Source organism: Cetorhinus maximus, chromosome 14 (genome assembly GCF_964194155.1).
Source record: "Cetorhinus maximus chromosome 14, sCetMax3.hap1.1, whole genome shotgun sequence".
NCBI lineage: Eukaryota > Metazoa > Chordata > Chondrichthyes > Lamniformes > Cetorhinidae > Cetorhinus > Cetorhinus maximus.
In genome coordinates, this window is record NC_135892.1 from 113,751,986 (window position 1) to 113,824,074 (window position 72,089).

The 72,089-nt window shown below is 44.7% G+C and overlaps 1 protein-coding gene across 1 annotated transcript; it reads left to right on the forward strand.

Annotated features, from left to right (window-relative positions):
• The first annotated feature begins 15,141 nt into the window (after positions 1–15,141).
• Positions 15,142–30,783, forward strand: LOC144689984 (uncharacterized). Its single transcript, XM_078557522.1, has 3 exons — positions 15,142–15,286; positions 20,127–20,623; positions 25,719–30,783. Exons 2-3 carry the CDS (start codon positions 20,134–20,136, stop codon positions 26,195–26,197), a joined length of 969 nt encoding a protein of 322 aa, XP_078413648.1. The 5' UTR covers positions 15,142–15,286; positions 20,127–20,133; the 3' UTR covers positions 26,198–30,783.
• The last annotated feature ends 41,306 nt before the right edge of the window (positions 30,784–72,089 follow it).

Below are 72,089 nucleotides of genomic sequence, written 5' to 3' on the forward strand. Positions count from 1 at the left end.
GGAATTATAAAGCTAAAGCCAGGCTAGTGGCATGAGAGTTTGAAGAAAATTTGGGTGACCAGGAATGTAAGAGTAGATTCACCTGCGGCAGGAAAAGTTATTCTGAAGATCTTCTTGGCTCTGTTAACTGCAAATCCTTGGGAATGCAAGTTAATTACTCTGAGTGGGGAACTTCAAAGTTCATCACCAAGAGTGGCTCAGTAGCACCACTACTGAAGGAGCTGGCCGAGTCCTAAATGAAATAGTTGCTAGACTGGGTCTGTGGCAGGTGGTGAGAGAATCAACAAGAGGGAAAAACATACCTGACCTCATCCTCACCAACCTGCCTGCTGCAGATGCATCAGTCCATGACAGTATCAATAGGATTGACCACCGCACAGTCGTTGTGGAGACGAAGACCCGCCTTCATATTGAGGGTACCCTCCATCATGTTGTGTGGCACTACCTCCGTGCTAAATGTGATACATTTTGAACAGATCTAGCAACTTAAGGCTGGGCATCGTGAAGCGCTGTGGGCCATCAGCAGCAGCAGAATTGTACTCGAGCACAATCTGTAACCTCATTGCCGAGCATATCCCCCACTCTACCATTACCATCAAGCCAGGGGATCAACCCTGGTTCAATGAAGAGTGCAGGAGGGCATGCCAGGAGCAGCTCCAGACATACCTGAAAATTAGGTGTCAACCTGGTGAAGCTATAAGACAGGACTACTTGCGTGCCAAACAGCATAAGCAGCAAGTGATAGACAAAGCTAAGCAATCCCACAACCAACGGATCATATATAAGCTCTGCAGTCCTGCCACATCCAATCGTGAATGGTGGTAGACAAGTAAACAACTCACTGGAGGAAGAGGCTCCACAAATATCCCCATCCTCAATGATGGAGGACCCAGCATATCAGTGCAAAAGATAAGGCTGAAGCATTGGCAACAACCTTCAGCCAGAAGTGCCGAGAGGATGACCCATTCTCATCCACTTCCGGAGGTCCCCAGAATCACAGGTGCCAGTCTTCAGCCAATTCGATTTACTCCATGTGATATCTAGAAATGGCTGAAGGCACTGGATACTGCAAAAGCTATGGGTCCTGACAATATTCCAGCAATAGTACTGAAGACTTGTGCTCCAGAACTTGCTGCGCCCCTAGCCAAGTTGTTCCAGTACAGCTACAACACTGACATCTACTCGGCTATGTGGAAAATTGCCCACGTGTGTCCTGCACACAAAAAGCAGGACAAATCCAACCCGGCCAATTACCGCCCCATCAGTCTACTCTCGATTATCAGTAAAGTAATGGGAGGAGTCATCAACAGTGCTATCAAGCGGAACTTGCTTAGCAATAACCTGCTCACTGACACCCAGTTTGGGTTCCGCCAGGGCTACTCAGCTCCTGACCTCATTACAGCTTTGGTTCAAACATGGACAAAACAGCTAAACTTCTGAGATGAGGCGAGAGTGACTGCCCTTAACATCGAGGCAGTATTTGACCGAGTGTAGCATCAAGGAGCCCTAGCAAAACTGGAGTCAATGGGAATCAGGGGGAAAACTCGCCGCTGGTTGGAGTCAAAGCTAGCACAAAGGAAGATGATTGTGGTTGTTGGAGGTCAGTCATCTCAGCTCCAGGACCTCACTGCAGCAGGTACTCAGGGTAGTGTCCTAGGCCCAACCATCTTCAGCTGCTTTATCAATGACCTTACTTCCATCATAAGATCAGAGTGGGGATGTTCGCTGATGATTGCACAATGTTCAGCATTATTCATGAATCCTCAGATACTGAAGCAGTCCATGTCCAAATACAGCAAGACCTGGACAATATCCAGGCTTGGGCTGACAAGTGGCAAGTAACATTCGCATCACTCAAGTGTCAGGCAATGACTATCTCCAACAGTAGAGAATCCTACCATCGCCCCTTGATGTTCAATGGCATTACCATCACTGAATCCCCCACTATCAACATCCTAGGGGTTACCATTGAACAGAAACTGAACTGGATTAGCCATATAAGCCATGTGGCTACAAGGGCAGGTCAGAGACTAGGAATCGTGCAACGAGTAACTCACCTCCTGACTCCCCAAAGCCTGTCCACCATCTACAAGGCACAAGTCAGGAGTGTGATGGAATACTCCCCACTTGCCTGGAAGAGTACAGCTCCCACAACACTGAAGAAGCTTGACACCGTCCAGGACAAAGCATCCCGCTTGATTGGCACCACATCCACAAACATTCACTCCCTCCACCACCGTCGCACGGTAGCAGCAGTGTGTACCATCTACAAGATGCACTGCAGGAATTCACCAAGGCTCATTACACAGCACCTTCCAAACCCATAACCACTACCACCTACAAGGACAAGGGCATCAGATAGATGGGAACACCACCACCTGGAGGTTCCCCTCCAAGTAACTCACCATCCTGACTTGGAAATATATCGCCGTTCCTTCACTGTTGCTGGGTCAAAATTCTGGAACTCCCTTCCTAATGGCACTGTGGGTGTACCTACACCACATGGACTACAGCGGTTCAAGAAAGCAGCTGACCACTATCTTCTCAAGGGCAATTAGGGATGGGCAATAAATGCTGGCCCAGCCAGCGAAGCCCACACCCCATGAATGAATAAAAAAAAATTGATATTAAAGCTGCTTTTTTGCAGGGACACCAACTTCAAAGGGAAGTTTTACTCTGCCCACTGAAAGAGGTGCCAAATGTAGAAGGGGCATTCTGGAAGCTAAATAAATGCATATATGGTTTAAATGACACCTCCAGAGTTTGATATTTCTCAAGGAGGTCAATTTTGTTAAAATTGGGCTGCATTCAATTGGAAGCAGATCCGGAAATGGTTTATTGGAATCATGGAGGGAAACTTGCAAACATCTTTATGATGCATATAGTCAATATTTTGTGTGGCAGCGGTAGCAATTTTGAAATTGTTGTCATTAATGGGCTCAGAACAGAGTTTAAAATTGGAAGTCAGGCTTCAGGTGCATTTAAATACATTGGATTGGAAATCAGGCAGAGTAGATCACACATCCTTTTACATCAGCAATCCTCCTTAGAGAACTTCAACCCCATTGCAATTAGTCGTGGTAGAGCCTCCCAGAAAGATACAGCGGCTTCTGATACAGAAAAGGAGGAACTCAGAAGTCTAATTGGGCAACTCAATTGGCTAGGCAAACAAAAAAGGCTGGACATCAGTTTCGAAGTTTTGGAATTGGGCACTAAAATAAATGATCCCAAGGTTGAAGAAATCATTTGAGCAAACAAAACATTGTCAAAATTAAAAATGGAGAAGTGTGTTTTGAAATTCCCATCTTTGGGTGATCTTCGAAAAAGGAAACTGATTGTGTTTAGTGATGCGTCTTATGCAAATCTATGTGATGGATTTTCAAGTGTGGGGGGAAAAGGTAAATGTTGTCCTTTGGCATGAGAAGCAAAAAAATACGAGGAGTTGTATAAAGCACGTTGGCAGTGGAGACTCTTGCTCTTGTTGAGGAGGTAGATATGGCATTCTTTATATCAAAGATGCTGGTAGACATTTTAAATGGAAAAGGGTATTGAGGAACGGTACATATTGAATGTCTTATAGATAATAAGTCACTTTGGGAAAATGTTCACTCTACAAAGTGCGTCAACGATAAGAGATTGCAAATTGACATTGCAAGCTTAAAACAGTTGTTAGAGAATAAGGAGATTGCCAAGATCAGATGGATTGATAGCAGCTACTAATTGTCTGACTGCTTCACTAAAAGAGGAGCGAGCTTCAAGAAGTTACTGGAGATTCTCAAAGAGGGACGTCTTTTCCTTCGAGAAGACAGAAAATGAGCATTCTTAGTGTGGACATTTCTGTACAGGTGTTTTTTTTAAGAAGGTGGATTTATTGAATGGAAAAATATACTGATGTTTGTGTTATGGAAAGGAAGATCTATCTTTATTTATTTGATATATATACTTAAGGGTTACTTTGATCTTAAGAAGAGAGGAATCTGTAGGGAAAGGAAACTTCACAAGAAGTTCAATAGTTAATTATCAGTTAACTAGCTATGAACCCATTTGAATGTATAAAAGAGAAAACAGGTGTAATAAGTTCTCTGCAGAGTTTTATGGACCAAAATTAAAACTCTATTGGAAGAAGCCAGTCTTAGACTTTATCTTTATTTCAAGCAGGCATTGTGACTTCACCACTGCCCACCATTTTCAAAGGGCTCCCAAGTCAACCTGACTTGGTGAAAATCCAGGCCTGAGCTACACAAGGAGATATTAGAATAGGTAATCAAAAACTTTGTCAAAAAGGTAAGTGTCTTAAATGAGGAGAGAGAGGGAGAGAGTCTAAGAGGTTTAGAGAGTTGTTGTGATCTGGAGTGCATGGCCTGAAAGGGTGATGGAACCAGATTCAATAGTAACTTTCAAATGAAATTGAATTCATCGTTCAAAGGGAAACATTTATAAGATTGTTGGGAATGAGGAAGTGAGTAGAACTAATTGGATAGCACTTTCAAAGAGCTGGCACAGTTTTCATGGTCTGAATGGCCTTTCTGTGCTATAAGATTCTATGATTTCACTTTGTTATATTTCCCACTGTATAATACACTATTGGACTAGTTTGCATTCATATCACTTGGGTTTATAGTTATCCAGGGAGCTGCTTTAACATCACAATCTCTGCTTCATACTTAATGTAGAATTGAAAATATCATTGGGCCCATTAAACTCGATCATCCCCAAGCATCATAGACAATTTACACTATATTGACACTATCCCACTAATTTAATATGCTGTGGGAAGTGAGTAACCACAAGTGAATCCATTCTGGAAGAGAAAAAGGGCCATTTTGCCCTGAACTCTAATGACTAAATGCAAGCTATCGGAAATCAATCTAATTTTGCAGTCCAGATTAATGAGCTTTGATGGGATGCACTTAATGGAAGACAAGATATCTGATCTGCCACAGTTCTCACATTATTGACTTTAATTGATTTTATTTTTTTCTACTTCCCTTTTATTAATTAAATTCTTAAAAAATTGCATTCATATACCTAGTCTATTAAAGGCACTTTTACATTCCTTCTTTATGAAGCCGTTTGTACATTTTGTGTTTGTGTTGTCTGACAGGGCAGTGGAAGCAGATTCAACAATAACTTGCAAAAGGAAATTGAATATCAACTTAAAGAGGAAATTTGCAGGGCTATGGGAAAAGAACAGGGCAATGGACTGATTGGCTAGCTCTTTCAAAGGGTCAGCACAGGCACGATGGGCTGAATGGTCACCTTGTGATTCTGTGGTTTATTTTTTTTAAGCTCATGATACAGCCAGGTGGACCTGTACTGATGACCTACTCTTGCACTGTTGCTAAAATGGGCCAGGTGTAGAGGTAAAAGCAAAACACTGCAGATTCTGGAAATCTGAAACAAAATAAGAAACGTGTCTGTGGAGAAAGAAACAGTTAACGTTTTGAGTCCATATGAGGGGCAGAGGTAAATTGACTGGTCAATTTTTCTGCATTCTGATAGCCAGCTGTCTCATTATTAAATGGGGTTGATTAAATGGAAATCATGATATTTCACAAGCGCCTTGTTCACAAGTCTAACATTAAGTGCACAAATTAAAATTCTTCTACCGTTCACACTTGTACAAAGTTTGACAATGTTGGTGTTGTTGTTGTTGTACCCTCTCTGCTTCTCTCTACCCACATCAGGCAGAATTAAACATGCATCACTTCACTATATCGCCGCTTTCAGCTTTCTAAGTATAGGATTATGTTCCACTTGATGAAACCTCTTTCCCCAATGAAAACAAATGACCTTTGTCAGTCCATCCCATAATTGAAAGGAAGAGCCTGCCTTTGTTTGGTACCTCATCAGCTCCTCAAGATGCCTCCAAGCACTTTCCAGTCAATGGGTTACTTTCACAAGTGGTTTCATTGTAATGTAAAAAAAACTCTGGGTACTGGGATCCTCCTTATCACTGTAGCTCTGAAATATTTCCAACATAAAAGTATCCTTTCAAAAGGAGGGTGCTCAGAACCACAGGGCAATGTCACCTTATCGCTCAATTACACATGATTAAAGTCATGGATTTTATCTCATACCCACAGCCTATCTCAGTACATTACACTGACTGATTACAGCCTCGCGCTGATTCTCTCAGTCAGTTGCAATGATAAGCTTTTCAATTCCATCTTATGCAATAGGCCCCATCGCCTTGTACACAACCCATCTTCCAAGCACTAAAACCCATTACTTTATATTCTCCTGTATTAAAGCTCGACTGGTATTCCTTAGCCAGTACACTTCATGTCAATATCCATTTGGATTTCAGCATCTGACCACAGCTTAATGGAATCAGTAAATCTGGTCATTTACCAGCAGCCCTTTTCTGCATATAGTTTAGAAACAGCATAGGTTCCACAGCCGGCATCCTCGGTAACCACGAATCACATCCCACCTTGTCAGTCGTAGCTCAGTGGGTAGCATTCTTGTTCTGAGTCAGAAGGTCTGAGTTCAAGTCCCATCAAGGCATATAATCCAGGCTGTCACTCCAGTGCTCAGGGAGTGCTGCATTATCAGAGGTGCTGTTTTTTTGCTTGAGACGTTATATCAACTTCAGTTGCAGGTGGATATAAAAGAAACTTTGAGACTATTTCAAAGAAGAGCCGGGGTGTTTTCACTGGTGGTCTAACTTACACTTATCCCTCAGCCAACATCAGCATTCTCATCTCAGAGTCAGAAGGTTGTGGTTTAAACCCCAGTCAAACTCTCAAGAATATAACTCAGGCAGACGTCCTGTCTGAGGAAGGGCTGGGCTGTCTGGGCTGGTATTGGATCTCAAGTTATTACTTGAAGAAGGACCAGGCATTTTCTCAGTGTCCTGACCACATTCATCCCTCAATAACCCCTAGCAATGTTGAGTAAGCTCTCAAACATCCCACCATGTTTTTGGGATCCTGCTGTGTACAGATTGACTGCTCTATTTGTCGAACATAACAACAACTGAGTTTCAAAAGTCATTAGTTGGAGGTGAAGCACTTCGGAATGTGATAAGCTGAGGAAGTTTCAGCTCGGCTTTCAAAGGGAAATTGCATGAGAAGGGCAGAAGGAAATTATTAGCTCATTTTTAAAGTATGAATATATTTTTGTTATGTTGATAGTATTTTGTGTATCAATGCAATCAGTAGTTCATTTTGCACCCAATGTTTTCTGCATTAATGTAATAATTTATTCATAGTTCAGCTGTGGTTTTACACAACTTAATTGTTTATTTATTTGTTTTTTGAGGATTGATTCACTTTTATGTATTTCGTTTGCCTATTCAGACCACGGAAGAAGGTGCAGAATTTCACTCTCGCTTTGAATCTTAGTTAATGAAATTAGAATACATTAAGCAAGAGAACACCATATTACACCTGGCCTAACCACTCTTTGATCTATTGGCTGTATCTCTCTCTTAGGCAGTCCCTCAGAATCGAGGATGATTTGCATCCACTCCGGTTCGAAGGGTTCTGAGATGGCCGATAAGCCCAATGCATGATCCGGAGATTCTGCCACACGTGAGGCAGTGGTGCTTGAAGGTTTGTGTAGATGGGTGGTTTGGAGGTTTGCGCACTCCCTCCAACACATTGACTTCACCTCTGCACATTCCCGACAAAGTCTCTCCATGTGTTCAGTACTTCCCCGATGTTGTTGTTTACTGCAAGAGGAAAGGAATATAAAAGTAAGGAAGCTTTTCTACAGTTGTACAGGAGATTGGTGAGACCACATCTGGAGTACTGTGTACAGCTTTGGTCTCCTTCTTTAAGAAAGGGTATAATAGCATTAGAAGCAGTTCAGAGAAGGTTCACTTGACTAATTCCTGGGATGAGAAAAGTTGAACAGGCTGGTCCCGTATCCATTGGCGTTTAGAAGATTGTGAGATTTTACTGAAACAAATAAGATCCTGAGGGGACTTGATAGGGTGGATACTGAAATGATGTTTCCCCTTATGAAAGAGACTAGAATTAGGGGACACAGTTTAAAAATAAGGGGTCTCCAATTTAAGGTGGAGATGAGGAGAATTTTTTTTTCCCAGTGAGTCATTAATCTGTGGAATTCTCTTCCCCAGAGAGCAGTGGAGGCTGGGCCATTAAGTATATTCAAGGCTAAGTTAGAAAGGTTCTTGAGAGTCAAAGGATATGGGGGCTGGGGGGGTGGGGTAGACAAGAAAGTAAAGGCCACAGTCAGATCAGCCATGATCTTATCAAATGGCAGAGCAGGGTCATGGTGCTGAATGGCCTACTCCTGCTCCTAATTCATAAGTTCGTATGAGCATTGTCCATTTTGATCAGTCAGGAACCAGGGAATCCCACAAAGTTGGCTGGGATGTTTGACCTCCTCAGGGATGCTTTGAGGACACCCCAAAAGCATTTCCGCTGCCCTGGGAGTCTCCGGTCACGACTGAGTTCTAGATAGAGCAGTTGCTTGGGGAGCCTGATGCCAGGCCTTGGAAAAGTACCACCAACGGTGCCTTTTCAAGATCCACCAAATCCTGTGCAGCAAAGACAGTCCAACAGCAGTGTCCTCTCCCAAGCCAACTTGCCCAGCAAAGAGGCGCTAACCATTCAAAACCAGCTCCACTGGGCAGGACATGTAGTGCGTATGGCTACTGCCTGTAAGATATCAAACCAAAAGCATATAGCCTTATGTTGCTAGAAACTTCAGTAAGTTTTACTCATAATCTTATCAGAATCAATTGCAAACTGGATTGCCATTACCATGGTTACAATCACAGCTAACAACAACAGTTCAGTATGTAAATGAAGGAAACAGTTATTTTGAGGAGAGGAGGTTGAGTATTTGGTGATAGTAATTCAACAATTCAGTTTATTCCCAGCTCCATCAATCAGGAAACATTTAAGGTTGATCAAGATTCCATTTCTCAATAAAGCAAGGTAACATTAACCCACAAAACTATCACTAATTGAGGCAACGCTCAGAGTGCTGAACACAAACAGCACAGGGCAGAATGTTACTGCAGGAGTGCACCCTCACCAAATCTACTGCAAGTGCTTTTCTATTGATGCCAAGTAGAATTACACAAATCACCAACAAAATTCAATATTACATCAGTCGCGGGTATTACCATGGCTAAAAAACTACAAAGGAACTTAGCAAGAGGCCACTGAGTATTCTATTCCAGAAAGCCAGTGGGTGAAGGATAGAACTGGAGCCAATCTTTACGCAGTTTTATATTTATTTTCAAAATGACAGATAACAAGCATGCACCTCCTAACCCAGCAACCAGAATTTTAATTTGTGTTTATTTATAGGGGCTCAACTAAAACCTCAGTTAATGCCAACCATCTTCAAATGATTAAACACCATTAAAATACAATTAATAAAAGCAAAATACTGCGATGCGGGTGATCTGAAATGAAAGCAGAAAGTGCTGGAAATAGTCAGTAGTTCTTGTAGCATCCGTGGAGAGAGAAATAGAGCTAACATTTCAAGTTAAATATGACTCTTCTTTGGAACTGAGAAGAGGTAGAAATGTGAATTGTGAAATAGAAACGTGATCACATTTCCACCTCTCTTCAGTTCCGAACTACAGTCATATTCAACTCAAAACTTTAACTCTCCCTCTCCACAGACGCTGCCAGGCCAGCTGACTGATTTCCAGCAATCTTTTTTTTAAAATTACAAAATACAATTGATACCCCCCATCCAGCCTGCCCTGCCATCCAGTGAGACCATGCTGAAATGTATCTTCACACAATCTACATGCCTTGGCTCCATGATGCTGGTCCTTCTTCACAATGACATACAATGTACAGAACAGGAACAGATCAATCAGACAAGTCCAGCTGGTCAATGTCAGCAATTGCGCTCCACAAAAGCCTCTTCCCACCCTAACTTCATCTGGCCCTAGGAATGTATTCTTCTATCCCTTTCTCCCTAATTTTAGCTTTTAGCTTCCTATTAAACGCAATAATGTCATCCACCTCAATATTCCTTGTGGTAACAAGTTCCATATCCTCCCCAGTAGCAAAGAACTTGAGTACTGTTGTGTTTTGACTCCCCTGAAGTCAAGCCCAACTTCCCTACCCTAGCCAATGCCATCTAGATCCAGACTGAATGGTCATTGTCTGTTTGTGGGACATTGTTGGCACTGTTTTCTTATACAAATCACTACACTTAGAAAAGTAACACAGTGGGTAAATTGTTTTGACCTGAAAATGACTATGTGAATGTAAGTACTGTCATTATTACTGAGCTCTTTAAAGTGTTTAAAGAGACAAAGCGTATCTTTTGGCTGTTTCTCGGGACTATTGAAGAGGTATCGTCACCCTGGAGAAGTTAGTGGAAAGTTGCTTCCGATGTTTTTTAATGAGGTAGTAACAGAATGAAGCCGATGATTGGGGAACAGTCCTCAACAGACCAGTTAGACAATGTTGTGTCTTTGATACATTTTCACTGAGTGTTGGAAGCTCATTGACATCACTCCATACGGACTGAAGTTAAATTAATATTATAAATTTATATTCAATTACAAATGGTCTCCACAAAAGACAGCTTCTAACTTTTTTTAATCTGCTAGTATAATCCTCAGGTTTAATTGGCTATGAAGCACTCTGGGACATCCTGAGGCCATGAAAGACTCTATGCAAATTCAAATTCTTTTCTCTCCCTACCACCAGCCAATGGAAACAATCTTTTACTATTTCAATCCCTTGAAATATTTCAAAGTTTTGAAAATCTGCATCAGTTTCCCAGCAACATTCAATGTCCAAGTGAAAAAAAAGTTCCAAGTTTGCAAACTACCAGTGTCTCTTTAATGTGTCCAAATAGCACAGAGCCTCACTGATCCTGAGCAATGCACAGTCTCATAATGTCAACAGCCCTTTTGAAACCCTTGCTGATCTGCATATTCATTGAATACTAATGGTATTATAATTGTATTGAAGCACCTCAGACTACAACATGATGTATGTTGATAACTCCAATACCATTGTCTGATTGTCAGTAATGGCCATATTGAAATGACTGTAATATTCATTGATTGTATTGATGCATCTCATGATCCACGTGTGAAAGATAAATCTGATTGTACATTTGTGATGATGATTTTGAAATGTTTTGGAAGTTTCTTACAGATATTTTATGAATAAAGTATATTTTTCAAAAAAAAATAATCTGCAGTCCCCAGCTTGCTGTCTCCTGTAATCACTTTTTGAAAAATAAGGAACAGTTCAAGTTTTTTTTAGGTGCTTCTGTGATTTCTCAGCTACTCATTGGAACAGGAGGAGGCCATTCAGCCCTTCAAAGCTGTTCCATTATTCACTGAGGTTATGACTGATCTTTACCTTGACTCTATACATCTATATTGATTCCACATCTTCTCATATCCTTGTCTAGCAAAAGTCTAGAGCTCTCAGCTTTAAAATTATTTAATGAGCTAGGATCTATTGCTTTTTGTGGAAATGTGTTTCACACTCTGCATGAAGAAATATTTTCAAACTGCTTTCCTGAACAGTCTGGTTCTGAATTTAAGGTTATGTTCCCTTGTCCTAGACTGCCCTATCGGTGGAACAGTTTGTCTTTATAAGAATATAAAAGCAAAATACGGCAGATGCTGGAAATCTGAAACAAAAACAGAAAATGCTGGAAAAACTCAGCAGGTCTGACTGCATCTGTGGAGAGAGAAACAGAATTAACATTGAGTACGTATGACCTTTCTCCCCGCCGCTCCCCACCCCCCACCCCATTTCCCAACAGAGCCATCTGTTACTTGTTCCATGTTGTTCTTTCACACAATGTTACCCTTGCTATAATCACATTCTGCTTTCTTACCTTTTTTGCCACTATTAGCACCTTTTTTAGCACTAACCACCACCATCAACACTCCCTTTGTTCTTCAGTTCATGACATCTTTGTCAATCCCTCCTTTGTCCCCACCTATCGCTGGCCTTTTATCCAGCAGCACCTGCCCCACCCCCCCTTAAACAGTATAAATTTCCACTTCTCTTCAGTTCTGTAGAAGGGTCACACGGACTCGAAACGTTAACTCTGTTTCTCTCTCCACAGATGCTGCCAGACCCGCTGAGTTTTTCCAGCACTTTCTGTTTTTGTTTCAGTTTGTCTTTATATCTATCCTATCAATTCCTTTCAAAATCCTAAAAATCTTCAATCAAATCGCCCCTTAATCTTCTTCATTCCAAGAAAAATAAGCTTATTTGATATAAACTTTGCTCATAAGCTAACCCTTGGAGACCTTAGTAACATTCCAGTGAATCTGTACTGCACTCCCTTCAATTCCCCTTTCACAAATACCCCATTGCCAAGTGGCCATGTATCTCAATTCTCCATTTTATTATATCAATGATAATGGATGACATTGCAATGTTGAGGAATTGGATTGTAAAAATATGTGTAGAGCTGAAATTTAGCCTGGGCAAAAGCATAATAGGAGCGATAACAAATCAGTAACCCCTCTTATGCTTTCTTTATTGGGGAAGGACACATTTCTACCCATATAGAGCTCCTGAACCATTGCACCTGATAGACAAGAAAATACTTGCATTTATGTAGTCCTTTATTATGTCCTGGCAACTGTCTTGCATGCCACAGAGGCGCCAGAGTTGGTTCATTTGGCAGCATTTTTGCCTCTGAATCCAAAGGGCATTGTCCCAAATTTCACTCCAGTGACTTGAGCTCATAATCCAGATCGACACTCTCACTGCAGTAGTGAGGGAGTACTGCTCTGTCTGAGGTGCTGTTTTTTTTTTCAGATGAGCCATCAAAGCAAGGTCCTGTCTTCCTTCTCAGGGGGAAGTGAAAGATTCTATGTCGTTATTCAAAGAAAGCTGAGTGAGTTTGTCCTGATGTCCTGAACAATATTTATCACCCATCCAACTTCTGGTCATTTATCACTTTGCTCTTAGTGGGATCTTGCTGTGTGCAAATTGGCTGCTGTGTTTTCTACATTACAACAGTGATTACACTTCAAAAACACTTCATTGGCTGTAAAGCACTTTGGGATGTCCTGAGATGGAGAAAGCTGTTTTTTTTTAATTCATTCATGGGATCTGGGCTTTGCTAGCTGGGCCAGCATTTATTGTCCATCCCTAGTTGCCCTTGAGCTGCCTTCTTGAACCGCTGCAGTCCATGTGGTGTAGGTACACCCACAGTGCTTTTAGGAAGGGGGTTCCAGAATTTTGACCCAGCAACAGTGAAGGAACGGCGATATATTTCCAAGTCAGGATGGTGAGTGACCTGAAGGGGAACTTCCAGGTGGTGATGTTCCCATTTATCTGCTGCCCTTGTCCTTCCAGATGGTAGTAGTCGCGGGTTTGGAAAGTGCTGTCTCAGGAGCCTTGGTGAATTCCTGCAGTGCATCTTGTAAATGGTGCACACTGCTGCTACTGTGCGTCGGTGGTGGAGGGAGTGAATGCATGTGGATGGGGCGCCAATCAATTGGGCTGTTTTGCCCTGGATGGTGTCAAGCTTCTTGAGTGTTGTGGGAGCTGCACTCATCCAGTCAAGTGGAGTGTATTCCATCACATTCCTGACTTGTGCCTTGTGGATGGTGGACAGGCTTTGGGGAGTCAGGAGGTGAGTTACTCATCGCATGATTCCTAGCCACTGACTTGCTCTTGTAGCCACAGTATTTATATGGCTAGTGCAGTTCAATTTCTGTTCGATGGTAACCCCCCCCAGGATGTTGATAGTGGGGGATTCAGTGATGATAATGCTATTGAATGTTGAGGGGTGAAGGTTGGATTCTCTCTTGTTGGAGATGGTCATTGCCTGACGCTTATGTGGTGCAAATATTACTTGCCACTTGTCAGCCCAAGCCTGGATATTGTCCAGGTCTTGCTGCATTTGGACATGGACTGCTTCAGTATCTGAGGAGTCGCAAATGGTGCTGAACATTGTGCAATCATCATCCAACATCCCCACTTCTGACCTTATGTTGGAAGGAAGGTCATTGATGAAGCAGCTGAAGTTGGTTGCACCGAGGGCACTATCCTGAGGAACTCCTGCAGTGATGTCCTGGAGCTGAGATGACTGAGATGACAACAACCATCTTCCTTTGTGCTAGGTATGACTCCAACCAGTGGAGAGTTTTCCCCCTGATTCCCATTGACTCCAGTTGTGCTCAGGTCCCTTGATGTCACACTCAGTCAAATGCAGCGTTGATGTCAAGGGCAGTCACTCTCACCTCACCTCGGGAGTTCAGCTCTTTTGTCCATACTTGAATCAAGGCTGTAATGAGGTCAGGAGCTGAGTGGCCCTGGTGGAACCCAAACTGGGTGTCAGTGAGCAGGTTCTTGCTAAGCAAGTGCCGCTTGATAGCACTGTTGGTGACTCCTTCCATTACTTTACTGATGATCGAGAGTAGACTGATGGGGCGGTAATTGGCCGGGTTGGATTTGTCCTGCTTTTATGCACAGAACAAACCTGGGCAAGCTAGATATATAACCCCATGTTTCTGTCTATCCCAGGCACATTTAATCATTTTCCATCCAGGCAGCAACTTCCGATATTATTATATCCCTCCTTTTTCAAACTTGCACTATTTCTTGACACCTCAGCAGGTTTCTTGTATATATTGAATTACAGCAATTGATTCCTTATCATCCAACCAGTGATGCATCGCTTGCTGGGGTCAGAAGCAATTTCTTCCCAAAACTAATTACAAACTGTCTTAGTTTGAAGAGTTTGCAATTCTGCAATGTTAAATGACTTTCAGGTATATAATTTCTCAATTGTGACAAGAACACAGGCAGTTCGAAAGCTGAGTGGCCCATATTGATTGTGGAAAGTCTCCATCTGGTGTATCTGTTGTATTGTAGATTCAAGATGGTGGGTTTTGGGGACGGGGGGGTTGGTGGCAGGAAGGAGGTCAGCCCTCCCCTGTCTGAATATCCATCCTTCAGGGAGCTCTGAATAAAGCCCATGGATTCACCCTTTAGTGCAGTGGATCTGAGTCGATGAAGCTTTCTACCAAGTCTCTGTGCTCAGGATCTAGGGTTAGAATCAAACAGGGGAACCTGAAGGAGGAGGGATGGACTTAAATACATTAATGTTCCTCCATCCATTTGTCTGTTAGAAATATGCCCCTCCCATCACTGAGCCTGGTATAAAAGCAGCTACACCACAGTTTTTGCTGTTAGTTACTGGCTGTATGGTTGAAGTTGCTGAATTTCCTTCCATCCACCATTTGGATCTAAGCTTTCTCCTGCAGTCTAGCAGCTCTCTCAATACTGGAATAGAAGGAAAATTTAATTGTATTTAAAGGGCAACTCAACAGGACTGAACAGTGAGTACCATTTTAGGTTTACTTTGACGTTTTATTTGCCTCAGTGTGCAGGAGAGTTTCCCCCTCTGAATTGGTCTTTATGTTTCTTGGTGGATTTTTCTTCCCAAAAAAAGCTTGTATGAAGTAGATTGGGTGGGATTTAGGTTCTTTAGCACGTGCTCAGAGCGAGCTAATCAGTCCTCGATGATTTTATTGTGTTAAGAATGTGGGGGGAAAATATTAAAGTTTAACCAGAGAGGCTCTTGATAGCTTTGGGCTGATTGAACTGAAATGAAGTGGTATTCAGGTCGAGATAGTTCAGGATCAAAGCGTTTGAAAGACATTTCTGGCAGATTAGGGTTCACTCCTTTGCATCGAGAAGCCAGGGTGGATTGAGCCTCGTGGCTTGTGCCTCTATTAGCAGCTCCTGGCCGCGCCCGTAGCCCTTTCCGATCTCGTGCTTGTGTCGCACTTCAGTGAAGGAAATTGAGTCTCAGCGGCAAAGGGGCTTAATCAGGACAGAAAATCAGAACTTTGACTTGTGTGTACGAGCAGGGGTTATATTTTTTTCTCAATAAAATCCCTGTCTGGTTGGAAAAATAGTTTGTTTCGAGGTTTTTGACAGAGAGAACAAAAATCTCCCACGTTTTCGTCGACAAGAGAGAACTCAACACTGCTTGATTTTTCAAAGGAGAGTTGTCTGAATATATACAGAGGGAAGAAAGACTGATTTCCAAACTCGTTTTTGTGAGGGAGAAAGAAATCTCTTTAAACAGCTGAATTTTTATTTTCAAAAGGGCAAAGTGAGGCTTTTGTTTAAGATAAAGGGGGGAGAAATTGTTTTCAGAGGAATATCTCTCCAACAAGCTTCCTTTTCAGAAAGACATTCACTCACAAAATTTCTCTCACAAACTGAGAGAGAATTAATAAATATTCAGTTACTACGTGAGGCTTTTCTTAAAAAGTAAAGTCCCTACTTCAGAGCTTTATTCTGCATAAGGTCAGATACAGAGAGAAACAAAGAGGTACAGTGGAAAGAAAAACGTCTGACCACTAAAATTTTGCACTGATGAGAGACCAATATGAATACCATCTTTATCTGAAAGTCGAAGGCAACCCACATAGTTTTATTCTGGAAAGAACTTTCATTGACTGCTGGTTATGAGCTAGGAAGGCCCTATTTGTAAGTAATTTTACTGTTTATGAGGAAGAATGAGCCCCTCAAATCCATACACGTAGACAAATCTAGAAATCTGGGCGCGGCCAGTTTTCTGAGAGAGAAATCTGGCTCCTTAATACTGTTTTCTCAAGTCAGAAATCAGGGTCCTGATTTTTAATCTAGAGTTCTAGGGGTGAGTTTTATTGTGAGAAAAGTGAAGCTTTTGTTTAAGGTAAAGGGTGAACATTGTGATTATAGAAAGAGAAAATTTCAGCCACTAGCAGTCAGAGGAAGAAAGAGGATAGAGGAAGGTAGAGAGGGAGAAGGAGAGAGGGACAGGGAAAGGGAAAGAGAGGTAGAGAGGTAGAAGGAGAGGGAAAGGAAGATAAAGGGAAAAAGTGGAGGGGGGAAGGAGGAAGAGAAGGAGAGTGAGTGAGTTAGAGGGGGAAATGGAGAGAGAGGGAAGGAGAGAGAGAAATGGGGTTGAGAAAGGGTAAGATTGGAGGAGGGGGAGAGAGAGGGGGTAAGCAAGAGGGAGATAAAGAGGGAGAGACAGGGAAGAAGAGAGGAGGAGGGAGATAGGGAGAGGGAAAGGGAGGAGGAGGGATAGATAGGTACAGGGAAAGTGAGGAGAGGGAGGGTGAGGACATTGAGAGGGAGAGAAGGAGGGGGAAAGGGGAGAGGGTGAAGGAGAAAGGAGGAGGGAGGGAGATGGAAGGGGACAGGGTGAGGGAGCAGGAGGAATTGAGGGAGAGGGAAAGGGGGGGCTGAAGGAGAGACAGAATAAATCTGATTAAATGCCTCGTAATTCACAAACTATCAAGCAAACAGTTTACATATCTGAGATTAAATTCAAAGATTTTGTGTAATAAAACCCAATGACAGTAATCAGAACACAATCATTCTGAAAACTGTTATTATCAGAATTTATTTCCAATTATATTATTTCTCTACTATTCGTATTATATTGAATAAGCTACTTTTGCCAGTGTTAATGGTGATTGAAAAGTGATGTAGTTTGATTGATTTACAGAACACAGGGTTGTTGGAGAGTCAGATGGTGGTGGTGTGTTGTATTACATGAGAGCATCACTGGCTCTGGGAGCTTCAGTCTGAGGCTTTCGTGTGAGCTCACCATACTAGTGGTGAGTTTTAGTACTGCGCACTTGACGATGACACTTTTTGAGTCACTGCATGTGGTGAATTTATTTATGCTGAATTATATTAAAAGAGGAGTTTTGCATTATTGAGTCACATTTGCTGACATTGTTTCATGTTAACAGGAAACCTTTGCTCTCTCGTATGTCAAAAGGATGGTTTTATTTGGTGTTAAAGGGCACCTTGCTCTGACATTCTGTTTCCCTCCAGATTACTTCCTGATCATGCGCATACAGTCACCTGCCACAGCTGCTGGGAAACTGGAGTCAGGCTAGTGGAGAGATTATTCCAATTGTGAGTGAGACCAGAACTAGGGACCAAAATATAAGACATTAAATTAATAAATCTAATAAGGAGTTCAGGAGAAACCTCTTTACCCAGAGAACGGTGAGAATGTGTGTATGTCACTGCCACAGAATATTTGAGATGAATAATGTAAATACATTTAAGGGAAAGTTATATAAACACAAGAAGGAGAAAGGAGTAGAAGGAAATGCTGATGAGGTGAGATGAATAGGGATGGGAGGAGGCACATGTGCCATAAACACTGGCATGGACCAGTTGTGCTAAATGGCTTGTTTCTGTGCTGTTAGTTCTAAATGTAAGGGAGGGCAACTCGCCAAGGCTCCTTTGACAGCACCTTCCAAACCCATGACCTTTACCAGCTAGAAGAACAAAAGTGACAGACCCATGGGAACACCACCACATCCAAGTTCCCCTCCAAGCCACAACCCATCCTGACTTAAAACTATATCAGTGTTCTTTCACTGTCGTTAGGTCAAAATCCTGAAACTCCCTTTCTAACAGCACTGTGGGTGTACCTACGCCACTTGGACTGCAGCAGTTCAAGAAGGATGCTCATCACCACCTTCTCAAGGGCAATTAGGGATGGGCAATAAATGCTGGCCCAACCAGTGGCACTTCCAATAACAATAACAACGACAACAACCATTTATATTTACATAGCTGTTTTTACATAATGAAATATCCCAAGGTATGCTACAGGAGCATTAGGAAAGAAAGTCTGACACTGAACCACAGGGAGATATTAGGTCAGGTGACCAAATACTCAGTCAAAGAGTTAGGTTTTAAGGAGTGTCTGAAAGGAGGAAAGTGAAGTAGAGATGTAGCGAGTGAATTTCAGAGCTTGGGCCCAGGCAACTGAAGGCACAGCCGCCAACGATGGAGCATTTATAATTGAAAATGCACAAAAGGCCAGGATTAGAGGAGGGCAGAAATCTTGGGAGGGTCGTGGGGCTGGAGGAGATATCAGCGACAGTGAGGGGTGGGGGAAGGAGATGGAGTGATTTGAAAAGAAGGATGGGAATTTGAAAATCAAGACATTACTTGACCAGGAGCGAATGTAGATCAGTGAGCACAGGGGTGAGAGGGGAATGGGATTTGCTGTGACTTATGACAGGGACAGCAGAGTTTTGGATGACCTCAAGTTTACAGAGGGTAGAATGTGGGAAACAGCCATTGGAATAGTCACATCAGGAGTGCGTTGGAATAACCACATCCCAAGAATGAATAAAAAGTGAAGAAGGAGACCACAATCTCAATCTTCTCTGTACATTTGACTCTGAATGACATCCCTGGGGAGTTGACAGGAACAACTGCTGCTTAACATTAATTTTTTTCGATAAAGTATGATATCTATAAACTTTGATTTTAAAGTTTCAGCATTATAAGTTGCAGTGCTGATTAAAAATATTGACCCTTTATGTGTTGGTATGGTAACTTCATGCACAGTGAAATTAAAATTTTTACCTCTGAGCATAAAAGATAACAATTCTGACTGATGCCTTCTAACTTTATTCTCTTTCTACATAGCTAAAAAATACATGAATTTATTTTTCTACCCGTGTCAGCAAATCATTTTCCCAGGGATAACATGGGTTAGGTTGACCAGGAATTCTCCCTCTGTTACTGCTCAATCAGATGCATTGACCCCAATTGCAGAACATTGCCTCCTAGTGTTTGGGGGCAAAACTTCATCTTCAACTCCAGCCATACCTGTGGTTTTTTTCTAATTGTGATTATCCATGTTAGAATGAATTGAGTCAGAAGGCTCTGGGTTCAATCCCCACGCCAGATTCTCTTGGTGAACCTTTGATGCAGCAGCACTTTGTCGGGCTCAGAAATGACAGATATTGCCTGGGTCATCACTGCTGATTGGACTGCTGGTTGAGGTGAATTATAGATGCTGGAGAAGTGAAAAGAGACTTGATATAATCTTGTTTCAGTGATTTATCAGCCGAGGAGCTGCCTTCAAGGGATTTTGAACAATTTACAATTTTTCTTCAAAAGGTCAAGGAAACCTTAAAAACAAAATGCATTTCTTACTTATTTTGATGAGATTTTCTATGTCTGCTAGAAACCTAAATGTAAAAGATACAGACCATTAGAAGCAAAATATTTGATTTTGTGAGACTGGACAATAATTCTTTGTAATGGTGAATTCGGCAGATCCCAAAGAAACTGATTTAATGCATCACTCAATCATTAATAAGCTTTCTATTTTATATTTTTGTGACTTTACAGAGCAGCCATGACTACACTCAATTATGAATCATACGAAAAGAAGTTCAAAGATGTCACTTTGCCCCATTTTGTGAGCGGGATGTCTGCCATTTTGTCCTTTGCTAACTCCGCTGCCACCTTAGACACCAAGGACCTGGAGGAAGCAGAATGTGAGAAAGTGAAGGTGGATGTCGAGTTGGCCTATGAGGAGATGAGCAGGGCCGAGGAAGAGGCCAAGCGTATGATCGACTCAGTGATGGCTGAGGCCCTGCAGCTGACTGCAGATTTTGACAAGGGGAAGATGGACAGGAAGGATCTGGAGGAAAACCTGTGGATCAAGAGGGATGAACTGATAACACTGGAGAGTCACAGGTACCAGGTCAATGATCAACTTCAAGCTGCCAGATCATCCCTGCAACACACGGAGAATGCCCTGAACGCCGCAGAGGCCAGGAAAGGAGAGAAAATCACTGGAAGGGATATGGGAATCGGTTTGACTCTCCTTGTTCCTTGTGTTGGTAAGAGGTACTCAAAGTAATGTTCAAGGTTATTGCTGGTAACAGGTCCATAGGGTAAATATTGAGGGAATAGCAAGATCCCAAACAGGCAGTGCGCAAAAATGTCGAAAGATAAGAATTATAAATAGATTCATCTCACAATGGTACATCACGGCATCTCCAAAGGTTTAGGTCCAGGAAGATTAAAAAGATAAGGAGTGGTTTCAGAAATGGCTACTTGTCTTGCACAGAACACACTCAACTTTTGGACGAGATGCTAAACTGAAGCCCAGTCTGTCTGCTTGGGTGGATGCAAAAGATCCATATTTCGAAGAGGAGCCTGATGTTCTTGGCTCCACTATTATCAGGATTCACTGGTAGCATCTCGCAAACCCGGCATCTCACATGCCTGGAAGAGCAAAGGTGGTGGATATCTCACCACCTCTAAACTCCACGTCACGTACAGCACTGAGAAAGTGGTGCAACATCAGACATACTGTCCTTTGGATGTGACATTAATCTGAGGTCGCAGTCTGTTGGTTCTGGGGGAATTTTAATGGTGCAATTTAATCTATTAATTAAGGACATTAACCATTTATTTCTGCTAGGTAATACTTTTGGAGAATGAAGAAGAGTCAGAACAAGCACATTCAGTATTGGTACAGTCACTGGCAGAGATATCTCAAGCACAGACTGCAAACTGCTGAATAATGATCAGGAATGTGATTCATGATTGACTGTCTCATATCTAGGGCAGAATCGTCCCAGATTGTTGCAGTGGAGGGTGGGTAAAACGACAATAATGAGCCTCTGAACTCAGTCATGTCACAGTTGCTGGAGCTGCAAAGGCAAGCTCGGGAACATCAGGAAGGGATGTCCGCTGCACTCCTCAAATTGCAAGGCACGATGGAAGAGTCCATTCCCCTTCAGGCTGAGGTGATAGCACTGGCATGCCAACGCATCGAGGTCAACACTGGTAGGATGGTGGCTGCCATGGAGACCTTGGTCCAGGATGTCACTCCTGCACACTCCTGATGGTCAGCTCCATCGCTGATGCCATAGTTGGCCTCCAAGAGTGTGTACACGAGAGGGTTGTAGGGCAGCTCAATCTCACTCCAGCTACCCCTTCACTTCAAGGAGTCAAACTGGGGCCATTGGGAACCCTTAGGGAGGAGGATCATCAGGTGAACACCCTGGGGCCACCCATCCAGGTGACTCCAGAAGTGTCCGGCCCATTGGAATCCCCTCTTCCTGTGACCTCAGCAGCTCCAGCTCACAGACTGTCACGCAGCAGGACTCCGAAAGCAGGCCGGGGCCCTCCAAGTCTCAGCACTCCAGAGGATGCCCGTCAAGGACATCACAGACAGGGTGTAGCAGTCAGCAGGCTGCCTCCACCTCCACTGTGGATGTCCGGGGAGCAACAAGACACAGCGGCAGAGTTAGGAAAGTTAAGAATTAGTTACACAGTCTGGGCATGGGTGTTAATCACTTGTAAGTACTGTTCACTATTGTCGATAAACTCCCAACCATATCTCCCTGCCTATGGCTCCTTGTTCTGATAAACAGTGTTCTTGTCACTCAGATGTGAAACATTTCTGCATAAGATAAAGGCAGGTTGCTCAATCCCTGTGTTTCATGCAGCCTTCAGACCAAAGTGATGGTACGGCCTCACACTCCCTGAACATATTACTGATGCCTGTACTTCCCCAGTGCTCGTCATTGCTGCCAGAATGTACTGGGCAGGTGCCATATTCTCTGTGTGTTCTCAGCACTTTTAAGGTGGGGCTGGCCCCCATCTCTTCAGCATCTGGGACCACTGATGCTGTGCTCCTGAAGGGCTCAAGTACTGAAGGCGGACAAAGCATCAGATGCCTCTAAAGTTTCATGGCTGTGTCTCTATGATATGACCCTGATCACAGAGCATAAGCAAGCTGCCCTCGGCCAGACTGGAGCCAAACATTCACAGATGCAATGTGAGGATCTATAGGGTCTCCTTACCGAATGTCGTCATCATCCTCCAGAAATCTAGCAGCTATGAGGGCCCTCCAGAGTGCGCCTGCCTCATCTAGCCCATGTGAGGGTCTTATCACTGTCATTGTCACCTTCGAGGACCTCCTCACCCTCATCCCCGTTGACGTCTTCATCGGAGGAGACTTCCAGCTCCTCCATCTCCTCCTCAGTCATCTCGTCTCCCTTTTGCAGCACCAGGTTGTAAAGGGTGCAGCAGACGATGACGATGGGTGACACCCTCTGTAATGCAGGGCTCCACCAAGTCCAGGCACCAGAACCTCATCTTCAGCATCCCGATTGTCTGCTCCACCAAGTTGCGAGTTGCAGCATGAGCCTCATTATATCTTCACTCTGCTGCACTCTAAGGCCGCCACACAGGTGCCATGAGTCACGGCCTCTCCTTGTCCCCGAGGAACCATCCCTGCAGCTTCTGTGGACCCTGGAAGACTCCAGGGATCTGTGACCAGCTGAGGATGTAGGCATCGTGCACATTTCCTGGAAACTGTGCAGACACCTGCAGGATGTGTCTCTGGTGGTCGCACACCAGCTGTGCATTCAGCGAATGGAGACACTTGCGGTTGATGTAGTTAACCATGTGTTGTGACGGAGATCTGAGCACCACATGAGTGCAGTCGATCACATCCTGCACCTGTGGAAAACCCGAGATCTGGGCAAATCCAATCGCTCTTGCATCCTGGCTGTCCTGGTCCCAGGCAAAATGCCAAATGCAAAGGTGGCATCCGTGACCTCATGGATGCATTGTGGGTGAAGGCTTGTGAGATCCCACAGGGGTCACCTGTGGAGCCCTGAAAGGAGCCACTGGCATTGAAATTGAGCACTGCAGTCACTTTCACAGCCACTGGCAGTGGATGCCCTCTATGTCCCCGTGGCGCCAAATCCTGCAGTAACTGGCAGATGTGAGCGACCAGTTCCCTGTGCAGTCTTTGGCAATGCTGGTTCTCAGTTATCTGTAGGAATGAAAGGCGCTGACTATAGACCCTGGGTGTCACCAGATGCCGACTATCGATGGCTCGCTGTGGCTCTTCGGTGGTGTGTGTGGTATCCCCAGCCCCCCTTCCTGAGGTTGCTGCTCCTCCCTCTGCACAGCCAGGAGCCTTAGTCACTCTCCCCTCTATTGTCTTTGCTCTCTGTAGACCATCAGGCATACAACTAGTTCACCAGGCTCCATGATCCTGATGTACTCCTCCTGCAGGACGAAAGAGAGAAGCACGTGGTTAGCATGGGTGTACTAAGAACCTCTCTTGGTTAAGTCTGAAGGGCCCTCAATGCATGCCGGAGAGTGCTGGCCACCACTTGGATAGCCAGAGATTAGTGCACTGCAAGGCTGCCCGAAATCCCACCCACCTCCGCCCCACTCCACCTGACAAATTGGCAGCAGCTTTACCCATTGGACTTCATGCTGTGCTCTCAGCTCAGGCACAGGCATTCTCCTAACCCGCTCTGCAAGGCTGCACTGTTAGCTTGAACCATGGGAAGACTAGTCCAAACCGGGATGATGACATTGCAAGGGGCTGTGAGCATCTCCAGCAGAGACTGCTCCATGGCCAACTTTATTGAAGAGATTGTATAACTTGCCCAGTTGTCCAACTGTTCCGCAGTCCACTAAAACACTCAATACATTGCAGGATGAGCAGGGAGAGTGAAAAGCTCTGGAGCACTTGGTGGCACTTTGATGCCTCTGGATTGCTTGAGTGGGCAGATAAGCTAGAGACCCAACTCCAAACATATCAACGTGGCTACGGCTAAACTGCCTGAGTTGCAGAGGAATGGTCACTTTATACAAGGTTTCCCTAATGCATGGCCACTTCCCTTGCCCACACTACCCCCCACCCTGAATACTTGTGCGCTATATTCGCCGGCAGATCTGCCCTTGCCCTACCCCCCCCCCCCAACAAGTTGCCTCAATGCCAGGGCTGCCCTTGGCCACCACCCCCCCAATGCTCCTCAAGCTTGACGTCCAACAGGTGACCCTGGTGAGTGCTGCACATCATTGCTGTGTACTCACCTCCGAGTTCCCTCAAAATGCAGCCTGCCAAGTACACACCTTTTATGTGCTGTTGTGAAACGCATTGGCGTGCTCTCCCGCCAATGTGGACGGATGATCCAGCTGGTGGTGGGGGTGGGGGAGGGGGGGAGAAACGATTCCAGTGGGCTGGCCTAATAATGATAGGCAGATGTATTACAATGAGGTTCCCGACGTCTGATGGAGGGAAACGCGGCCTTCCATTGACAGGCTGAGCAAACAATCACGAACTGATTTCATGCCGTCGTGAAACCGAATGTCCACTCACACCACTCAACACGCCCACATGCAGTGGGCACTGAAAATCCCGGCCCAACCCAGAGAGTCTGAAAATGGTGACAGGGATTGTTTTGTCCATCAATTGCACGGCCCTGGGATCGATTCTGGGATCTCCCAGGTCCACGTGCCTCAGTCCTCATTGGAGGAGTGCTCACAGGACAGATATTCACTAACTTTCTCATAATGTCTTTTGATTGTCTTCAGTTAACTGGCTTCCTTTAAACACAACATGTTTTCATGTTCTTGTTAAGTAACACTTGCTGTCATTGAACATCGTCTTCACTGCATACTCTCTAATGATTACTCAGTCGAACAGATTTGATGCATCACTTTATACAGGGACATGCTCCCTGCTTATGGCCCAGGCAGTTTACGAACCAAATACCCACTAACATTGAGAAAGCACGAAGAGAATGCATGGTTTGATGTGATTAATCAGCCGCTGTCAGTTACCGTGTAGCTCTTAGCAATAACCTCAGGAAAAGTTTGACAAATTCGATCCAAAGTCAGAAAACAACACTTCAGACTAAAGGTCATTCCCCCAAGCTTTGTAAAGAGGAGCACAAGAGAATAAATTTATAATTAGTCAGGACAGAAGCAAACAAAATAGACACATTCATTCTCACAGTCTACAGTTACTAGGTTAATTTACATCCCTCCTCCACCATCCCCTTTCAATGAGAATCCAAGAGGTTGCAACCCTATATTTAAAAGGCACAACATGGAGAGTTCTTCCTCTAAGTCATTTCACAATTATCAATGATCTTTGTTTTCATCTTCCAGGAATTCCAATGACCGTCGACTACAACAAGGAACTAAATAACACAAAGAGGCTGGTGAAGATGGTGGAGGGCGAATTGCATCGCCTCAGAGCTGTTGTCAAAGAGAATGAAGAGGAAATGAATAAGTGCAACAGGCAGATACCAGAGAAAAGCAAAGAGATTGAGAGGTTGAAGGAGAGCCTGGCCCGGAAAGAAAGCGAGGTGGAAAAGATGCAGCAAGCATGTGGGGTCTTGGCAGATATCAAGTGCAAACTGAAGTATTGCTACGACTACCTGTACAGTCTACATGGGACTGTGGAAGTGTTGTACAACTCCTGCGAGGATGTATACAACTTGGGTCCAATCATGCCTGTCATAGAGCAAACATTTAAAACCATACAGCAGCAGAACTCCCACAACGAGCTACTGGCCTATGATGCAAAGGTGCAGAAAATGGTCAAAGAGTTGAAAGTGATACAGTACCGAATGAATATGAAGTAGAGGAGGATCCTCCCTACAGCAAGCAGACGGTGACTGTCACCTAGTTAACAAATGGATGTGGAATAAAAAAGGAGGCTAAATTAAGGGGGAGGTGAAGAGATGTTTTCTCATTCAGTGAGTTGTTCATGATCTGGGACACGCTGTCTGAAAGGATGGTGGAAGCAGATTTGTCACTATCAAAAGGGAATTGGATAAATGCTTTAAAAGAAACATTTTGCAGGGTTACGTGAAAAGAGCTGGGGAATTAGATTAATTGGAAAGTTCTTTCAAAGAACCAGCACGGGCACAATGGGTCAAATGGCCTCTTTTTGTGTCGCAGAATTCTGTGATTCTATGAAATATGTTAGTATAACCAATGGGTGGGTAATCTTAAATACAATCACTCTCATTTGTAAAACTCTGTGACCAAAGCCTCTAATAGGATGCGCAAGGGTGAATTTTCCTGGACAACATTCAACTGTTGGGAATTGGGTAAGGAGTTTTAGGACATGCACTGACTGCGTGTGAGGCCCTGCTAGTCACACACAGTCTGCAGAATTCACGGTGCATTGGTTATAGCTCTGGCTCTGGCTCTGCCTCGGCCCTTATGGCATGCCCTCACTACCACATTACATCAGAGAAAATAAGCACTTACCAAGTGTGGGAGTGTCAAGGTTATGGTGCTTGGCAGAAACCACGAGTTCATTAACCTTGACAAGTTATGAAAGTTAATTTAACAGTTTTGTGGCAGGTACCAGAAGGAAAATTAAAGAGAAAGCTCCTGGATTGTTGTTCACTGAAGTGCTTCAGGAAAGACAATGTGCTGGTCCTGTCTGCTCAGCTCTACCCATAAATCCTGACCCCTGAATCCCACTGGGAGCTACAGGGCAACTGGGCAGAGGCAATAAATGCAGCATTGCCCATAGCTCAAGAACAGTTCAGAAATAATGGAACAGGATGAGGCCATTCAGCCCCTCAAGCCTGTTCCACTGCCATTCAATCAGACTGAGGCTGATCTGAATCTCAATCCCATTTTGCAGCCTTCATCCATATCCCTTGATTCCCTAACCCAGAAAAATCTATCGATCTCTGTCCTGAAAGTTCCAATTGACTCCCAGAATCCACAGTCTTTTAGGGTCAAGACAATTCCAGATTTCCGCTCCCCTTTGTGTGAAGAAGTGTTTCCTTACTTCATCCCTGGATGGCCTGGTTCGAATTTTAACATTATGTTCCCTGTTCTCGATTTTCCCAACAGACGAAATAGTTTCTCTCTATCTACCCTATCAAACTATCTCAATTAGACCACCCCTCAACCATCTAAACTCAAGGGAATACAAACCTAGCTGATGCAGCCCGTATTCCTAATTTAATTCTTTTAATCCCGGTATCTAGTGGTATTGTCACTGGACTAGTAATCCGGAAATCCAGGGTAATGCTTTGGGAACCTGAGTTTGAATCCCACCACGGCAGATGGTAGAAATTTAATTCAATAAAAATCTGGAATTAAAACTCTAAGGATGACCATGAAACCGTTGTTGATTGTCATAAAAACCCATCTGGTTCATTAATGCCAGGGAAGGAAATCTGCCGTCCTTAACTGGTCTGGCCTACATGTGACTCCAGACCCACAGCAATAGTGGTTGACTCTTAAATGCCGTCTGAACAAGGGCAACTATCGATGGGCAATAAATGCTGGCCTAGCCAGCAATGCCCACATCCAAAGAATAAAAAGAAAATCATTCCAGTGAATCTGCACTGAACTCCCTCCAAGGTCAATAGATCCTTCCTGAGGTGCAGTAGCCAAAACTGAAGATAGGGTGTGGATGGGATCTGACCAAGGCTTTTTACATCCTTAGATTATTTCTAACAAATCCTTAGAGAAACTGTGCTAACCCCACCTGATATTCTCGACTGAGAACAGATCAGAGTTAAGGGAAAGGTTAGGAGGCTCAGGTGGGGTCCAAAGTTAAAAGCTTCCCCTGTGTGTTGATTACGGGATAAGTGAAGGACATGGTCTAATCCGGTGGCAGAGATGAATGTAGCAGGAACAAGAGAGGCTTATGGGAGCAGCAATGATTCATGGGAACTCTTCAAGAATCAAGAGACTCAACTTCCCTCTAGTGAGCTTTGACCATCCGCCCACCTTCATTAACTCTTGTGGAATTGCTGAGGATGAGTCAAACGCCAATTTGATGACAGGTTTGACAGTCACATTTGGACAAATGAATCACTGCGAGCAAATGGTATCAAGAGATTAAGCTATTGTAAGATTGAACATTCCTGTTCCAATGAACCACACCCCTCGATTGTTGAGAAATAGCCTCCCTTTTTTATTCTTGTAAAATTTTGATATTAATCTCACCAGTAGAGCCAATTATTTTCACCGCTGTATATGGTATCATATTCGGAGCAAACACTGTGCTTTTGGTGAATGGGATTCTCCAGCTGTAATCTGAATGAATATAGTCCAGATAATTAATGGATTTTTGGATTGTCATAATTATCTGTTATTTTTGGAATATGTTTCTGGAGACATGTCTTAATTCTTCAGGGTTAGTTATTGTGCTTGTGTAGGTTGACTGACCCACAGGAATTTGGTAAAACTGCTCAGAGCCACCAACTCGTTCACTTTCCCCTGTGAGGATATTCTTAGCCTTTGCTTATTGTCTCCCCATGGGGGAAAGATGGTGGGATGGTGCTGTTTGGTGGGGGGGGTGGGGGGTGTTGGTTATGGTAAGGATTAGGAGAGGGAGGAATGATGGAAACAAATCCCTTCCTCCCCCTGTCTTGTGGTGTAGCACATTGGCACTTTACCAACTTCCGAGTTAATATGGTGTAGCGTGATATTCACCGTATCCAGGACAACTAAACCACCCTCACCATGTTGGCCAGCTGTTAGCCTCTCCCCTCAGGCAGGCCAAAGTCAGGGTTTGATGATGTCATCATATTAGGTCACTACTGTAATACACACTAGTACAGTTAGTGCAGCTGCTGACCTCAGCAGCAATGCAAGGGACAGGGAGCAGCGGGTTGAGGAGAGGGCACAGAAGGAAAATTAATGTTAATCCAGGAGGAGCAGGAATGCCTGTCGTGCCCCTCAACAAGCACCAGTAAAGAAACAGATTCTCTGGTTATTTATCTCATTGCTGTTTGTGGAAGCTTTCTGTGCACGTGACTGCTGCGTTTCCCTAATGTGCAACAGTGACCACAATTCAAAAGTACTTGATTAGCTGTAAAGTGCTCTGGGTCATCCTGAGGTTGTGAAAGGTGCCACAGAAATGCAAGTTCATTCCTTAAGGCAAAAAGCAGGGACTTGGGATGACAGGGCCGAGGAAACTATTAACCCCAGACCCTAATGCTGGGGAGAGCAGAAGGCGTGAACGCAGTGAGGAACTTGGCCTCTTATGAAGAGTTTTAACATTTGAGCAATAGTTTTGATTTCTGTTCTTTCGCTGCTCAGCTGTGCTTTAAGCTGTCTGTGGGCCTTAAGCTCTGGAATTCCCTCCCTCTCTGCCTCTCTACCTCATTCTCTTCTTTTAAAATGATTCTTAAAACCTACCTCTTTAGCTAAGCTTTAGTCATCTGCCCTCATGCAGCCTGGTGTCAAATTTTGTTTGATAATGTTCCTGCAAAGCATCTTAGGATGTTTTTACTGTGTTAAAGGTGTTAAATAAATGAAAGTTGTTATTTCACTTATTCAATGGTACTTTCTGTTAAAGTTACTCTTGCTGGAAGGGGAAATGATTGGAAGCTGCTCTTTCAGTCTTTTCATACAGGTTAACTCTTTGAGAATGATTTACGTTAACTCTTGTTCTGGGAGTGATAATGGCCAAATATTGCTGACGGAATGCACTGATTGAGGGGAATATGTTTATACAGCAGCTAGCCCAGAAACCGGGTGTGTTTGTAAAATAATTATATTTTTATTGCAATGCACAGTCTACTTCTGGGGATGTTCATTGGTTACACGTGTGTCTGAATAGAAGAGAACTTTTATATTTTTGCTGGTAGATTGATTTGTATAACTGAAGACTGGTGATGTACCACGTTGAAAATGTGCTGTAGGGGGCACTCCAGCCTTTGTAAATCGACACGAGTCATTCAAGTGCCAGTGAAGAGCACAAGCAGTGGGGAGAGCATGCAGAGCTCGGCAGAGACTTGACCTCATGTCTCAGTTAGGATCATTGGTGCTGGTCTTAGACTCATGATCTCAGAGGTCACTGGCTCAAATCTGTGGGGCTGGCACCAGGAAACTGATCATCAAAACCAGGGAGCCATCAGCTTCTGGACTGCATGTGATTCCAGACCCACACTATGTGACCAATGATTAATGCTCTTGGAACAATTAGAGATGGACAATAAATACTGCCTTGACACTGTCGCCCCATCCCAAGAATTAAAGAAGGGTTGGCTACAAAGGCGTTCTCTATTCTCAACAACTTTAAGGTATCAAGTTCCAGGAGAGAATGATTTTTTAAGAAATGGTTTATATTTCACTTTTCATTGATTTTTTTTCGCTGTACCTGTCAATAGAATAAGGAACGGAATTAATATTCCAGGTAACTGCACCTTACTATATAATGCTTAATAAAGAATCTTGGAATAATTCTCAGTGTCATTTGGTCAGTCACAACTTTTGATACCATTAAACTGGCCTCAGTGTGTCACTCTCTCACCTCTCGTGTAGGCTGTGGGTTCAGACTCCAATCAGAGACTTGCATCCAAATTCCAGGTTGACTCTCCAGTGCAGTACTGAGGGAGGTCGGCACTATCAGAGGTGCTGTATTCAGATGAAACATTAAACCGAGGCCCTGGTTACTCTCTCAGGCAGATGTAAAGGACCTTACAGCACTACAGGAAAAGAAGCAGTCGAGTTCTCCCCAGTTTCCTGGCCAATATTTTTCCTGCAGCAGCATTATGAAAACAGGTGTCCTGGTCATTATCACATTGCTGCTTGTGGGATCTTGCTGTACACAAATTGGTTGCCCTGTTTCCTACATTACAACAGTAAAAAGTAGTAAAAAGTACTCCATTGACTTTGAAGTGCTTTGGGACATCCTGAGGTTGAGAAAGGTGTTATATAAACGTAAGTCTTTTTTATACCCATGTAGTTAAAACTATTAATTCCATTGGAGGACCACATCTACAGAGAATTGTCAGCCCAGTCACACAGTAGCTATGGTTCCACACACCACAGGATCCAAGTAAAACACTAGAATTAATGTCCAAGTCCTTTATATAATCTGTCTCCTATGTAATGTTCTATTGATAGTGAGAGGCCTTGGAAACTTCAACTGACTGTGGGCTTCTTCCTGGAGGGGGAGGGGGAGGGGTAAGGGGAGGGGGTGGGCCAGCAGGAGGAGGGGGATGGGGAGTGAGACCAAATGCTGAGTATTCCTTTTCTGCTTGTCTGAGGACATGAGTCCCAGTCCTCACTGCCATCCAATGGTGTATGTGTTTGATACTGGACCAGCAATCCCCTCACAGTGAGTTGCGAAATTGATTTCAATAAATCCGGTTATTTACGAACTGACATGAAGCTGGTGATTATTGTAAAAATCCTACTGTTCAATAATGTCCTTCAGGGAAGGAAAGCTGTTGCCCTTAGCCAGTCTGGACCTCGATGTGACTCCAGTCCTACAATAAGTGACTAAATGTTATTTTCCCTCAGGGCATTCCCAGCTGGGTAATTGAATGGCAGAGCAGGTTCAAGGGGCTAAATCACAGAATCTCAAAGTGCAGAAGAGGCCCTTCGAGTCTGCACCGACACATGAGAAACACCTGACCTACCTACCTAATCCCATATACCAGCACTTGGCCCATAGCCTTGAATGTTATGACGTGCCAAGTGCTCATCCAGGTACTTTTTAAAGGATGTGAGGCAACCCGCCTCCACCACCCTCCCAGGCAGCGCATTCCAGACCGTCACCACCCTCTGGGTAAAAAAGTTTTTCCTCACATCCCCACTAAACCTCCTGCCCCTCACCTTGAACTTGTGTCTCCTCGTGACTGACCCTTCAACTAAGGGGAACAGCTGCTCCCTATCCACTCTGTCCATGACCCTCATAATCTTGTACACCTCGATCAGGTCGCCCCTCAGTCTTCTCTGCTCCAATGAAAACAACCCAAGTCTATCCAACCTCTCTTCATAACTTAAATGTTTCATCCCAGGCAACATCCTGGTGAATCTCCTCTGCATCCTATCCAGTGCAATCACATCCTTCCTATAATGTGGTGATCAGAACTGCACACAGTACTCCAGCTGTGGCCTCAGCAAGGTTCTATACAACTCCAACATGATCTCCCTGCTTTTGTAATCTATGCCTCGATTGAAAAATGCAAGTGTCCCATATGCCTTTTTCACCACCCCACTAAATGACCCCCCTGTCTTCAGAGATCTATGGACACACACGCCAAGGTCCCTTTGTTCATCAGAACTTCCTAGTGTCATGCCATTCATTGAATACTTCCTTGTCAAATTTCTCCTTCCAAAGTGTATCACCTCACACTTTTCAGGGTTAAATTCCATCTGCCACTTATCTGCCTATTTGGCCATCCCATCTATATCTTCCTGGAGCCCAAGACACTCAACCTCACTATTGACCACCCGGCCAATCTTTGTGTCATCTGCAAACTTACTAATCCTACCCCCACATAGTCATCTATGTTATTTATGTAAATGACAATTAATAGGGGACCCAGCACAGATCCCTGTGGTACGCCACTGGACACTGGCTTCCAGTCACTAAAGCATCCCTCTGTCATCACCCTCTGTCTCCTACAAATAAACCAATTTTGAATCCACCTTATCAAATTACCCTGTATCCCATGTGCATTTGCCTTCTTTATAAGTCTCCCATGTGGGACCTCGTCAAAGGCTTTGCTGAAATCCATATAAACTACATCAACTGCACTACCCTCATCTACACACTTGGTCACCTCCTCAAAAAATTCAATCCAATTTGTTAGGCATGACCTCCCTCTGACAAAGCCATGCTGACTATCCCTGATCAAACCTTGCCTCTCCAAGCACAGGCACATTAATATAATCTGTAATACATCTATTTAGCCTTTTTCCAGCTTTCCCTTTACCTGTATCCATCTTGTGGTAAATTGTTGTTAAGTATTATTTCTCCTTACATGTCAATACCTGATTTCTGTTTTTAAAATTGTTATGAGAATATTTTAAAGTCTCCCCAGGGAACCTGAACAAGATAAGATGGTAGCTGTTGCAAGTGTAATATGGTATGAGGCAAGTAGGAGAATGAGTTAGGGAAAGAGGATATAATGTACAAACTATTTTAAGGGAAATGAATTTGATAATCTGGCCATCAACTGAGGCATTGGAACTGCACAGGGGGAGATAAGCAAAGATCTAGAGACAGAGATCCCCGTTGATATGGAATAGTTAATATGGCCTAAAAGTAAGGAAACATTTTAAACAATCAAGACAATAGAGAAACTGAACTCCAGAGAACATTAGGATGATCATGGTCAAGAAAGAAAACTTAGAGGTAAAATTATGAGGAATCTGTAGTTCAGGAATTGACATGTAAGGAGAAATAATACTTAACAACAATTTACCACAAGATGGATACAGCTAAAGGGAAAGCTGGAAAAAGGCTAAATAGATGTATTACTGATTATGTTAATGTGCCTGCGAGCTACAAAAGTAAAACCACAGGATTAACACCTTGATGACAGGCAGAGTTAAGCTGTTCCCAGAGAGAACCATCACTGGAAGTGAAAATACTGAGCCATTGAAAGATAGGATAAGAAGGTGCATTGTAGAGTTGTTTAAGGAATTGAGGTCTGACATGAGACAGCAGCAGGAGGGAGTAAACTGGAAGGAGTGGGGATGCCTACCCAAATGGACTCAGATCAGGGAACTCATTTCACAGGGAGAGTCATTAAAGAAGTGTGTAATCTTATGGAAATTAAACAGAAACTCCATATTCCTTACCACCCCCAGAGTCCAGGGATGGTGGAAAGGATGAACTGAACTTTAAAAACATCTATAGCCTAAACAATTCAGGAGACAGGCAACAACTGGGCCACAGTATTGCCCAGCATTCTGATGTGCCTTAGGGCTACACCAAATAAGACTACCAGGTTCATCGCATTGAATTGATAACAGGAAGGGCCATGCAATTACCTGAAGGTATTATAGTAGGAGGTGTAGGGCAACAGAAAGGAAAAATACAGGACAATGTAAGGGAATTAAGTAGGCAATTGCATGAGTTAAGGAAGGAAGTCAGAGACCGACAAGTGATTAAGGATATGGAAACAGGCAAATCCAAAGAGAAAGATACATGACAATTGACCAAGCGGTAACCCAGAGAATGGGAGCTGATGTTAATTTTGGCTAAGATCAAGTGTAGTATCTGTTCTCGGCCTTTTGGCTAAGATCAAGTGTTGCAGGGGCGACACCATGGTCCTGCCAAGGCAAGGTCGGGATGGAAGGGCGATAACCAATCGCAATCCAAATCCATACCGTGGGTTACCTATCACCGTCCGAGTCACGGTGAACCACAGCGAAGGAGGATCACCTATGGATCGGGGCTTCTTCACCAGGAGGATCCTGTTGAAGGCGTGCGGCTTCCAAGCTCCGGAGATCTTCACCCTGCATGACTCCCGCAAAGGTGGTTATTTTGACGTGACGTTCAAGCGGGTGGCAGACTGCGTCCGGCTCCTGAGGGTGTTCGAGGAGAAGAGAGACCTGCCGGAGATGAAGATCCTGACGGCGGAGCCGCACTTTTCTCTGCCGTTGCAACGGGAACGTGTGGTGATGGTGCATGTGTACAACCCCTTCGTCCCTGTCGCCGACGTGGTCACCTTCCTCACCAGGTACTTCGATAAGGTGGGGAGCGGCACCGAGATTCGAGACGACTTGGGGATCTGGACAGGCAAACGCCTGTTTAAGGTCACGCTAAAGACCGATGGTAAGGGAGCCATTTTCCACCCTCCTTCCAGTTTCGCTATCGGGGGAAACCGTGGCTACCTGGTCTACGCTGGGCAACCCAAGCATTGTCGCTCATGCGGCAAGGCTGGTCATGTGGCGGCCAACTGCAGCGCCTCCCTCTGCAAGATCTGCAAACAGGAAGGGCACCAGACAAAAGACTGCAAACAGGCCAAGTGCTGCAACCTGTGTGGCGAGGCAGGTCACCTCTACAGGACCTGCCCCAAACGCTGCCGTACTTACGCACAGGCAGCCAAAGCCGACCAGGGGGAAGCAGAAGAAATGTTCCGTGTCACTCCAACCACCAAGGCCCCCAGGGAGCTCAATGGGACAAAGGAGGACACAGAGAGAGACAAGGTGGAGAAAGAGATTGAGGCAACAGAGAGCCAATCAACAGCACTACCCCCTGAACCTCCCAGTCCTCAGGACAGCGAATCAATGGAGGAGGAGGCAGCAGTGGAAAAGCAGCAGGGGGAGTGGCGGACGGTGAAGAACAAGAAAAGTAAGAGGGAGCGAAGAAGAAGCAAAGGCGTTTCCCAGAGAAGCGGCAAGAGGCGTCTCCCATCCGACACGGATGACAAGGGCAGCAGCTCTTCGGATGATGAAGTGCCAGAGCGGCACCGACAGAAGAGGCGGCAAAGCTCCAGGGCGTTGGAGGACGAGACACCCGAGCTCCAGAAAATTGGAGACAACAAGGAGACCAGCGCACCCCAACTTTGCCTGCAACCTGAGGAGGCCAGTGCAGCACAGCCCCTGGAATCTGGGAGCAGTGAGGCAATCATCGCACCCCAGCTCCAGGAAGCCGGGAACAGCAACACCCCAGAGGGGGTGAGTTTTGGAGCAGCTTCTCCAGCAAAGGTCATCTCAAAACCCACTCTCTACGTGAACCTCCAGATGCCACCGGAGCAGAACACGGCCAAGGAGATCTACCTCAGCCCATCCAAAGTGAAGGAATTTGAGCTCACTACGGGTATGAAGGAGCAGACTAAAGGTCTGGGACTCTCAGAGACAGTGGGTTTGGTAGGAGAATAAATGCTTTAAAATGGGTTTAAAGATTGTATCCATAAATGTGCGTAGCATTAAATCTACTACGCGATGTGTTGCGACCTTGGACTACCTAGCCAAGGTCAAAGCTGACCTGTTGTTTCTGCAGGAGTGTGCGATACCGCACCTCAGCTCCTACAGGCAATGGTCACGATGGTGGTCCCACGGGCCATCGATCTGGTCGGGCGGAAACGACTCTCGTTCCTCCGGCCTGGGTATTCTGCTGCGGGGAGGCAACTTCACCGTCTCCGAGGTCAAGGAGGTGGTGGGCGGGCGACTCCTCGTAGCAGACGTAATGTACAAGAACGCTCCACTCCGGTTAATTAACGTGTATGGCCCGGCACAAGGGGCTGAGTGGCTGGAGGTTTTTCAGCAGCTCCCACTGCTGCTGGCGACCTCCAGGCCGGTCATTCTGGGTGGTGACTTCAACTGCATCATCGATGCGGCTGGACGATCCGGCAGGGCCGGCAGCAGATTGGACGCTACGTCCAGATCCCTGATGGAAACAGTTAAGGATGCCAAGCTGCACGACGTCTTCAGCAACCCTGCAGACGGAGCGCAGCGTAGATACACCTGGTCGCGGCCAGACGGGTCCATTCGTTCCAGGATAGACTTCCTGTTTGTGTCCCGTGCATTCACAGTCAGATCCACCGAGGTCAAGCCGGTGTTCTTCTCTGACCACTGCCTCCTACTGGCGGACTGCCACTTGGAGAAGGACCTGAGGGTGGGCAGGGGGGCATGGAAGCTAAATGTGCAACTGCTGACCCCAGAGAACATTGAGGAGCTCAAGAGGGATTACAAAGGTTGGAGAACCGTGAAACCCCTCTTTGAGTCCCTGACACACTGGTGGGAAGCGATCAAGGGAAGCATCAAGAGGTTTTTCATCCGCAAAGGCACCCAGAAAGCTAGAAAGGAACAGAGGGAAATGTCCCGACTCCAGAAAAAGATGCAGAATCTGCTCCGGCTGCAGTCGATGGGGGTCGATGTCAAGGAGGAGCTCCAAGAGGTGAAGGGCCAGCAAGCCTCGCACTTTGCCTCGGAGGCCTCCAAGATCATCTTCCGTTCCAGAGTCCGCTCCGTGGAGCAGGATGAGACGTGCTCACGTTTCTTCTTCCAAAAGGTACACAGAGAGCGCTCTGTTATCAGCAGCCTGAAGGAAGAAGACGGCTCAGTAAAGTCATCACGGTCCGACATTCTGAGGATCAGCAAATCCTTTTATGCCGGATTGTATGACGTGAAGCCCACGGACAGCACGGCCTCCCAGTCCTTCCTGTCCTCTATCACGGAGGTCTTAGACCACAGTACGCGGGAGAGCCTGGACAAACCGCTAACTCCTGATGAACTGACTAAGGCCCTCGAGTCCTTCGAGAAGAGTAAAACCCCCGGAAGCGACGGCTTGCCGGCGGAGTTGTATTCGGCTCTGTGGGACTTGATCGGCCCAGACCTGCTTGGGGTGTACGAGAGTATGCTCCTGGCCGGTAGTATGTCAGAATCCATGAGGAAAGGCATCATCACCCTCATCTACAAGCACAAGGGGGAAAGGGAGGAAATTAGAAATTGGCGACCCATTTCACTGTTGAATGTGGACTATAAGATTCTGTCCAAGGTCATCGCCAATCGGGTCAAATCCGCTCTGGAATTGGTGATTCACCCTGACCAGACCTGCTCTGTGCCAGGCAGGAAGATCTCTGACAGCCTGGCGCTGCTCAGGGATACGATTGCCTATGTACAGGACAGGGGTGTGGATACCTGCCTCATCAGCTTGGATCAGGAGAAGGCCTTTGACAGAATATCGCACACCTACATGGGGGATGTGCTCTCCAAAATGGGGTTTGGGGAGGGAATTCGAAATTGGATCCAACTGCTCTACACTAACATCAGTAGCGCAGTCTCAATCAATGGGTGGGAAACAGATAGCTTTCCGATTAAATCTGGAGTCAGGCAGGGCTGTCCTCTCTCGCCTGTCCTTTTCGTGTGCTGCATAGAACCCTTTGCCGAGTCCATCAGGAAGGATCCGGGCATAAGAGGAGTGACGATCCCAGGCAGTGGAGGCACTCAGGTAAAAGCCTCCCTGTACATGGACGACGTCGCCGTCTTCTGCTCGGATCCGCTGTCGGTGCGCAGACTGATGCACATCTGCGACCAGTTCGAACTGGCCTCGGGAGCCAAGGTAAATCGTGGGAAGAGCGAGGCCATGTTCTTTGGGAACTGGGCTGACCGATCCTTTGTCCCCTTCACTGTCAGGGCTGACGGCCTGAAGGTGCTGGGGATATGGTTCGGAGGGACCGGGGCATGCGTTAGAAACTGGAAGGAGCGAGTGGCTATGGTGAAAAGGAAACTGGGCATGTGGGAGCGACGCTCCCTCTCCATTGCGGGAAAGAACCTGGTCATCAGGTGTGAGGTACTCTCGCTGTTGCTGTACGTGGCGCAGGTCTGGCCCATTCCAGACTCCTGCGCGACGGCGATCACTCGAGCCATCTTCCGCTTTATCTGGAGGTCGAAAATGGATCGTGTCCGCAGGGACGCGATGTACAAGCCTCTAGATAAAGGGGGAAAAAACGTGCCCAACATCGCCCTCATACTGATGGCCACCTTTGTGTGCGGCTGCATCAAGCGGTGCGTAGACCCTCAGTACGCAAACACCAAGTGTCACTACGTGCTGAGGTTCTACCTGTCCCCGGTGTTGCGAAGGATGGGTCTGGCCACGCTGCCGTGGAACGCTCCAAGTAGTTGGACCGTGCCGTACCACCTGTCCCTGGTGGAAAAATTTATGCAGAAAAACACCTTTGACCACAAGTCCATCAGGCAGTGGTCAGCACGTAACGTCCTAGAGGCCCTGAGGGAAAAGGAGAGGGTGGACCCTGTGGGATGGTTCCCCCAGCAGACTGTCAAAGTCATTTGGCAGAATGCCTCATCGCCAGAACTTTCCAACAAGCACCAAGACGTAGCTTGGCTGGTGGTGAGAAAGGCCCTCCCCGTCAGATCCTTCCTACACGCCAGGAGGCTCACCCCCTCTGCACGTTGCCCTCGAGGTGGCTGTGGTGGGGAAGAGACCGTTGTTCACCTCCTTGTGGATTGTGCCTTTGCAAAGAAAGTCTGGAGAGAGATGCAGTGGTTGCTGTCGAGGTTCATCCCGAGCAGTTCTGTGACACAGGACTCTGTGCTCTACGGGCTGTTCCCAGGGACACACACCGAGACAAACATCAACTGCAGCTGGAGGATCATCAACTCGGTGAAAGACGCGCTTTGGTCTGCCCGAAACTTGTTGGTCTTCCAGCACAAAGAGTTGTCCCCGACCGATTGTTGCGGACTGGCACAATCCAAAGTCCAGGACTACGTGCTGAGGGACGCACTAAAGCTTGGGGCGGCTGCCGCAAAGGCGCAATGGGGAAGGGTCGCTGTCTAAGACCTTTCTACCACAGCGCACCGAGAGACTGGGAACTGTTTAGAGCCCCTCGGGCTGTACAGATCAAAATGAAAGGCTGTAAATGATTGTAATACTGTTTGTACTGATGCACCTGGTGATACATTTTGTAAAAGTTTAACCTGGATTGTACCCTTGTAATGTTGTTTTTGAAATGGTTTGGAATGTGATTGAAGATATTTTATGAATAAAGTATATTTTTACAAAAAAATAAAAAAGCTGATGTTAATGTCTCCACAGATCTACGATCCTGGTCGTGGGCGTATCAGTACTGGCAACAAGGTCGGGGATCATCACTGCTCATCCTGCACCGCAGGAGGAACTTTGGTACAGCATGGACAGTGCTGAATGCGACGCAACGGGGAATGATGAATGTAACAGTAGGAGAACAAGTGCTTTCAAATTGTAGTAAGGGTTTGCTTCAGATCGAGCATGGGAGGACCGCCACTACCCAGCCACCTCCCACCTCTACTTTCACAGTCTGAGCAGAGATAATTGAAGCCCCTCAAATCACACTGACTGATCCATCTTATCCGACTATGCATCCAGGACCGACGAATGGTTTGGTACTGGTTAATCAGAAGTTTTGTATGATAATGTACACCATGAGCTGGTACCCATAGTCTTGAATGTATCCGGTGTCGTCCTGCCCCAATGATGCTCAACCCATACCCAAGCACTCTATACGGCTCTGACGCGCCAATTGATGACTGAAGCAGTTCAGTTCAGTGGCGAGACGCGATCAGGTTTGGGAGGGAACCGCGTTAAGCACAGCCTGATAAATGATGCCACTATGATATTCAATATAGGGACATCATTGGTTAATCCAAAGTCTGGCTACCGTGCTTGAAAGTCATGCGGGGACTATCAATAAATTAATTGAAATAAGGAAAAATATTTCAGACGAAGTGAGCAGAAATGATGTATGCAACACCTATGGATCTTGGGCACTGGAACAAGCCCGAGAAAATTTAAGACAGATTAATGAAGGGGTAGTCCCTTTATGGGTAACTAATGAGCATTTATTGAATCTCTCACGACACAGGAATCATGACTTGACTGGTTGCCAGCTCAGGGGTTTAACACGTTTATGTAGAATGAATGTTGAATGTATAGTGAATAGTAATATGCTAATAGGTAATACCTGTCATACCTTTGTCAATGACATAACCCAGGCAAGACGCCCACAGTGACTGCTGGTACGGGACCCCAGCCATAGGGCCCATTTGTACACCTACAAATGGACTTTATACAAATGCCTAAATGTATGGAATATAATTATGTTTTAGTTCTAGTATGTTTTTTCTCGCGATGGGTGGAGGCATATCCCACCCGACGAAATGATGCTGTTGTTGTTGTAAAATTGTTGTTCATTTTACTGCTAAAGTGATAAAGGAACTGTTGAAGGCCTTACAATGCAACCATCACCCTTCCTGCCCATACCACCCCCAGTCTACTGGAGCGATGGAAAGACAAAATGGTATTCTGAAAAACAAACTAGCTAAATTATGTGAGGAAACCAGTTTGAAAGGGCCTGAAGTTCTACCCTTGGCGCTCATGACTATGTGCTCTCACCCTAACTATCTCAAGAGCTTGTATATACAGGTAGTAGAAACTCAGAAAAAGCCCACCATTGAAGACTGTCATCAATACCAGCCCAGGGACCTAGTCCTAGTAAAGACCTTCAGGAGAAAGAACTGTTTGGAACCTCGATGGGAAGGGCCTTTCCAAGTCCTGCTCAACACCCATATGGCCATAAACGTTGAAGGACGCCCTTGTGGATCCACGCATCGCACGTCAAGCGGACACTGCCCTCGGACAGAAGTGCTTGTGCAAGAACTTTAACTGAGCCGTCGGAATGCTGACTCTGATTTGGATCCTGTCCTGCGTGGTCCTTGCTGGGGCATGGAATACCAATTCTGCGGTTCAACGAATGCAGGCCGTAGCCTCGCAAGTTAATCGGACTAAATGTTGGATTTGTACTCATTTTCCTCTATGCAAAACAGCAGCTGAATTGCATGAGAGGGTGGAAAGGACCCTACCTTGTGCTGCTAACAACTCGAACTGCCTTGAAGGTTAAAGGGAAGGAAGATTGGGTCCACGCCACTCGTTGTAAAAAAAAGACATTGTCCGGCAACAATATAGCAGCCGTTATCAAGTGAACTAATTTGTATTATGTATTGGATACTGCTTCTTGCTATATTCTGTGAAGTATACCCAAAGAATTCTCACCCCAACACCTTTTTGTCTTTATGCCGCGCCTATGCTAGACAAGTAGGACAGGGCGCCTGTTGGATATGTGCCCAGACTCCTCAACATGGAGGTGAGTCAAGCACCTATCAGGCAAAACCAATGACTGAGGAAGAAGTGAAGGATCTCACAAATTTATACACCCAGTCAGATGATGCAGAATCCAATATGTTCAGGGGATGGTTCCGTCGCTCTCCACCTACTAATGGGTGGAACTATACAGATCATGGGATAAGAATCAAGCCTGCTCAGGAACCAATAAACGCCACCTGTTGGTGTTCGAACCTTGCAACTGGTACCTATAACCTGGGAAACAGTAGTTGACAAAACACCATATCTACTAGCCCTGGTAGTTATGATCCTCAAAATCCTCTAAATGGTACATACTGGGTTTGTGGGGAAAAAGCATATCCCTGGCTGCCTGGGATGCCACAATTATCTTCCTTCTTTAATCAAGATACCGGAAGTTTGGGCAAGGGCGCTACCACTCCCACCTGGAGTGGCTGCTGCTACCTAGCATATTTGAATCCCTATCTTCGCTATATAAGTAAATTAGATATTCATCTGCATCTGCGTCTACATCGCCGTGACATCTCGGAATCTGAATGATTCTGGATGATTGCTATCCCCTCTTATGGAACTGCTCATAATTCCCGAGAGATTATCAACCTGGCGGCTGCACTTGGAAAATTTGCTAATTCAACGGCTGATGCTTTGATTGAGACACAGAAACAGATTTCAGCTACCATTACTGAAATGATAGACCTACGCCTGACCGCCTTACAAAATAGAATGTCCCTTGATTTCCTCCTAGCTGAAAAAGGTGGCACTTGTGCCCTGATAGGTTCAGAGTGCTGCACTTATGTGCCTGATGTTTCTGAGAACATTACTAACCTGGGACAGCATGTTATGGATAAAGTGCAAGAAATAAAGAAAGTTGGGGAAAGACTGAGTAATTTTTATAACAAGAACTCCTGGCGGGCTACAGTAATGGGGTGGTTCTCCGGTTGGGGAAGTTGGCTACTGAATGTTTTAATTGGGTTGGTCATAGCATGTGTTATAGGGTGTTGTGCATGTGTTGTTCTGCGAATTTGCTGTTCCCAGGTTATTTACAGTGTCTCTACTGGATTAGGAGGAACTCCAATTATTCCCCAAATGAGGCACACTGGCCCCAGCGAAGCCCACTGCTGGGGAGAGAAAATTTACCCCGCCAGAGATCGGCCTTTTCCTTATGGTTATGAACTCCCATATGATAATGAAGATACTATTCCTCATTGGTGTTAATCTAGAAGATTAACAAGGAGGGATTGTGGGAGAATAAAATACCAACACAGGATAACAAAGGGTTAAGTGGTTAAACTATATAATGGAATATTACAACGAAGTGTCCTTGAAACTAGGCCCATCTGTTTTCTCACTAGCACATAAAATAATAGACTAGTCGCGCTATCAGCTACCTTCCCAGACTAATGGGCTCCAGATGGGTTGTGCAAGTGTCAGATGTGGTTGTAAACTAAAAGAACTATTGTGTGCATGCCAAAAGATATGTACTTTTTTGCTATAACTACGTGTGTACTCTGATACTTCCTCAGAGTGTCAGCTAGCTCCATTGTGTGCTGCTGGGCTCTCCGTGGTATCACGATTTAATAAAGGCTTCCGAGACAAACCTCCTGGGTCTGAGTGTTCACTCCATTTTCCGTGACACTATCCCTGATCAAACCTTGCCTCTCCTAGTGGAGATAGATTCTCTCCTTCAGAATTTTCTCCAATAGTTTCCCTACCACTGACATGAGACTCTCTGGCCTGTAGTTCCCTGGCTTATCTCTACAACCCTTCTTAAATAGCGGAACCACATTAGCTGTTCACCAGTTCTCTGGCACCTCCCTCGTGGCCAGAGAGGAATTAAAAATTCAGGTCAGAGCCCCTTGCCTCCCTCAGCAGTCTGGGACACAAATCACATGGACCTGGAGATTTGGCCATTTTTAAGCCTGCCAACACCTCCAATACCTTGACACTTCCTATATCAATTTGCTCAAGAACCTCGCAGTCTCTCTCCCTGAGTTCCATAACTTCATCCTCATTCTCTTGGGTGAAGACGGATGTGAAGTATTCGTTCAACACTCTGCCAATGTCCTCTGGCTCCACCCATAGATTGCCCCCTTGGTCCCTAATGGGCCCTACTCTTTCCCTGGTTATCCTCTGCCCACCCTGGAGTCACGTTGACGGCCACAGTAGCGCCTATCTATTCCCCTGACTATAGAATCCCTATTACTATTGCTCTTCCTCTCTTCCTCCCCTCCGTACAGATAGGCTGCTTGTGGTGCCAGAAGCTTGGCTCTGTCTGCACTCCCTGGAGGAATCAGCACCCTCATCAGCCTCCAAAATGGAATACTGATTTGCGAGCGGGACCCCAGGGGACTCCTGAACTACCTGCCTGTTTCTCTTGGACTGCCTGGCGGTCACCCATTCCCTTCCTTCCTCAAGTCCCTTCAGCTGTGGTATGACCACCTCTCTAAACGTGAAATCCACGATGCTCTCAGACTCGCGGATGCTCCACAGTGTCCCCAGCCGCTGTTCCAGCTCTGAAACCAGAGCTCCAAGGAGCTGCAGCTGGACACACTTCCTGCACACATACAGGTCCCGGGCACTGGAAATGTTCCCGGCTTCCCACATGGAGCTCGAGGAGCACACCACGGCTTTGAGCTCTCCTGCCATGACTTATCCCTTTAAATTAAACCTTTTGAACCAATTACTCTAGGGCCCTTCTTTTCTGATCCTCGTTACAACAGAATATACAAAATATAAACCACAAAAAGACCTTAAACTATAAGCGATAAAAGTAGTAAACACTTAACCAACCTTACCCACTACATACCAGTCATTCCTCTCCCTTGTAGCATCTACTGCTGCAGCAGGGCAAGACCACTCTCTGAAGATTAAGAAGTTGGATAGCAAAGAAAAAATGCAAAGAGCACCTCTTCCCCTCTGCACCGAATTCCCACTGTGCACCAAATTGCCAATACCCACTCACTCTGGCTGTGTCTCACTCAGGATGAGATCTCTCCCCTGCTCATGTGCAAGCTCACTGATAATGTACTTCTCATAGTCCCTTTCTTAAATCGAGGAAGGATGAGTTGAGATAACTCACACTAGTTAAGCTTCAAATAGTAATTAACACCTAAATGGCCTACTCCTGGTCTTATTTCTTATTCACGTCGATTGACTGGGATCTCCCTTACCACCACCCCAACACCCCTCAGCCCCTGTGCTCCTGGTTCATTTATGGATTTAAAAGTTAAAATAAATAGCACCATCCCTCGGGTCCTCTGGGGCTGTGATCCTTACTGCCATCAGCTTTTACCAGAAGGGCTGAGACTGAGTGACCTACAGTTGGTCCACAGTTAAATCAACACCACTGGGACGTGGCTGGACCCTCTCTCTCTCTCTCTCTTTCTCTCCTTCCTCCCCACATCCTTTTCCACCTCCCCTGGTCCATCCCCACTGCTCCTTCCCCTCCCCTCTCCTGGGTAAAGCAACCTTCTCATGCCTGTTACCAGGCCAATTAAAATAGCGAATGGGAACACCCAAACCCCATTGCCATTTGAACGCTGATCTTTGTTGTGTTACTTGCTTTCTTCACCATTGGGGCACTGGCACCAGTACTGGGGAAAGTGGGGGCTGTACAGTTGGGACAGTTTACATCTGAATCGTGCTGGGACTAGTGTTCTTCCAACTGCCTAACTAGGGAAGTAGAGAGAGTTTAAACTAAATAGTGGGGGGGGCAAAGGATCAAATGTGGAAAGATGTGGTATGTTAAAGAGTAGAGACAAGGTAAGAGAGGAGAATAATAATATGGGAAATGAGGGTCAGAGAATGGCAGGAAGGGACAGAGAGAAAAAACCTAAGAATGCACCAACAATCAAGACTAGATGTTAGAAAGATAACAAAAGGACAAAACTAAAGACTCTGTATCTGAATGTGCGTAGCATTCATAACAAAGTAAATGAATTGTTAGCGCATATTGAAGTAAATAAATATGATCTGATAGCCATTACGGAGACATAGCTGCAGAGTGACAAGGATTGGGTCCTGAATATTGAGTGGCATATGATATTCAAGAAGAATAGGAAGCTAAATAAAGGCGGAGGGGTAGCACTGTTAATCAAGGATGGCATTGTTGCAATAGTTAGAGAAGACCTTGGTTCAGGAGATCAGGATGCAGAATCGGTTTGGGTGGAGGTGAGGAATAGCAGGGAAAAGAAGTCTACAGGCCCCCTAACAGTAACCACAATGTCGGATAATGTATACAAGAAGAAATATTGGGTGCTTGTGATAAAGGGATGGCAATGATCATAGATGACTTTAATCTACATATAAACTGCAAAAATCAGATTGGCGGTAATAGCCTGGATGAGGAGTTCATAGAATGCTTTCGAGATAGTTTCCTAGAGCAGCTCGTTCTGGAACCAACCAGAGAGCAGGTTATATTAGATTTGGTATTGTGTAATGTGACAGGGTTAATTAATGACCTCAGAGTGAAGTCACCCCTAGAAAGCAATGATCACAATATGATTGAATATTACATCCATATTGTAAGACCCTCTACCTAGTCTAAAAGTCCTTGTGTTGGATATCAACAGCATACAACAACTTGGACGAAGGTTCACCAAAGGTGATACACCTTTATTAAACCACTAAGCAATATTACATACTCACGTTAATACCGGCTGCTTAGCTTCCCTGCAAACCGGAGTCCACCTCGGGATCAATCTAATAATGAATCCTCCGTGCACAACTTCTGAGCAACTGACCAAATCGCTCTAAACACTGCAGCCCAGGTGGTTCCATGGACTCATTCTTTATAGCTTTTTTGCTGTGGCCCTGTGACATATAAGGTAACGCCTGCTTTTTGTCCTTTTAATTGGTTTTCAGTTACATCAGTGTCTTTTCCCCTTGTCCTGAAGTCCAGGGCCTCTCACAAGGTCATGCTTGAAGGAACAGAGCCAGCCTGACTCTGCTTTGTTACCTCTGACACTGCTATTAATCCCCAGGCTGGTACACACAGACATCCTTACTACCTCTATTGAGCACAAAAGGGGTTTATCTTTCTCACCGTTCGAGGCCAGTTCTCCTGCACAGTTTAGAACATAAGAACATAAGAAATAGGAGCAGGAGTACGTCATTCAGCCCCTCAAGCCTGCCCCTTCATTCAATATGATCATGGCTGATCTGCCCCAGGCCTCAACTCCTTTTTCCTGCCAGCTCCTCATCACCCTCAACTCCCTGATATTTCAAAAATCTGTCTCCCTCCTCTTTAAATACTTTCAGTGATCTAGCCTCCACAACTCTCTGGGGTAGAGAATTCCAGATATTCACTACCCTCTGAGAGAAGAAATTCCTTCACATCTCAGTTTTAAATAAGTGTCCCCTTATTCTGTAATTATGTCCCTTAGTTCAAGATACCCCACTAGTGGGAACATCTTCTCAACATCTACCCTGTCAAGCCTCCTCAGAATCTTGTGCGTTTCAATAATATCAACTCTCATTCTTCTAAACTCTAATGAATAAAAACCTAACCTGTTTAGCCGTTCTTGATATGTTAACTCCTTCATCCCAGGAATCAGCCTACTGAGTCTCGTTTGAACTGCCTTCAATGCCAGTATATCCTTTCTTAAATACGGGGACCAAAACTGTACACAGTACAACAGGTGCGACCTGGAGTAACAGTTGTAACAAGACTTCCCTATTTTTAAGCTCCAAACCCCTAGCAATACAGGCCAAAATTCCACTTGCCTTCTTAATTACTTGCTGCACCTGCATGCTAACCTTTTGTGTTTCATGCACAAGAACACCCAGATCCCTCTGTGCTGCATTTTTTTGGAGTCTCTCTCCATTTAAATAATAGTCTGACTTTTGATTCTTCCTACCAAGGTGCATGACCTCACACCTTCTTACAATAAACTCCATCTCCCATGTTTTTGCCCACTCAGTCAACCTATCTATATCCCCTTGCAAATTCTTTATGTCCTCATCACAACATGCCTTCCCACCTATTTTTGTATTGTCAGCAAATTTGGATACATTACATTCTGTCCCCTCCTCCAAATCATTAATATAGCTAGTAAATAACTGAGGGTCTAGGACTGATCCTTGTGGCACTCCACAAGTTACGTCTTTCCAACCTGAAAAAGAATCATTAATTCTGACTTTGTTTTCTGTGTGTTAACCAACCCTCAATTCATGCTAATACATTACCCCCAATACCGTAAGCTCCTATCTTGTGCAATAACCTGTTTTGTGGCACCTTATCGAATGCCTCCTGGAAATCCAAATACATTGCATCTACCGGTTCCCCTTTATCAACTCTGCTTGTTATATCCTCAGAGAACTCTAGCAAATTTGTCAAACGTGATTTCCCTTTCACAAAGCCATGTTGACTCTGTTTGATTGCATTAAGTTTTTCTAAATGTCCTGTTATTTCTTCCTTAGTAATGGACTCTAGCATTTTCCCAACAACAGATGTCAGGCTGACTGGCCTGCTTTTGGCCTCCCTCCCTTCTTCAACAGGGGAATCACATTAGTAGTTTTCAAATCCGCTGGGACCCTCAAGGAATCCAATGAGTTCCAGTATATTTCGACCAATGCCTCCACTATCTCTGCAGCCATTTCCTTTAAAACCCTTGGATGCAGGTCCTGGTGACTTGTCTGCCTTTAGTCCCATTCGTTTATCAAATACTTTGTCCCTCGTGATAGAGACTGTTACAAGATCTTTCCTCCCATTAGCTCCTTGCTTATCTGATATCTTTGGGATGTTTACAGTGCCCTCCGCTGTGAAGATGGATGCAAAATTTTGGTTTAAATTATCTGCCATTTCCCTGTTCCCTGTTATCAATTCTCCAGTTGCACCCTCCAAGGATCCCACTCTCACTTTAGCCACTCTCTTTTTTATATACCCGTAGCAGCTCTTGCTGTTTGTTTTTATATTTCTTGCCAGTTCACTTTCATAATCAATTTTTTCCCTCTTTATTAGCTTTTTAGTCATCCACTCCTGGTTCCTAAAAAAATCCCAATACTCCGGCTTACCACTAATTTTCCCCACTTTGTATGCCTTAGTTTTTGATTGGATATTCTCCTTGACCACCTTTGTTAACCACAGGTGGTTCATCCTTCTCATTGAGTCCTTCTTTTTGACCGGGATAAATTTTTGCTGAGTGGTATGAAATATCTGCTTAAATATCTGCCACTGCTCATCCACTGACCTTCCCCTTAGTCTATTTTCCCAGCCCACTTTAGACAACTCTTTCTTCATACCTCTGTAATTGCCCTTATTTAAATTGAGGACACTGGTTTGAGACCCGAGTTGCTTGCCCTCAAACTGAATTTGAAATTCTACCATGTTGTGATTGCTACCTCCTAGAGGATCCTCAACTACGAGATCTCTTATTAATCCCACCTCATTATACATTACTAGATCTAAACTAGCCTGTTCCCAGGTAGGTACTGCATCGTATTGCTCTAAGAAACAATCCCTGATGCATTCTACAAATTCATCTTCCATTTGACCCCTGCCAATCTGATTTATCCAGTCAATATGCAGATTAAAATCATTCATGACAATTGTAGCACCCTTCTTACATGACTCCATTATTTTCCGATTTATACTTTGCCCTACAGCGAGGCAACTCTTGGGGGGGCCTATAGATGACTCCCACCCGTGACTTCTTTCCCTTGCTATTCCTGTTTCCTTTAATTCATTTTGTTGACTTGCTAATTCTGGCAAGGCTTTGACTTGACTAAATTGACCACCATGCTTTGTGTTTTTGAGCCCACAGTGCCATTCATCTTTCATCTCGGTTCTTCTTTCACCTTGACCATCCATGTTTCCACTATAAGACAGACTCCACACACAGGGTTACACCACAACTGGTCCACATACATTAATATAAAAGAAATAATGAAACAGTTACAAAGTTAAAAAGTGATTGTACATTAAAAAGGTAAAAAATGTGCTGGCTTACAGTATGAAAGGAAGAGGAATGAGTCTAAGACTAGTATTTTAAACTTAAATAAAGGCAACTATATGGGCATGAAAATTGAGCTGGCTGAAATGAACTGGGATACCAGGCTAGGGGATAGATCAATAGTGAAGCAGTGATAGACATTTAAGGGGATATTTCAGAATATCAGAATAAATATATTCCTACCGTAAAGAAAAATTCTAAAGGGACTACCCACCATCTGTGGTAAACTAAGGAAGTTAGGGAAAGCATCAAACTTAAGGAAAAAGCATGCAACTCTGCAAAGATGAGTGGCAGGACAGATGATTGGTCAGAATATAAAGAACGGCAGAGAATGACTAAATGGTTAATCAGGAGAAAGAGATCAGAGTATGAGAGGAAGTTAGCTAGAAATGTAAAAAACAGATAGCAAGAGTTTCGACAGGTATTTAAAAAGGAAAAGTGTAAGTTAAGTGAGTTATGGTCCTCTAGAGAGCGAGAATGGGGAGACACGAACGTACGAATTAGGAACAGGACAGGGCCACTCAGCCTTTCGAGCCTGCTTCGCCATTCAAGAAGATCATAATTTCCATAATGTTATTGGAATTTATTGTAAAATAATAGAGTAATAGTGTGATCTGTGTCTATGTATGTGTGTCTGTGTGTGTGTGTGTATGTGTGTGTGGGACTTAATTGAATTAAAGACAGCTGGGTGTGGGTGCTTTGATGCATCGGAAGAGATGTTAGGTTTGAAATGTTAAATAGGTAAACATGGGTGAAGTTTTAGAATGTGAGACGTAAAGAGAACATCTACATTTTAAAATAAACTAGAGTAACTTGAATTCAAAAGAAGGAGTGAAATGTTACACCTAGCCAGCAGAAGTTAAGAAACAGTGTGTTAATTTTTCCCAAAGGTTACTGGTAAAATTGGCAGCATGATAGATTTTTATTATTAGAGAGGTAAAGTCCAAAGACATTGTGAAACAATTGGAATTTGTAATCTAAGGGGGAAATATGTATAAAGGAGAGAAGGCTGCTTGTAAGAGCAGTCACTCTAAGATCTAACAAGTGTGAAAAACCTTCAGCATCTAAGCCAAACTTACGGTCTACAAGAATTGAAGTTAAGAAAACTCACTTTGACTGTTCAGGGTATTGTGTTACTTTGCCTGGGTCTTTTTAAATCAATGTGTTTTACTGTTGCCTTACGGGAGGTGTAACTGGGAGTCAGATTAATTAGGGGATTTAGGAGTTATTATTGTAGTAATTTGTAGACATATGTATGTGTTTAAAATCTTTGTCTTTTATAAATAAATGTTTAATCTAGTTTTGTAAAAAAAACTTCAAAGCCTCAGTGGGCTTCTTATTACCGAATTCAAAGCCTGCATCTCAGAAAAAATACAAATTGCAAATAGTTGTGACAGCTGTTTTAGCTTTCCCTCTGGGATTGGAACAGCTCAGCATTTAACATTGGCTGTGCCATAACAGAGAGTATGCATAAATGGGTTTTTGTCTGATTGGCAGGATGTGATGACTGGAATCCTGCAGGGTTCTGTGCTGGGGCCTCAACTTTTCATAATTTACATTAATGACATTGATGAGGGGAGCGAAGACATGGTAGCTAAATGTGCAGATGGCACAAAGGTAGGTAGGAAAGTATGTTGTGAAGAAGACATAAGGAGTTTGCAGACGGATATAGAAATGTTCAGTGAATGGGAAAAAAATCTGGCAGATATAGTGTGGGAAAATGTGAAGTTATTCACTTTGGCAGAAAAAAAAGCAGAGTATTACTTAAATGGGGAACGGCTGCAGGATTCCAAGGTGCATAACGTTCTAATGCATGAGTCATAAAGGTTAGCAGGTACAGCAAGTAATTAAGAAGGCTAATGGAAAGCTCACATTTTGTACGAGAGGGATTGAACATAAAAGTATTATGCTTCAGTTATACAAGGCATTGGTGAAACCTTGGCCAGGACTTTCCATACCCGATCATGATGGGCATGTTCGGTGGCGAGATCTGAGCATCTTGCGAGAAGGCCATAGTTGCGTTTCCCGATGATGTAAATCAAGGATGCGATTGTCCCCTCCTCCCGTTAATGGCAGGCCACATTTCCCACTGTTGATCGTTGGGAACTTAAATTTTAATAAATTTGCATCTCAATATTGTGGCCACATGCCAGAATCATTCCCCATGTCAAATTTAAATCCTAAGCTGGTGTGATTTCACGATGGCGTGATTTACAACTGCCTCTAAAAGGCTTGTACCTGCGATCTCAAATTTGAGGGGAACGTGGAGTTGAGTGCACACAACTTTGCACAGCGCTCGCAATGATCCCAGCAGCTCGGTGAATTCGGTGGGGGACACAGGCAAGTCTCTGCAGTGGCTTCTTTATGGCTGGTTTGTGGTGCCGAGTCAAGGGCAACAGTGCAAAGGAGGAGGTCATGGCAGCACCAACTGAAGTTTGAGCACAAACACATGCGGGCTGTTGGAGGGAAGAAAACGGCCAGGCTAATGGCAAAACATATCAAAGATGATCGCTCCACCGCAGCTGAGCACATTTAGCTTGAGCTCAATTGACATACTTGGAGGAGGAGGCTCCACAAATATCCCCGTCCTCAATGATGGGGGAGCCCAGCACATCAGTGCAAAAGATAAGGCTGAAGCATTTGCAACAATCTTCAGCCAGAAGTGCTGAGTGGATGATCCATCTCAGCCTCCTCAAGACTCTCAGCATCACAGATGCCAGCCTTCAGCCAATTCGATTCGCTCTACGTGATAAAAATAAATGGCTGAAGGCACTGGATACTGCAAAGGCTATGGCCCTGACAATATTCCGGCAATAGTACTGAAGACTTGCCACACCCCTAGCCAAGCTGTTCCAGTACAGCTACAACACTGGCATCTACCCCGCTATGTGGAAAATTGCCCTGGTGTTCCCTGTACACAAAAAGTAGGACAAATCCAATCTGGCCAATTACTGCCCCAGCAGTCTACTCTCGATCATCAGTAAAGTAATGGAAGGGGTCATCAACAGTACTATCAAGCAGCACTTGCTTAGCAATAACCTGCCCACTGACACCCAGTTTGGGTTCCGCCAGGGCCACTCAGCTCCTGACCTCATTACACCTTGGTTCAAACATGGTCAAAAGAGCTGAACTCCCGAGCTGATGTGAGAATGGCTGCCCTTGATATCAAGGCCGCATTTGACCAAGTGTGGCATCAAGGAGCCCTAGCAAAACTGGAGTCAACGGGAAACAGGGGGAAAACTCTACTGGTTGGAGTCATACCTAGCACAAAGGAAGACGGTTGTGGTTGTTGGAGGTCAGTCATCTCAGCTCCAGGGCATCGCTGCAGGTGTACCTCAGGGTAGTGTCCTAGGCCTAACCATCTTCAGCTGCTTCATCAATGACCTTCCTTCCAATATAAGGTCAGAAATGGGGATGTTCGCTGATGATTGCACAATGTTCAGCACCATTCTCAACTCCTCAGATACTGAAGCAGTCCATATCCAAATGCAGCAAGACCTGGACAATATCCAGGCTTGAGTTAACAAGTGGCCAGTAACATTTGTGCCATAAACTGAACTGGACTAGCCATATAAATACTGTGGCTGCAAGAGCAGGTCAGAGGCTAGGTGTTCTGTGAGTGACTCACCTCCTGACTCCCCAAAGCCTGTCCACCATCTACAAGGCGCAAGTCAAGAGTGTGATGGAATACTCCCCATGGATGAGTGCAGTTCCCACAACACTCAAGAAGCTTGACCCCATCCAGGACAAAACAGTCCGCTTGATTGGCGTCACATCCACAAACATTCATGCCCTCCACTATCGACTCACAGTAGCTTCAATGTGCGCCATCTACAAGATGGTACAACAGGAATTCACTAAGGCTCCTTATACAGCACCTTCCAAATCCACGACCACCACCATCTAGAAGGGCAAGGGCAGCAGATAGATGGGAATACCACCATCTGGAAGTTCCCCTCCAAGTCACTCAGCATCCTGACTTGGAAATATATCGCCATTCCTTCACTGTTGCTAGGTCAAAATCCTGGAACTCTCTTCCTAACAGCATTGTGGGTATATCTATAACACAAGGACTGCAGTGGTTCAAGAAGGCAGTTCACCACCAACTTCTCAAGGGCAACTAGGGATGGGCAATAAATGCTGGCCCAGCCAGCGAAGCCCACATCCTGTGAATGAATAAAAATGTCAGCCGCGTCAAGCAAATGTGCCCACTCAAGCAGCATTAATTCCTCACAGTGTCAATGATTGCTCCTCTACTATTAACCCCTTACGCGCAACTTCAAACTCGGTAGATAGATTCTTGTTAGGCAAGGGAATCAAAAGTTATCGGGGTTAGGTAAGAATGTAGACTGAAACACAAACAGATCAGCCATGATCTTGTTGAATGGCGGAGTAGGCTCGAGGGGCGGAATGACCTACTTCTGCTCCTATTTGATATGTTCATATGTTCACGTCAATTTACCAATCACACACCAGACTGGTGAACAGTGAAGTCGGTTCTTTTATTTGAAGACTAGAAATAATATATACAAGTTACAGGAGAGAACAGGAAACAGGTCTAATCTAAGGATTCAACACACACACATGCAAACACACAGACACACAAACTTACACACGTATGTACACACACACAGACACACACACACACGCGACAGTTCCTGGGGCCTTTACTGAGACTTTGCTGAAGCTCAGCGTCGCCCTCTGCTGAAACCTGTGCAGGGTGTAGGGGGAAAATCTCCTGGGGTAGCCTTGAAACTCTCCCACCCATCCCTCCCTCTCCCAAACATGGAACCCTGGAGCTGGGAGAGGGAACCAAGGATGCTCCGCCTTCTGGAATTCTAAGGGCTAAAGTGTTGGATTCCTGTGGAAACAGCTTTTATCACGAATTTTTGACCCTCCCACCCATGGAGGAAGTCGAGTTGTAACCCCTGTAATTTCGAGACTAAGAATTGTCCTGATAAACATTTGAACGTACAAGCGGACGAATTACAGGCACAAGTAGGCCATTCGGCCCCTCGAGCCTGCTCCACCATTCAATAAGATAATGGCTAGTCTGACTGTGGCCCCAGCTCCACATTCCACCTACACCCGATAACATTTTACTCCCCTTGTTAGTCAAGAGCTTATCTACCTCTGTCTTAAAAATATTCAATGACCCTTCCTCCACCGGTCTCCTGTGAAGAGAGTTCCAAAGATTCATGACCCTCAGAGAAAAATGTTTCTCCTTATCTCCATCTTAAATGGGAGACCCGTTATTTTTAAACTGTGTCCCCTGGTTCTAGTCTCTCCCACAAGTGGAAACAAGCTCCCGGTATCCACCCTATCAAATCCCCTCAGGATCTTAAAAGCAAAATACTGCAGATATTGGAAATCTGAAAGAAAAGCAGAAAATGCTGGAAAAACTCAGCAGGTCTGACAGCACCTGACAGCTTCTTCTTCTGAAGAAGAGTCATACGGACTTGAAATGTTAATTCTGTCTTTCTCTCCACAGATGCTGTCAGACTTGCTGAGTTTTTCCAGCATGTTCTGCTTTTGTCCCCTCAGAATCTTATATGATTCAAAAAGATCACCTCTCATTCTTCTAAACTCCAAAGGCTTCACCAGCCTTTCCCCATATGACCGAGGTGAGATGTTATAATACCCAGATTGAGGGAACGTGACAAGAATGAAACTTCAGATGGATTTGAAAGTTGCAGTTTACAAAACATAAAGGGCCATGAGAAATAGACTGGAACACTCAGATTTATGGCAAGGACTCTTGAATAATCCGAGATGTAATGGTAAACCTATAATCTGATTATCACGGACCCGCCCCCTCAGCTGATGAATCAGTGCTCCTCCAAATTGAACAGCACTTGGAGGAAGAACTGAGGGTGGCAATGGTGCAGAATGTATTCTGGGTGGGGGACTTCAACGTCCATCACCATGAGTGGCTCAGTAGCACCATTACTGACCGAGCTGGCCGAGTCCTAAAGAGCGTAGCTGCTAGACTGGGTCTGCGGCAGGTGGTGAGGGAACCAACAAGAGGGAAAAGCATACTTGTCCTTATCCTCACCAACTGCCTGCTGCAGTTGCATCTGTCCATGACAGTTTTGGTAGGAGTGACCACCGTAAGTCCTTGTGGAGACGTAGTCCCATCTTTACATCAGGGTACCCTCCATCGTGTTGTGTGGCACTTCCGCTGTGCTAACTGGGATAGATTTCAAACAGATCTAGAAACATAAGACTGGGCATCCATGAGGTGCTGTGGGCAATCAACAGCAGCAGAATTGTACTCAGCCACAATCTGTAACCTCATAGCCTGGCATATCCCCTACTCTACCATTACCATCAAGCCAGGGGATCAACCCTGGTTCAATGAAGAGTGTAGGAGGACATGCCAGGTACAGCCCAGAAATGCCTAAAAATGAGGAGTCAACATGGTGGAGCTATAACACAGGACTGCTTATGTGCCAAACAGCACAAGCAGCAAGTGATAGACAGAGATAAGCGATTTCACAACCAATGAATCAGATCTAAGCTCTGCAGTCCTGCCACATCCAGTCATGAATAGTGGTGGACAATTAAACAACTCACTGGAAGAGGAGGCTCCACAAATTTCCCCATCCTCAACGATGGAGGAGCCCAGCACATCAGTGCAAAAGATAAGGCTGAAGCATTCACAGCAATCTTCAGCCAGAAGTGCCAAGTGGATGATCCATCTCGGCCTCCTCTAGAGGTCCCCAGCATCATAGATGCCAGTCTTCATCCAATTCAATTCACTCCATGTGATATCAAGAAACAGGTGCCAAGACTATGGGCCCTGACAATAATCTGACAATAGTCCTGAAGACATGTGCTCCAGAATTTGCTGTGCCCCTAGCCAAGCTGTTCTAAGGCATCTATCCAGCTATGTGGAAAATTGCCCAGGTATGTCTTGTACACAAAAAGCAGGACAAATCCAACCCGGCCAATTACCGCCCCATCAGTCTCCTCTCAGTCATCAGTACAGTGATTGAACGGGTCATCAACAGTGCCATCTATCAGCACTTGCTTAGCAATAATCTGCTCACTGACAATCAATTTGGGTTCCACCAGGGCCACTCAGCTCTTGACCTCATTACAGCCTTGGTTCAAACATTGGCTGAGTAACAGGAAACAGAGAGTAATGGTCAATGGGTATTTTTCAGGCTGGTGGAAGGTTTGTAGTGGAGTTCCCCAGGGGTCAGTATTGGGACCCTTGCTTTTCGTGATATATATTAATGATCTAGATCTTGGTGTGCAGGGGACAATTTCAAAGTTTGTGGATGATACAAAACTTGGAAGCATTGTAAACTGTGAGGAGAACAATGTAGAACTTCAAAAGAACATAGACAAGTTGGTGGAGTGGCCAGATAGGTGGCAAATGAAGTTCAATGTGGAGAAATGTGAGGTGATTCATTTTGGTAGGAATAACATGGAGAGACAATATAAAATAAGGGGTACAATTCTTAAGGGTGTGCAGGAGCAGAGAGACCTGGGTGTATATGTACATAGATCATTGAAGGTGGTAGGACAGGTGGAGAGAGCAGTTCATAAAGTATATAGTATCCTGGGCTTTATTAATTGGGTCATAGAGTACAAGAGCAGGGAGGTTATGCTGAACTTACATAAGACAATAGTTAGACCTCAGCTGGAGTATTGTGTACAGTTTTGTGCGCATATCTACAGGAAAGATGTGAACACATTGGAGAGGGTGCAGAAGAGGTTTACAAAAATGGTTCCAGGGATGAGAAACTTCAATTATGAAGATAGATTGGAGAAGTTGGGACTGTTCTGCTTGGAGAGGAGAAGGCTAAAAGAAGATTTGATAGAGATGTTCAAAATCATGAGGGGGCTGGACAGAGTAGATAGGGAGAAACTGTTCCCGCTCATCAAGAGAGTGAGAACGAGAGAGCACAGATTTAAACTGATTTGCAAAAGAAGCAAATGTGGTGTGAGAAAATGCTTTTTCACACAAGGAGCGGTTTGAGTCTGGAAAGCACAAGCTGGAAGTATGGTGGAGGTCGGTTCAATCGAGGCATTCAAGAGGGCATTAAATGATTATTTGACTAGAAACAATGTGCAAGGGTATGGGGAAAAAGCAGGAGAATAGCACTAAGTCATGGTGCTCATTTGGAGAGTCAGTGAAGACATGATGGACTGAATGCCCTCCTTCTGCACCGCAACAATTTGATGATTCTCTGATAGACAAAAGAGTTGAGCTCCAGAGGTGAGGTGCCCTTGCATCAAGGCAGCATTTGTCTGAGTGTGGCATCGAGACCTAGCAAAACTGGAGTCCATGGGAATCAGGGGGAAAACCCGCCACTGGTAGGAGTCATACCTAGCACAAAGAAAGATAGTTGTGGTTATTGGAGGTCAATCATCTCAGTTCCAGGACATCACTGCAGGGTAGTGTCCTAGGCCCAACCACCTTCAGCTGCTTCATCAATGACCTTCCTTCCATCATAAGGTCAGAAGTGGGGATGTTCGCTGATGATTGTACAATATTCAGCACCATTCGTGACTCCTCAGACACTGAAGCAGCCCATGTCCAATGCAGAAAGACCTGGACAATATCCAGGATTGGGCTGACTAGTGGCAAGTAACATTCACACCACACAAGTGCCAGGCAATGACCATCTCCAACAAGAGAGAATCTATCCATCGCCCCTTGATATTCAATGACATTACTATCACTGGATCCCCCACTATCAACATCTTGGGGGTTACCATTGACCAGAAACTGAACTGGATGAGCCATTTAAATACTGTGGCTAAAGGAGCAGATCAGAAGCTAGTAATCCTGCAACAAGAAACACAACTCCTGACTCCCCAAAGCCTGTCCACAATCTACATGGCACAAGTCAGGAGTGTGATGGAATACTCCCCACTTGCCTGATGAGTGCAGCTCCCACAACACTCAAGAAGCTCGACACCATCAAACAACAAAACAGCCCGCCTGATCGGCACCCCTTCCACAAAAAACGTCACTCCTTCCACCACTGGCGAACAGTAACAGCAGTGTGCACCATCTACAAGATGCACTGTAGAAACTCACCAAGGCTCCTTAGGCAGCACCTTCCAAACCCACGACCTAGAAGGACAAGGGCAGCAGATGGATGGGAACACCACCATCTGGAAGTTCCCCTCCAAGTCGCTCACCATTCTGACTTGGAAATATTTGCCATTCCTTCACTGTCACTTGATCAAAATCCTGGAACTCCCTCCCTAACAGCACTGTGGGTGTACCTACACCACATGGACTGCAGCGGTTCAAGAAGGCAGCTCACCACCACCTTCTCTAGGGCAATTTGGGATGGGCAATAAATGCTGGCCTAGCCAGCGACAGCCACATCTGTAAATGAATTTTTTAAAAACGGGCTTTGAACACATAACGGGAAGAATATTGAGGCTTTAGACAGGGTACAATGCAGATTCACCGCGAGGCTGTCCCAATGATAACATACAAATACAGGGAAAAACCTGAACAACTGGAGCTATTTTCATCAGAACAGAGAAGTCTACTGGTTGGTTTGGTAGAGGTGTTTATAGAGAGCAGGAGAAACACAGGGGGTTATGAGGCTGTGGGATTCACCCCTTGAGTTAGTGATGAAACCAAAACTGGGTCAGAATGGGGTAGACAGGTGGGTGAATGAAAGGGGGACAGAGGGAAATGAGAACAGGGCAAGGACGTGGGCATTGTGTGTGGAGGATAAACACCAACATAGAGCAATTGGGTCAAAGGGCCTGTATGTGAGTTCAAAGCCTATTTAATGTATGGAAGGTGCCCACTGTAGACAAGCTTTGGGGATCAAGAGTTGCATTAGGATCATCAAAGTTCTTATTTGTGTCATGACAGTGGATCACAGCCCTGAACTACTTGCGGGCATATTGAACTTTTTAGGTAAGATATGTGTTTTGTAAAAAGACATATAAACAAAAGCTGGCTGAGAGTTTAAAGTTACCACTTTCTGGAAGATTCCTATGTGGATTATACTGGACTGACTAGTCCAGAGAGAACCTGGAATGTCACACCTAAAAAGGTGTCAAACATTGACACTTGACAGGGAGAGATGCAATGCAAAAGACTGAACTCTAATCTCCTGTGGTTGCAGGGACAATGGAGACTGATTACCACAATCAGCAGAAACCATCTCTTGTTGAATTATACCTCAGGATGTGGGAATGGTCTGAGTTGAATGAAAGCAGATTCTGGGTGAAAGACATGTTTGTTTTTTCCCTTCCAAGAATACACAAGAAAGTGGGTTAAAAAGCCAGCTGCAAACCTGATCTTGGTGTCCTAGTGTTCTAATTCTGGCGTGCTAGTTTATGCTGTGAAGGTCACAGCAGAAGAACATCAACTAGGCATCCCTGCAGCTTGCAGGTAAAAGGCTACCTCTCTCTCTCTGCAGCTGGAGCAAGTCAGCAAAGCCACAGTCAACAGGACAGCCCCATCAGCTAACCTGCAGAACCAAGTGTCTCCAAACCAACTGCTCAACTGCCAAAGTCAGCTCTATTGGAATCACCCAATTTAATGGCTGAAACATTTCGCCATCTACTCCTCACGGACCAGCCAAAAACTGATTCATATATCTTTTTAACTTTTACTTTTAGACTCAACTTCTTATTTCTGATCGGTGTGTATGTGTGTTGCCTTTTTATTGTTTTTTTTCGGGCTTTTAATAACTAATAAACTTACTTTTTCTTTGACTCAAGAAAGCCTGGTTAACTTGGCTCCTTCTAAAACATAAATACATTTGCTCTGGGCAAAGGTACTCACAGGGAAAGGGATCCTTTTCAAATTAACCTTGTGCAACCAACTGAGGGGGTTGAATAAAGAAGGGGAGCCAATTCATCCCTCCTCAATCAGGAGCATAACAAAATTGGCCCCATTTGGCAATTTAACAATTTGGTGTATCTCATCCAGGATCATATCCGATTGGGGGTCCTCGCCCGGGGACTGGTCTTAACAATTGTCACCAGTTCAGTTATTCTGTTCAACGGGAAATACTTCAGGAAATTATGCACCGAGTAAGGCAAGTTAAAAGTCTGCAAATGTAAATTTCTTTTTGTTTATTTAAGCTCTGTGTAAAGTTGAAGGGGTGTTACATAAATTGAACTGGCAGCTGAATGAGGCTGTGGCCTTTGGGAGCCTGTAGTGGAGGTTTATGGGAACACCGTGCCTCTTGCCAACGCAAGATGGCTGCACAAAATGGCGACTGATATCCATCTGCACACTGGTCTGTGCATGTGCAGAAATCCAATTACATCACTCTGCTGTGCCCAGCCTTCCAGTACCATCTGTGCATGCATCAATGACATCACCATGCACATACACCATCCTCCTCCTCCTCAACTCATCCTTCCTCCTCCTCACACCCTCATACCCTCCTCATCCTCCTGCTCCTCACTCTCATCCCCCGCCTCTCCCTCACTCCATTCCCCCTCCTTATCCTCATCCCCCTGTTCTTCACACCCATCCCCCTCCTCTCCCTCACCCCATTCCCCTTCCTCCACCTCACAGTCATCTCCCTTCTCCCCTCACCCTCAGCTGTCTACACCTCCTCACCCTCATCCCATCCTCTTCCTCACTGCCATCCCCTTCCTCCTTCTCATCCCTATCCCACTCCTCTTCATCAAGATAAAAGCAAAATACTGCAGATGCTGGAAATCTGAAATAAAAAGAGAAAAAACTGGAACAAACTCAGCAGGTCTGACAGCATCCGTGGAGAGAGAAACAGAGTTAACGTTTCGAGTCCGTATGACTCTTCTTCAGAGCTAAAGACAAGTAGAAATGTGATGAATTTTATACTGTTCAAGGGGGGGTGGAGCAAGTGGAGTAAAATAGAAGGTCAGGGACAGGCGGGGGGCTCAGGAGATATTGACAAAGATGTCATGGACACAAGACAAAGGGAGTGTTAATGATAGTGTTAAAGACATTTCTACCTCTCTTTAGCTCTGAAGAAGAGTCATATGGACTCGAAGTGATAACTCTGTTTCTCTTTCCACAGATGCTGCCGGTCCTGCTGAGGTTTAGCAGCATTTTCTGTTTTCCTGCCTGTCCTTTTTACCCCCTTCCCCCTCTACCCCATCCGCCTCCTCCCCTCCCCATCCCCCCCCTCCCCCCCCTCCAGCCCCCACCTCCAGAAGCCCCCCGCTTGACTCCCACTCAACCAAACTCACTGCCAAGGTCCGAGATCGGCAGCGGCTCTGACCCGGAAAACCGACTCCCTGTCCATAAGTGACATGCGCTCCGGCCAACCTGCTTCAATTCCGAATTAAAGGAAGCCGCCTGAAACACAGCCGTGATGATTTGAGCAGCACCATCTTAGCTCTTGGCTGTTGCCTATAGCTCACAATGATGGAATTCAGTAAAACACCAGAACCTGCCTTTGCACACTAATGGCGACAAATGCAGCCTCTCTCTTTATTCCTTCACAGGATGTGGGCTTCACTGGCTGGGCCAGCATTTACTGCCCACCCTAGTTGCCCTTGAGAAGATGGTGGTGAGCTGCCTTCTTGAACCGCTGCAGTCCATGTGGTGTAGGTACACCCACAGCGCTGTTAGGGAGGGAGTTTCAGGATTTTGATCCAGTGACAGCGAAGGAACGGTGATATATTTCCAAGTCAGGATGGTGAGTGACTTGGAGGAGTACTTCCAGGTGGTGGTGTTCCCATCTATCTGCTGCCCTTGTCCTTCTAGATGGTAGTGATTGTGGGTTTGGAAGGTGCTGTCGAAGGAGCCTTGGTGAATTCCTGAAGTACATCTTGTAGATGGTACACACTGCTGCCACTGTGCGTTGGCGGTAGAGGGAGTGAATCTTTGTGGATGTGGTGCCAATCTCATGGGGCTGCTTTGCCCTGGGCAGTGTCAAGCTTCCTGAGTGTTGCTGGAGCTGCACTCATCCAGGCAAGAGAGTATTCCATTGCACTCCTGACTTGTGCCTTGTGGATGGTGGACAGGCTTTGGGGAGTCAGGAGGTGAGTTACTGGCCACAGGATTCCCAACCTCTGACCTGCTCTTGTAGCCACAGTATTTATATGGCTAGTCCAGTTCAGTTTCTGGTCAATGGTAACCCTTCAGGATGTTGATAGTAGGGGGTTCAGTGATGGTAATGCCATTGAATGTCAAGGGGCAATGACTGGATTTTCTCTTGTTGGAGATGGTCATTGCCTGACACTTGTGTGGCGTGAATGTTACTTGCCACTTGTTAGCTCAAGCCTGGTTATTGTCCAGGTCTTGCTGCATTTGGACATGGACTGCTTCAGTATCTGAGGAGTCGTGAATGGCACTGAACATTGTGCAATCATCATTGAACATCCTCACTTCTGAGCTTTTGATGGAAGGAAGGTCATTGATGAAGCAGCTGAAGATGGTAGGGCCTCATTGGAAACGCTTTTGACAAGATGTGCTCACACCGCACCCTGGTGGTGAATTGAGGGAAGACCAGGCTGCAACACCGCCCTCCGGTGGTTAATTGGGGAAGAGCAGGCTGCTGGACTGCTCTTTGGTGGTGAATTGGGGAAAAACAGGTTGCAGCACTGCCCTCTGGTGGTGGATGGTTGGAAATGAGGACTGCTGTAGATGGAACGAGGTTAAATGCACTGGCATCTTTGAAACAACTAGAAACTATTAAATTGAACATTGGGTGTGGAACAGCGTAAAGTTTTATGATGCTAAATATCTAAATACAATTTTTGAAAGTGATTATTAATGTGTTTGTGGCAGGTTTGAATACTAGGCCATGTTTTAAGAAGCAACTGTAATGCATGAAAGACTTGCATTATATACTGTATTTCATGATCTCAACATGTCCCAAAACATTTTACATCAATGAAGTTTTTTTTTGAAGTGTAGTCACTGTTATTTAGGATTGGAACTGATGGCCCAGCTCCTGCAATAGCTCAGCAGGCTACCAGCAGTGAACATAACAACGGTAGGCCATTCAGCCCATTGAGCCTGTCCTAACATTCAATTTGATGATGGCTGATCTGTAGCTCAACCCTTTTCATTGTCCTGTTCACCCACAGTGTGATTTCAGATTCTAATCCTGTCTGTGTTGAGGCAGCTGATTCTCAATAGGGGATGTTAATTAAGCATCTAATGAAACAAAGTCAGCATGGATTTTTTTTAAGGAAAATCATGTTTAATTAATTTGCTTGGGACTTTGATGAGATAATGGAGGGTTGAAGAGGATAATGTGCTGTACATAGACTTCGAAAAGGTGTTTGATGAAGTGCTATATAACAGGCTTATTAGCAAAGTTGAAGCCCGTGGAATGAAAAGGGCAGTGGCAGCATGGTTATGAAGTTAGCTAAGCAGCAGGAAACAGTGAATAGTGAACAGTTGTTTTTCAGAATGGAGGACAATATAGTGAAGTTCCCCAGGGATTGTATGAGGGGTCATCACAACCTAGAACATTAATTCTGTCTCTTTCCAAAGATGCTGTGTGACCTGCTGAGTATTTCCAACATGTTCAGTTTTCATGTCCTTCAGTAAAACCATACTGACTTTGTCTGATCACTCCATGATTTTCTAAGTGCATTGTTAACACTCCCTTAACAATAGATTCCAGCATTTTCCTGATGACTGATGTCAGGCTAAATGACCTTTGGTTCCTTGTGTTCTTTCTCTTTCATTTCTTGAATAGCAGTGTTGCATTTGCTAACTTCCAATCTTCTGGGACCATTCTAGAATTGAGGGAATTTCGGAAAATCATAACTAGTGCATCCAATATCTATTTTAGACCCAATGATGTAAGCCATCAGGTCCTGAGGACTCGTCACTTTTGGTCCCTTAAGTCTCTTCAATACTTTTGCTTGGCTGATATTAATTACCTCAAGTTGCCCACTCTTATTAGTCCCTTGGTTACCATTTTCTGGTATGTAATGTGTGTCTTTTGCTGTGAAGACAGACACAGAATACTTGTTCAACGTTTTTGTCATTTCCTTATTTCCCATGATAATTTCCCTTGTCTCTGCCACAAAGGGACCAACATTTATTTTAGCTACTCTCCTACTTTTAATATACCTGTAAAAGCTCTTACAATTTGTTTTTAATATTCTTGGCTAGTTTACTCTCATGTTCTATGTTTCCCCTTTTTAATCAACTTTATGGTGGTCTTTTGCTGGTTTCTAAAATACTCGCAATCCTCAGACTTCCTACTATTCTTTGCAAAGTTATAAATCCCTTCTTTTAATCTAATATTATCTTTAGGTTCCCGAGTAAGCCACAGATACATCTTTCTTGCTACATTTTTGTTTTTTAATGGAATGTATTTGTTGAACTTTTTTTAACTGTTCCCCACTCTTTACTTATGGCCACACATTTTGGTATGGCCATACATACATTTTAGTCTATTTATCCAATCAACCCCTTAGCCGACTGCACCGCCCCCCCTCCCCCTCCCTCACCTACACCCAACCTCCCCATACCTATGTAATTGACTTTGTTAAGTTCAAAATCCTTGTTTGGGAATGGAGTATGTTGTTTTCAAACATAATATGGAATTCACTTATATCATGGTCACTTTCTGCTGATGATCTTTTATGATGAGATTACTGATTAAACCTGCCTCACTGGACATTGCCAGCTCTAAAATAGCTTTATTCCCTAGTTGGTTGCCGAACATAGTGTTCCAGGAAATGGTAACAAGCCATTCTATAAATTCACCTTCCAGACCACCTTCGTCAATTTGTTTTGTCCAGTCTGTATGAAGATTGACATACCCCATATTATTACTTTGCCTTTGTGAAGTGCTTTTGACATTTTTCTATTTTAAGGACGATATATAAAGTCAAAGTTTTGTGTTGCAATAATACAGAATTTGGAGCTAATAGATGCAAAGCAGCTTTGGGTGGGGGGAGTGAAGACACTGGAGGGATTGTTTATATCACAAAAAAAAATCACAGAAGTTAAACATATGAGGGATGCAGACTACCTTTTTCAAGTTTAAGGACAGCTGTGCTTCTTCAGTGCTTTCTCGTTGTAATTCTTTATTTAACTGCTCCCAAATGTCAGTCTCCATAGAGACTGCCTCATGGCATAGTCACATGATTACAGCAAGCCTAGTACGAAATGTAGAACTGATTGCATTTCAGACCCAAATATTATCCTCTGGGGTTTTGGAGTTTATGAAACTTTTGTTATTCAATGGAACGTTAACCTTCTCTCTCTCCCCTCCATTTGTTCCTGTTTCTGACCAGTTCAGACCTGAAGCTCTTGCTGAGGCGCTAGGAAGCTGTGCCACCCTGTGGACAGTTAGTTTTTTACAGTGGGTGGGTGCTTGTTTAATGAAGCACCATCACTGCTGTGATTAGTTGAATTGCATCATCAATACTGGGACATTTACAGAAACCAGCACTGAACCAGCTTCATACCAACTGAGACAGGACAGGACAGTTACTGAACAGAGGAGAGGTGAGTACTTCAACACATATCAGACAGTAAGAGAAAATATAAGGTGTTAAGCTGCAAAAGGTTCCATTTAGAGATTACTGTTGTCTCTAAGAGGTTGTGCTAATCTGAAGGTGCAGATAATTTTATTTCCTGACTTATGTTAGACCCTGGGAATGACAGGAAAACAATGGCTGGTTCATTGCTGTCAGCTGTCCCTTGATTCGAGGATGTCGTCTACTCAGGGTCACAATTTTCTTCCATATGTCTTCCTGTCATTGGAGAGGCTGATTCTAGACCACAGATCTTTGGGCACATGGGATAAGATGTCCCATGAGGTAGTGAGATCCGGAGTGTGCATTTGCTCTATTTACTTTCCTTCTCTGCCACTTTGTGACTGAAAGCGTGATGCAGCTCGATGGACAAGTTGTTGCCATTTTGAACGATTGGTAGCAAGCTCCTCCAGTCGTTGATGTTAATGTTGCTGCAGTTCAAGGAGAGCTTCAGAGTGTCTTTGAAGTGTTTTCTTTGTCCTTCCATGGAATTTTGGCCATTTAAGAGTTGAGAAAACGGGATTTGGTAGGGGAGACAGTTTTCAGCCATCCAAACATGGTGTCCAGTCCATCAAAGTTGATTTTGTAGGAGCTGAATGTTTGTGGAGCTGGCTTCAGGTTAATTAATTGCTAGGTTTATTTAACAATTCAATAACCAATACTGCAATACGATGCCCGCCATAGAAAAGTTACCATAGAAATGCAATACATGTTTCACCAATATCCCAAAGAGGAAATTGCTTTTCTTCTTTCACAGGATGTGGGCATCACTGGCTAGGCTAGTATTTGTTGCCCATGCCTCACTGGCCTTGGGAAGGTGGTGGTGAGCTGCCTTCTTGAACCGCTGCAGTACAGGTGGTGTAGGTACACCCTCAGTGCTGTCAGGGAGGGAGTTCCAGGATTTTGACCAAGTGTGACATGTAATTATGCAGCAGAAGTCACCAGGCATTGATTTAGTCTTCAGGTAACTAACCAGGCTACTTCAGCTGCAGCCACAAACCCAGAGGGCACTGTCTTTTTATATCCTTTGCACATATCAATAGTTAAATGGACATTCCACTCTGCTATGCTCGAGCAGGGTCCAGGGCAGAGTGGTGATAGTGAGGAGTTCCTGAGTGTTAATTTACAGAGAGGGAATCAGATGCAGAGGTAAAAAGAGGTTGTATGTTCATTAACTGAGGGACTAAAACAAGAGAGAAAAAAAAAGGGAGGGTAATTAGATGAATTTAATTGAAAGGGATTTCTGTCTTTTTTCTCTCAAGATTGTTTATAGCAAACAAGCTAAAATGGCATGGGAATGGTTACAGAAGTTGTAAAGTGTTTGTCTTCCTGTCCCAGATTCTAAAGCCAGCTATAGCCTGGCTGATGTACTCCAGGTGGAAATGGTGAGTGTCAGTCAGTGACAGGCCATGTATCAAATTTCTGGGGTAGGAGAAGTTTTATATCTAGATGTTAGAGAAAAGAAGCGGTCCCGGGTGCCTAGAGAAGGAGGGGAGTCTCTGTTAGAAAGGGGAGGACAGAGGTGAAGGTCATGGAGTGGAGCAGGAGCAGTTACCCCTGGTGCTCTCCAACAACTTCTCTCCACATGAGGTGACTGCAGTGGGTGGGGATGTGCCAAACACTCGGGTAATCCAGCAGCCTGTCCAGGATAGGGAGACAGCACAGAGCAGGGGACACGATGCAGTGTTAGGGGAATCGATTATTCAGCTTCCAGATAGAGTACCTTGAATTCAGCACATTTTGTGTAGTATTTGCTGAAATACTCCCCGTATCACTTGCTAGTGAATACAGATTGAGGGTAATTACACAACTCAACACACGGCTAAGGATGTGATATTGGGAATCAGGGAATCAGTTCTTCAAACTCTGAGGCACCTTTTTGAATAAGGAGAGCCTGTGAATACTGAGTGGTCTCCACCTAAACAAAGAGGGGAAGGAGGTATTGTTAGGCAGGATAGAAAGAGGAGTGTGTAAACTAGATACTGTGTTGTTGTGATTGATACAAGGAACATCCATACCAATTGGAGAAAACATTAAGATGTCCCTGTGAAAAGAATGAATCAAAGTTGGCTAAGTCTAATTGCAATGGTGAGAGGTAAATAAGATGTGTGACATTGAGAGTCTTACAATGGCTGACACAGCAAACATTATTAACATGACAGAAAACTGCTGTAAAGATTCTGATCAGTGGGTTTCATATCTTCAAAGATATGATTATTTAGAAGAGACCATGTCGGGACAAAATGAGGTGCAGTGACATTATATATAAACCCCAATAATAAAACATGCGTAAGTGAGGATACAAAAAAGGGCAGAATTGACAGACAGTAACTGAGGTAAACTATTATTGGGTAAACTATAGACACCAGGCCAGTGTGAAAACCTTGTTTTGGAACTGTTAAGGAAGGTGACTAGTGAGGGAGCAACTATAATAGTTAGAGATTTCAATTCACTGGAAATTAACTGAGGCAATAATGTATCTACTGAAGGGACAGGGAAAGGAGTTCTAGAGTTAGTGGAAGACTGTTGTACATGTCCATTTGTAACAGAGCCAACAGGGGTAGGTGAGGGCAGGGGGAATGTGTTTCCTTCTGGAATTGATTTTGGGTAATAGAGATGATCAAATCTCCAACACAAAGATGGGTAAGGTTTTAAAAAGCAGTGATCATAATGTGATCACATTTAATATTGCACGGAATGCAGAGTTAGAGAGTGACAGCCTGAGAGAGCAGCTTAGTAAATAAAATTAGAGTGCATTGGATTGGGGGAAATATATGGTTAGAGAATTGGTTAACAGACAGAAAACAGAGAGTAGGAATAAACGGATCATTCTCAGGACGGCAGGCCATTACTAGTGGAGTACTATAAGGATCAGTGCTGGGGCCACAGCTGTTTACAATCTATATCAATGATTTGGATGTGGGGACCAATTGCAATATTTCCAAATTTGCTGATGACACCAAACTGGGTGGGAATGTAAGTCGTGAGGAGGATGCAAGGAGGCTTCAAGAGGACTTGGACAGGCTAAGTGAGTGGGCAAGAAATATAATGGGAATAATTATGAAGTTTTTCCCTTTAGTAGAAAGGTGAGTATTTCTTAAATGGTGAGAGGTTGGGAAGTGCAGGTGCCCAAAAGAACCTGGGTGTCCTCGTTCATGAGTCATGAAACACAAGCATGCAGATGCAGCAAGCAATTAGGAAGGTAAATGGTATGTTGGCCTTGTTACGATCCATCTCTGGGTGAGGTTTCCCCAATTTGTTATGATCCCGGACGAGGTACCCCAAATTGTTATGCTCCTTGATGAGGAGGGATGAACTTTATTCAACCCCCTCGCTTGGTCGCAACAAAGTTAATTTAAAAAGGATCCCTTCCCTCATGGATACCTTTTCCCAGTCCAAATGTATTTATGTTTTAAAAAGATCCCATTTAACCATGCTGTCTTGAGTCAAAGAGTGAGCTTATTAGTTACTAAAACTTGAGAGAAGATAATAAAAATGTAACACATACGCACAGATTAGAAATGAGAAGTGAGTCCAGAAATAAAGGTGAAAAAAATGGTATATGAATCAGTCTTTTGGCTTGTCCATAAGGAGTAGATGGTGAAACATTGCAGCCGTTAAGTTGGGTGATTCCGATAGAGCTGACTTTGGCAGTTGAGCAGTGGGTTTGGAGATTCTTGGTTCTGCAGGTTAGCTGAAAGTTGTCGTCCTGTTTCCTTTTCAACTGTGGCTTTGCTGACTTGTGACTTTCCCCCCGCAACCAGAGTATTTTTTTTTACCTGCAAGCACAGGAATGCCTAGTTGACGTTATTCATTGTGACCTTTACAGCACACCCTTACACACCATGCCTGGAACACCAAAACTAGCGCACAGAGACCAGGGTTGCAGTTGGCTTTTTAAACCTTTTTCTTGTGTATTCCTTGAAGGGATAAAATAAACATGTCTTTTGCACAAATTCTGGTGCCATGTGGGAATTTCAGGATACTTCATGTGACTTGGGGGACGCCACATGGAGGAACTGTTTCCACCTTGAGCTGAGAATTTCCAAGCTTGTGGAGCAGCTGGAGTCATTGTGGAACATCAGAGAGGATGAGAGCTTCCAAGATCATACATTCCAGGAGGTGTGGACTCCATAGGCAGTAAGAGTTCAGAATAGTAGATGGGTGGCTATCAGGAAAAGTAGAAAGAGGCAGGAGATGCAGGAGTGTTTGGGTTGTGTGCCACCAGAATTGCAAGCAACAGGTCTCAGCTGCCCATTCATGAATGAAGTCTCTATCTCTCTTTCAGAATCTAGTTACTCTAGTGTAAAGGGTTAATGTGACTATGTAAATGAGACAATACACATCTTCTTGGGGAAATGATGGAAGATCACATGACTTGAGATTGCTGGTAATGATGGTACCTTGAAGGTGCGCAGTCCAGACCATGGCCTGAATTATCTGTTCCCTCACTGGTGGGTTTGTAGGCAGGGGCAGGTGGTGGTGAGTGTAAAATACCTCAGGCTTCCCGCTGTGTTCCTGTCTGCCCTGACCACTCTGCAATTTTACACTCGGGCAGGCAAGGCCTCAGCTGGTCAGATGGCCCTTGCTCCAATTCAGGCCTTTAAGTGGCCAATTATTGACCACTTAAAGGCCGTTTCTTGCCCAGCCTCAATTTTTAGGCTGGCCGGAGGATTTTCCTCTGCTCGCCCCCACTGCCACCCCCCACCCCCCAACAAAATCTGGTAGCGTCAGGACCTCCCTCCCCACCAACCTCTCCCTTGATACTCCAATGCACTGTCCACTCCCCCAAGCCTCCACTACCCTCCCTGCCCTGAGACACCCAAAAGTCACCTCTCCCTGCTGTTAGGGGAAAATTAAAAATGCTAGATGAGAACACTAAGAATTTACTGAAGAGCACTTAAAATCTCCAAGCAGCCATGGATGCTAAACCTAATGACAGCTGAGGATAAGCAGATGTATATTGCACACAAAGGGGCCTGGAGTTTGTGTGATTTACACAGTTTCAAGAGATGAGCTAATGTCCAGTCACAGGCAGAACCATTCAAGTGGTGTAACGATGAGATGAAGCCTTGAGAGCTGGGCTCGAGATAAAAGATAACATAAAGTTAGTTTAGGTGTACTCCTCTCTCAGATAGGGACGGGGCAGATGGTTTAGCTTAGATATGGGAGGACATACAAAGACAAGAGAGGTCTTTGATGAAACACAAGCAGTCTTGAGCTGTGAGAACCAAAGTCTTTGCGTACATGTTTTAATTTTGATTGGATAATATAATTATGTATACACCCTGTAGAATAATTGGGTAGCAAAATCACATGTTTATGTACTCAATAGGATAGTTTTAATATGGTACCTGTGTGTAGGTTACCGATTGGATATATTCAAATGTACTCAAATGTATTATGATAAGAAAAAGTACAAAAGTAATGAAATGTAATCAATCAGGGAGCTGCTGGGTCTTCATTCTTAGGAATGATTGCAGCTCCCTTGCATATGCTTGAATAAAACCGGTAAAAAGAAGCCTGAGTCTCTGTGGTCGTTGTGTGATCGGGGATTGTAGTTTCACCTCTTCAACTGGCCTACGTGGAAGTTGCAGGGTAGGAGGAAATACCCTCTTCACTGCAATCCTGGGACTTAGTGAAAATCTGGGACGATTCCACCCTAAGTGCAGTAGTGGGTGAGAAAAAGAACGTTTTTCCCACCAGCCGCAGTGGCGGCTTTTCACACCATATCTTCCAAATCCTGCCTCATTAATCATGCATGCC

Excerpts from the sequence above, each read along its gene's own strand:
- LOC144689984 (XM_078557522.1), top strand. The coding sequence starts at position 20,134 with ATGACTACACTCAATTATGAATCATACGAAAAGAAGTTCAAAGATGTC. Across the intron at positions 20,624-25,718 it reads TCTCCTTGTTCCTTGTGTTG|GAATTCCAATGACCGTCGAC; the intron begins GTAAGAGGTACT and ends TTCATCTTCCAG.